Genomic DNA, 72,089 nt, shown 5'->3' with positions numbered 1-72,089 from the left:
CTTTTGGAGCTACATATTTGTATATGATCTGTGAATCATTGAGATGCATTAACATGTTGATCTTATGTATGGGAATCGTACTAGTTAGTTTTAGTTGTGACGCAAGATCTGAAGTGGCTAATCTTTGCTTTTGGAGCTACATATATGTATATGATCTGTGAATCATTGAGATGCATTAACAGTTACTTATTTCTGTTCGCTCAGTGTTTACAAGTTACTGATCGATCACTAGCTAGCCTACAAATGCGCTCCTGGCAGTTTTATTTGCGACGCAAGATGCGAAGTGGCAGTTTTTTGAATAAAAATGCCTACCTCTGAAGAAACTGAACAAGCTACACTATCGATCCTACATGGATAAAAATGCCTACCTCTGAAGAAACTGACAAGCTACACTATCGATCCTACACAGATAAATAGCGGATTACACACGTACTACCTCCTTTCCGGTTTGCAGGGCTCAATTCAAGAAACGACCTACTCGATCCTACACGAATAAATAGCGAATCACGCACGTACTAGTACCTCCTTTCCGGTTTGCAGGGCTTAATTCAAACCTCTCACCAACCAAGGTACTCCCTCCGTCCGGGTTTATTAGTCCCGTGAGCAAAGCAGCAAGACCAAGGCATGGCAATAATTAATGGCATGCAGAAGTTTAAGCCTAATTAATTCCAGCGATTTAAGTGGCTGCATGCGTGCCCTCGGTTGCGACTCGTTGCATGCTGCTTCGCGTACTGCCTGCGGGCGATTCTGAGTGCCTGCATGCAGCCGTCCATAATTAAGGCAGCTAACTGATGCGAAAAAAGATACGCTTTAATTGTTGCGGGCTTTTTAAATCCGTAGAATCATTATTGACAAGGAGGGAGATGATTCGAGTGCACTCGTTTGACCGCCATGCCTGCGTGCGACCCAGACGGGACGGGACGACACAGTCATACTTTCAGTTTCTCTAGTTTTCCATGGCAAGCTGGCGCGCTAAGCCATTATGCATTGAATTCCGATGACCGTCGCGCTACCTTCCCCCTATAAGTATTGTTTCCCGGCCTTCTCCGGTGCCACTGTGACCCAACTCGCCATATCCTCATAAGCCCCACCGGCCCGACGTTGCTCGCCACGTCCACCATGCCCCCGCCCATCCGCGGTAGGCGACGCCGGAGGCGGTCACCGCCGGAACTAGTGTTTGGTTTTTCACCGGAAGGCAGATGGAGGGAGGAGGCATTCTATCTGTCTTTAGATGGCAATGCGGAGATCGAGGAGTTGTTGGAGCACGACCGCATGGCAGAGGAGTAGGAGTTGTTGGAGCGCGACCGCCTGGCGGAGGAGCAGCATATCGCTGATTTACACCGCCACCGGGACATGGAGCAGCAGCGCACCGACGCTCTGAGTCGCGAGCAGAGCGCCCGCAACTGGGCCGACTATGTGGAGGGCGGCGCACGGCAAATAGCCCTGGAGGATGTCGGGCATGCACGCATTCGCGACGCCGATTTTTACTACCAGCTCATCAAGTGGTTTCCCACTTGGAAGCCGAAGCTTCGATGGACCACGCCGGCATGGAAAGGGCCAAGGCGCGCGAGCAACGCGCCCTATCACACCTCTTGCAAGTCCGAGGCGAGGTGCAGGACGTCAGTGCCGGCGTTTAGCATGTACCACAGATGGCGGCCGTCATCATCTAGTTAGCTAAGAGTAAGTTAGTACTTGTACGGTACTAGAGTATTAGTGGGAGTAGATAGTTAACTTGGCTATGATGGTTGTCAACGTGGAAGTTCAGTACTCTATATGTGGATCAGACCTGTTACTTTGCTCTGAATGTTGAACTTTCCGTTTGAACGTATGGAATGGGCTGTTATTTATTTAAATGGGTTGTATTTGTCCTCCACGGGTTTAGAGGCTGACTTGTGGGCCTAGGAAGTTGACGCGTACACAATCAGGAGATGATTGTACGTGGAGAGGATGACAGCAGGGACCCGCCAAGGTCATGGCAGTACGCAAGCAAGTGCCTCCTTATTTCAAGCCATAAAAAAATGGCTCCTCCTAGTGGATTTCTGACATCTGGGTCCCATGCCATTGTCAACGTAGTCAATAAACGAGAGAATTACACACCGAGCGGCTGACACCAGGGACCCAGCAGCTGCCCAGTTATTTTTGTTTTGGGTTAATTTGATAAATGCCACTCCAAATCTGGTGTATCCGAGAAATGCCACTGCAATTTCCAAACTTTGAAAAATGCCATTTCATGCCATTTCTAGTGGCATTTTTCGAAGTCTGGAGTGGCGTTTTTCAAAGTTTGCAAACTGTAGTGGCGTTTTCCAAAGTTTGCAAAAATTACAGTGGCATTTTTCAAAGTTTGGAAATTGCAGTGGCATTTTTATGAATCACCATAATTGGAGTGGCATTTATCTAATTTGCTTTTGAGACGGAAGCAGGGTGTCAACTAGGCTATGTGGGACACTCTGGCCTGTCTAGACAGCCTTTTCTTTTATGTTTACCATAGACCAGCCCAGTAGTTTTTTTCTTTCTGAAAATGGCTAGCCCAGTTTTTTTGTGATTTGTCAAGTAAGTTGCTTTATCAGGCCTGTTGGGCTGCAAATCTTTCAAGACAAGGAGAGTTTCATTCGGCTGGCCGAGAAAATGGCCTATCAGTAATGAGAAATGGGTTGTACATTTTTAAAACACATCAAACCAACAATTAGTTTCAAATATCTTTTTTTTTCATTTTGAGATTTGAAATTGCATTGATTTTTATGCGTGGACAATTTATTGGATTTTATATTGATATACATTTATTTTTAAAATCAGTCTGAATGTGACTCGAAATTTCGGGATTAAAAATAGTTCAGACCGCACCGACATATGCAAAATTTCGTATAATTTTTTAACCGTGGCCACAATATGGGTTGTAATGCTAATAAAAAGATATGGGCTCCAAAAAAACCCGTAAGAATTAGCAAATGGGTTGTAAATTATTTGAAATAATGGTAGATGGGCTGTAAGCTGTTTTCCACAGATATGAGCCTTTCCACAGATGGCCTGTATACTGTTGGATGTCCATCCAATGGCCGTCGTGCTTCTTCAATCTCTGCTCTTCTTGCTCCAGCCGCTCAAACAAGCGTCGGCGAGACTGCCTGCTCCCTCCTCCCCGCGGCCGGCTGTGCTGCCGCGCAGGCCTCACCGCCACACCGTACTCCCATCGCCGGCCTAGCCATCCCTCTACTCACCCACAGCCCCACACCTGCTGTTATTCTCCGGTGACGGCAGACAAACCAGTAAACCCTCGTATAGTCGTACTCCCCTCCGAGTGTGAAACAACTGCCGAGTCTTCCCTGCATCCGTGTCGTTCCCTTCATAGGCCTCGCCGTCGTCCACCGCCCTGGTGCTCTCCGCGTGGCGTGGTCAACATGGTCAACGACCGACATGCATCTGACAGCTGGGTCCACGGCTGCACGCAAGGAAATGCCTCCTTATTACGCGCAAAATAATGATTCCTCCACCTGACATCTGGGACCCATCGAAAGGGCCTCTGTATTTCACGAAAAAAATGTTACCGCCGTTGATAGCTCAGACCCACCAGCTATATCTTCGCACGCAAGGAAGTGCCTCCTTATTACGCACAAAAAAATGAATACTCCTCCTGCTAGCTAGGACCCAGTATAGTGGGCCTACTAAGTTGACGGGGACGAAGGGCTTTGTCAACTTAGTCAATATGCACGATCCTAGCTCGACTGATCGTACGATGTCCATCCAACGGCCGTAGTGCTTCTTCAACCTCTGGTCTTCTTTCTCTAGCCGCCCAAAGCAGTGCCAGTCGTGCCGCCTACTCCTGCCTCATGTGGCCGGCTGTGCTGCCGCGGAGGCCTCACCGCCTCCATACTACTCCCACCGTTGGTCAGGCCATCCCTCCACTCCACTCACCCACACCCCCTGTTATTCTGCAGCGATGGCAACGCAGCCGAACCAGTGAACCCTCGTACTCCTCTCCGCATGGGCATCCACTGACGCGTCTTCCCCGGCTCCGCGTCGTCCCCTTCCTAGGCCTCGCCGTCCACCGCCGTGGTGCTCTTGACGCGGCGTGGTCAATATGGTCAACGACCGAATTCCATCGGAAGAATACTGTACGTGGAGAGGCCGACAGCTGGGTCCACGGCAGCCGCAAGGAAGTGCCTCTTTATTACGCGGAAAATAATTATTCCTCCACCTAACAGCAGGGACCCATCGGACGGGCCACCTAAATTTCGCAAAAAAAATGTTTGCCCCTGACTGCTGGGACCCACCCGACGGGCCACCGTATTTCGCGAAAAAAAACATTCCCCCTGCTGTCAGCTCGGACCCACTAGAAGTGCCTCCTTATTACGCACAAAAAAATGAATACCCCCCTGCTAGTTGGGACCCGCCTTGGTGGGAGGCTGACTTGTGGGCCTACTAAGTTGACGGGGATGGAGGGTTTTGTCAACTTAGTCAATATAAACGATTCTAACTCCAGTGACCATATGATGTCCATCCAACGACCGTAGTGCTTCTTCAACCTCTGGTCTTCTTGCTCCAGCCGCCCAAAGCAGCGTCAGTCGTGCCGCATGCTCCTGCCTCCCGTGGCTGGATGTGCTGTCGCGGAGGCCTCACCGCCCCCTACTATTCCCACCGCTGGCCAGGCCCTACGGTGACGGCAGCCTCACACCGCAGCCGAACCAGTGAACCCTCGTACTCCTCTCCGTGCGGGCTTCCACTGCCGCATCTTCCCCGGATCCCCGTTGTCCCCTTCCTAGGACTCGCCGTCGTCCACCGCCCTGGTGCTCTCGGCGAGGCATGGTCAACTGTTGGGGAACGTAGCAGAAATTCAAAATTTTCCTACGTGTCACCAAGATCTATCTATGGAGAAACCAGCAACGAGGGAAAGGAGAGTGCATCTACATACCCTTGTAGATCGCTAAGCGGAAGCGTTCAAGTGAACGGGGTTGATGAAGTCGTACTCGTCGTGATTCAAATCACCGATGATCAAGTGCCGAACGCACGGCACCTCCGTGTTCAACACACATACAACCCGGTGACGTCTCCCACGCCTTGATCCAGCAAGGAGAGAGGGAGAGGTTGAGGAAGACTCCATCCAACAGCAGCACAACGGCGTGGTGGTGATGGAGGAGCGTGGCAATCCAGCGAGGCTTCGCCAAGCACCACGGGAGAGGAGGAGGAGGGAGAGGCAGGGCTGCACCAACGAGAGGAGAAGTTCTCATCTGTTATGGGCATCCCCAGGCCTCTATTTATATAGGGGAGAAGGGGGCTGCGCCCCCTTTAGGGTTTCCCACCCCAAGGGGTGCGGCCAGCCCTAGATGGGACTTGGGGAGGCAGCCAAGAGGGGGAGAGAGGGGAGGCGCCCACTAGGTGGGCCTTAAGGCCCATCTGGACTAGGGTTTGCCCCCTCCCACTCTCTCTTGCGCCTTGGACCCCTTGTGGGGGGCGCACCAGCCCGCCTAGGGGCTGGTCCCCTCCCACACTTGGCCCACGCAGCCTTCTGGGGCAGGTGGCCCCACTTGGTGGACCCCTGGGACCCTCCCGGTGGTCCCGGTACAATATCGATATCGCCCGAAACTTTTCCGGTGACCAAAACAGGACTTCCCATATATAAATCTTTACCTCCGGACCATTTCAGAACTCCTCGTGACGTCGGAGATCTCATCCGGGACTCCGAACAACATTCGGTAACCACATACAAGCTTCCTTTATAACCCTAGCGTCATCAAACCTTAAGTGTGTAGACCCTACGGGTTCGGGAGACATGCAGACATGACCGAGACGTTCTCCGGTCAATAACCAACAGCGGGATCTGGATACCCATGATGGCTCCCACATGTTCCACGATGATCTCATCGGATGAACCACGATGTCAAGGATTTAATCAATCCCGTATTCACTTCCCTTTGTCTATCGGTATGTTACTTGCCCGAGATTCGATCGTCGGTATCCAATACCTTGTTCAATCTCGTTACCGGCAAGTCACTTTACTCGTTCCGTAACACATCATCCCGTGATCAACTCCTTGGTCACATTGCGCATATGATGATGTCCTACCGAGTGGGCCCAGAGATACCTCTCCGTTTACACGGAGTGACAAATCCCAGTCTCGATCTGCATAAAACAATAGATACTTTCGGAGATACCTGTAGTGCACCTTTATAGTCACCCAGTTACGTTGTGACGTTTGATACACCCAAAGCACTCCTACGGTATCCAGGAGTTACACGCTCTCATGGTCAAAGGAAGAGATACTTGACATTGGCAAAGCTCTAGCAAACGAACTACACGATCTTTGTGCTAGGCTTAGGATTGGGTCTTGTCCATCACATCATTCTCCTAATGATGTGATCCTGTTATCAACGACATCCAATGTCCATAGCCAGGAAATCATGACTATCTGTTGATCACAACGAGCTAGTCAACTAGAGGCTCACTAGGGACATATTGTGGTCTATGTATTCACACGTGTATTACGATTTCTGGATAATACAATTATAGCATGAATAAAAGATAATTATCATGAACAAGGAAATATAATAATACTTTTATTATTGCCTCTAGGGCATATTTCCAACAGTCTCCCACTTGCACTAGAGTCAATAATCCAGTTCACATCGCCATGTGATTAACACTCACAGGTCACATCGCCATGTGACTAATACCCAAGAGTTTACTAGAGTCAGTAGTCTAGTTCACATCACTATGTGATTCACACTCAATGAGTTTTATGTTTGATCATGTTTCTTGTGAGAGAGGTTTTAGTCAATGGGTCTGAACCTTTCAGATCCGTGTGTGCTTTACAAATCTCTATGTCATCTCCTAGATGTAGCTACCACGCTCTATTTGGAGCTATTCCAAATAACTGTTCTACTTGGAGCTATTCTTAATTATTGCTCCATTATATGTATCCGGTCTCTCTCTACTCAGAGCTATCCGGATAGGTGTCAAGCTTGCATCGACATAACCCTTTACGACGAACTCTTTTACCACCTCCATAATCGAGAAAATTCCTTAGTCCACTAGTTACTAAGGATAACTTTGACCGCTGTCCTGTGAGCCATTCTTGGATCACTCTTGTACCCCTTGACTGACTCATGGCAAGGCACACTTCAGGTGCGGTACACAACATAGCATACTGAAGAGCCTACGTCTTAAGCATAGGGGACGACCTTCGTCCTTTCTCTCTATTCTGCCGTGGTCGAGCTTTAAGTCTTAACTTCGTACCTTACAACTCAGGCAAGAACTCCTTCTTTGACTGGTCCATCTTGAACACCTTCAAGATCATGTCAAGGTATGTGCTCATTTGAAAGTATTATTAAGCATTTTGATCTATCCTTATAGATCTTGATGCTCAATATTCAAGTAGCTTAATCCAGGCTTTCCATTGAAAAACACTTTCAAAATAACCCTATATGCTTTCCAGAAATTCTACGTCATTTCTGATCAACAATATGTCAACAACATATACTCATCAGAAATTCTATAGTGCTCCCACTCACTTCTTTGGAAATACAAGTTTCTCATAAACTTTGTACAAACCCAAAATCTTTGATCATCATCAAAGCATACATTCCAACTCCGAGATGCTCACTCCAGTCCTTAGAAGGATTGCTGGAGCTTTGCATACTTATTAGCATCTTTTGGGATTGACAAAACCTTCCGGTTGTATCACATACAACCTTTCCTCAAGTATAACATCGAGGAAACAATGTTTTGACATCCTATGTGCAAGATTTCATCAATCATGCAGTAACTGCTAATCCAATTCCAACAGACTCTTAGCATCGCTACGAGTGAGAAAACCTCACCGTAATCAACTCCTTGAACTTGTCGGAAAACATCTTAACGACAAGTCGAGCTTTCTTAATGGTGACATTTACCATCATTGTCCGTCTTCCTTTTGAAATCCATCTGTACTCATTAGCCTTACGACCATCGAGCCGTTCTGCCAAAGTCTACACTTTGTTTTCATACATGGATCCTCTCTCAGATTTTATGGCCTCAAGCCATTTATCGGAATCCGGGCCCACCATCGCTTCTCCATAGCTCGTAGGTTCATTGTTGTCTAGCAACATGACTTCCAAGACAGGATTACTGTACCACTCTGAAGTAGTACATATCCTTATCACCCTACGAGGTACGACAGTGACTTGATCCGAAACTTCATGATCAGTATCATAAGCTTCTACTTCAATTGGTGTAGGTGCCACATGAACAACTTCCTGTGCCCTGATACACACTGGTTGAAGTGATGGTTCAATAACCATATCAAGTCTCCACCATCCTCCCACTCAACTCTTTCGAGAGAAACCTTTCCTCAAGAAAGGACCCGATTCAAGAAACAATTCATATTGCTTTCGGATCTGAATTAGAAGGTATACCCAACTGTTTTGGGTGTCCTATGAAGATGCATTTTGTCCGCTTTGGGTTCGAGCTTATCAAGCTGAAACTTTTTCACATAAGCGTCGCAGCCCCAAACTTTTAAGAAACGACAACTTAGGTTTCTCTAAACCATAATTCATACGGTGTCATCTCAACGGAATTACGTGGTGCCCTATTTAAAGTGAATGTGGTTGTCTCTAATGCCTAACCCATGGACAATAGTGGTAATTCGATAAGAGACATCATGGTACGCATCATATCCAATAGGGTGCAGTTATGATGTTCGGACACACCATCACACTATGGTGTTCCAGGCGGTATTAATTGCGAAACAATTTCCACAATGTCTTAATTGTGTGCCAAAACTCGTAACTCAGATATTCATCTCTATGATCATATCATAGACATTTTATCCTCTTGTCACAATGATCTTCTACTTCACTCTGAAATTACTTGAACCATTCAATAATTCAGACTTGTGTTTCATCAAGTAAATATTCTCAACATCTACTCGAATCATCTGTGAAGTAAGATCATAACGATATTCACTGCATGCCTCAGCACTCATTGGATTGGACACATCAAAATGTGTTACTTCCAACAAGTTGCTATCTTGTTCCATCTTACTGAAAACGAGGCTTTTCAGTCATCTTGCCCATGTGGTATGATTTGCATATCTCAAGTGATTCAAAATCAAGTGAGTCCAAACGGTCCATTTGCATGGAGTTTCTTCATGCATATACACCAATAGACATGGTTCGCATGTCTCAAACTTTTCAAAACGAGTGAGTCCAAAGATCCATCAACATGGAGCTTCTTCATGCGTTTTATACCATTATGACTTACATGGCAGTGCCACAAGTAAGTGGTACTATCATTACTATCTTATATCTTTTGGCATGAAAATGTGTATCACTATGATCGAGATTCAATAAACCATTCAGGTTTAATACTAATCTTGATGGTAGAGGGAGCGTGCGATGTTTGATCACATCAAACTTGGAAACACTTCCAACACATATCGTCAGCTCACCTTTAGCTAGTCTCCTTATATTTCGTAGCTTTTATTTCGAGTTACTAACACTTAGCAACCGAACCGGTATCTAATACCCTGGTGCTACTAGGAGTACTAGTAAAGTACACATCAACACAATGTATATCCAATATACTTCTATTGACATTGCCAGCCTTCTTATCTACCAAGTATCTAGGGTAATTCTGCTCCAGTGGCTATTCCCCTTATCACAGAAGCACTTAGTCTCGGGTTTGGGTTCAACCTCGGGTTTCTTCACTGGTGCAGCATCTGATTTGCCGTTTCATGAAGTATCCCTTCTTGCCCTTGCCCTTCTTGAAACTAGTGGTTTCACCAACCATCAACAATTGATGCTCCTTCTTGATTTCTACTTTCGCGGTGTCAAACATCACGAATACCTCAAGGATCATCATATCTATCCCTGATATGTTATAGTTCATCATGAAGCTCTAGCAACTTGGTGGCAATGACTTTGGAGAAACATCACTATCTCATTTGGAAGATCAACTCCCACTCGATTCAAGTGATTGTTGCACTCAGACAATCTGAGCACAAGCTCAACGATTGAGCTTTTCTCCCTTAGTTTGTAGGCTAAGAAAATTGTCGGAGGTCTTATACCTCTTGACGTGGGCACGAGCCTGAAATCCCAATTTCAGCCCTCGAAACATCTCATATGTTCCGCGATGTTTCGAAAACGTCTTTGGTGCCTCTACTTAAACCATTTAACTGAACTATCACGTAGTTATCAAAACGTGTATGTTCGATGTTCAAAACATCCACAAACGACGTTTGGGGTTCAGCACACTGAGCAGTGCATTAAGGACATAAGCTTTCTACTGTTCGCATAATTGCTACTATCAACTTTCAACTATATTTTCTCTAGGAACATATCTAAACAGTAGAACTAAAGCGCGAGCTACGACATAATTTGCAAAAGGTCTTTTGACTATGTTCAGGATAATTAAGTTCATTTTATGAACTCCCACTCAGATAGACATCCCTCTAGTCATCTAAGTGATTACATGATCCGAGTCAACTAGCCCGTGTCCGATCATCACGTGAGACGGACTAGTTAATGTCGGTGAACATCTTCATGTTGATCGTATCTACTATACGACTCATGCTCGACCTTTCGGTCTCCGTGTTCCGAGGCCATGTCTGCACATGCTAGGCTCGTCAAGTTAACCCTAAGTGTTTTCGCTGTGTAAAACTGTCTTACACCCGTTGTATGTGAACGTAAGAATCCATCACACCCGATCATCACGTGGTGCTTAGAAGCGACGAACTGTAGCAACGGTGCACAGTTAGGGGAGAACACTTCTTGAAATTTTGTAAGGGATCATCTTATTTACTACCGCCGTCCTAAGTAAACAAGATGCATAAACATGATAAACATCACATGCAATCAAATAGTGACATGATATGGCCAATATCATTTTGCTCCTTTTGATCTTCATCTTCGGGGCTCCATGATCATCATCGTCACCGGCATGACACCATGATCTCCATCATCATGATCTCCATCATCGTGTCTTCATGAAGTTGTCACGCCAACGACTACTTCTACTTCTATGGCTAACGCGTTTAGCAATAAAGTAAAGTAATTTACATGGCGTTGTTCAATGACACGCAGGTCATACAATAAATAAAGACAACTCCTATGGCTCCTGCCGGTTGTCATACTCATCGACATGCAAGTCGTGAATCCTATTACAAGAACATGATCAATCTCATACATCACATATTATTCACCACATTCTTGTTGGCCATATCACATCACAAAGCATACCCTGCAAAAACAAGTTAGACGTCCTCTAATTGTTGTTTGCATGTTTTACGTGGCTGCTATGGGTTTCTAGCAAGAACGTTTCTTACCTACGCAAAACCACAACGTGATATGCCAATTGCTATTTACCCTTCATAAGGACCCTTTTCATCGAATCCGTTCCGACTAAAGTGGGAGAGACTGGCACCCGCTAGCCACCTTATGCACCAAGTGCATGTCAATCGGTGGAACCTGTCTCACGTAAGAGTACGTGTAAGGTCGGTCCGGGCCGCTTCATCCCACAATATCGTCGGAACAAGATTGGACTAGTAACGGTAGGCATATTGAACAACATCAACGCCCACAACTACTTTGTGTTCTACTCGTGCAAAGAATCTACGCAATAGACCTAGCTCATGATGCCACTGTTGGGGAACGTAGCAGAAATTCAAAATTTTCCTACGTGTCACCAAGATCTATCTATGGAGAAACCAGCAACGAGGGGAAGGAGAGTGCATCTACATACCCTTGTAGATCGCTAAGCGAAAGCGTTCAAGTGAACGGGGTTGATGAAGTCGTACTCGTCGTGATTCAAATCACCGATGATCAAGTGCCGAACGCATGGCACCTCCGCATTCAACACACGTACAGCCCGGTGACGTCTCCCACGCCTTGATCCAGCAAGGAGAGAGGGAGAGGTTGAGGAAGACTCCATCCAACATCAGCACAACGGCGTGGTGGTGATGGAGGAGCGTGGCAATCCAGCAGGGCTTCGCCAAGCACCACGGGAGAGGAGGAGGAGGGAGAGGCAGGGCTGCACCAACGAGAGGAGAAGTTCTCATCTGTTATGGGCATCCCCAGGCCTCTATTTATATAGGGGAGAAGGGGCTGCGCCCCCTTTAGGGTTTCCCACCCCAAGGGGTGCGGCCAGCCCTAGATGGGACTTGGGGAGGCGGCCAAGAGGGGGAGAGAGGGGAGGCGCCCACTAGGTGGGCCTTAAGGCCCATCTGGACTAGGGTTTGCCCCCTCCCACTCTCTCTTGCACCTTGGACCCCTTGTGGGGGGCGCACCAGCCCACCTAGGGGCTGGTCCCCTCCCACACTTGGCCCACGCAGCCTTCTGGGGCAGGTGGCCCCACTTGGTGGACCCCCGGGACCCTCCCGGTGGTCCCGGTACAATACCGATATCGCCCGAAACTTTTCCGGTGACCAAAACAGGACTTCCCATATATAAATCTTTACCTCCGGACCATTCCGGAACTCCTCGTGACGTCTGAGATCTCATCCGGGACTCCGAACAACATTCGGTAACCACATACAAGCTTCCTTTATAACCCTAGCGTCATCGAACCTTAAGTGTGTAGACCCTACGGGTTCGGGAGACATGCAGACATGACCGAGACGTTCTCCGGTCAATAACCAACAGCGGGATCTGGATACCCATGATGGCTCCACATGTTCCACGATGATCTCATCGGATGAACCATGATGTCAAGGACTTAATCAATCCCGTATTCAATTCCCTTTGTCTATCGGTATGTTACTTGCCCGAGATTCGATCGTCGGTATCCAATACCTTGTTCAATCTCGTTACCGGCAAGTCACTTTACTCGTTCCGTAACACATCATCCCGTGATCAACTCCTTGGTCACATTGCGCATATGATGATGTCCTACCGAGTGGGCCCAGAGATACCTCTCCGTTTACACGGAGTGACAAATCCCAGTCTCGATCCGCATAAAACAATAGATATATTCGGAGATACCTGTAGTGCACCTTTATAGTCGCCCAGTTACATTGTGACGTTTGATACACCCAAAGCACTCCTACGGTATCCAGGAGTTACACGCTCTCATGGTCAAAGGAAGAGATACTTGACATTGGCAAAGCTCTAGCAAACGAACTACACAATCTTTGTGCTAGGCTTAGGATTGGGTCTTGTCCATCACATCATTCTCCTAATGATGTGATCCCGTTATCAACGACATCCAATGTCCATAGCCAGGAAATCATGACTATCTGTTGATCACAATGAGCTAGTCAACTAGAGGCTCACTAGGGACATATTGTGGTCTATGTATTCACACGTGTATTACGATTTCCGGATAATACAATTATAGCATGAATAAAAGACAATTATCATGAACAAGGAAATATAATAATACTTTTATTATTGCCTCTAGGGCATATTTCCAACATCAACATGGTTAAGGAACGAGTTCCATCGGACGTGGACTATACGTGGAGAGGCTGATAGCTGGGTCCATGGTCGCAGCAAGGAAGTGCCTCTTTATTACATGGAAAATAATTATTCCTCCACCTGACAGCGGTGACCCACCGGACGGGCCACCGTATTTCACGAAAAAAACGTTCCCCCTGACTACTGGGACCCACGAGCTACATCTTTGCACGCAAGGAAGTGCGTCTGGGCAAAAAAAAAACGATTCGCCCCCTGACTACTGGGACCCACTAGCTACATCTTCGCACGCAAGGAAGTGCCTGACAGTCGGGACCCACCTCGTCGAAGCGTACGTAGCGTTGTCATTCTGGTTGCGAACGTGTACGTACATATATACTGGTCGATGTAGAGGCGCACACGTGTCGTAGTAGAGGCGCGCACGTAGCATGTACACATACATACAAAGGCCAGGGTGCAAGAAAGAAAATACGGCCACATATGTGTACATACGGGCGGGGTCTCGAACGCCTACTCGCGCATATACGTACGGCCAGGGCTCGTGTACATTGGCTGGGTCGGAATGGAGAAACAGCATCGTCGTCGTGTTCATGGGGAGCCAACCGACTGGGTCGGAACGGAATGCGTTGTCGTGTTCATCAGGAGGGCTTGGACGGAACAGGCGATGGAAACGAGGCATGACGTACGGTAGAACGGAGGAAACGGCCTTGTGTTCGACCGGCCACGTTCGAAACGGGATCCTGTTCATCGGGAGGGGTCTGGTGTACCGCAAAACGGAGGAAACGGACCTCCTACAGTCAAAACGGGGGTCCTGTTGATTGGGACGGGTGTGGCGTACCGTAAAACGGAGGAAACGGACCTCCTACGGTCGAAACAGGGGTCCTGTTAAACGGGAGGGGTGTGGCGTACCTCAAAACGGACGAAACGGACCTCCTACGATCGAAACGGGGGTCCTGTTGATCGAGAGGGGTGTGGCGTACCGCAAAACGGACGAAACAGACTTGTGTTGGAGCGCTACGGTCGAAACGGGGGTCCTGTTTATCGGGAGGGGTGTGGCGTACCGCAAAACGGGACTCCACGAGATACTGTTCATCTTCATCGTCGACCTCCTCCAGCCTCCACGGGCTACTGTTCATCCACCGTCGACCTCCTCCAGCCTCCACATGCGACTGTTCATCCACGGGCTCCTGTTCATCCAGCCTCCACCACGCGCTACTCCACCGGCTACTGTTTAACCACCCCTCCACCGTCTACTGTTCATCCAGCCCTCCACGGGGTCGTTCTGTTCATCCAGCCCTCCACGGGGTCCTGTTCATCCAGCCCCAACCGGCTCGATCGATCGGGGTCCTATTCACCCAGAGGCAACGCCACAGGTCCTATTCATCCACTCCCACGGCTCACTGTTCATCCAAAACCCCCCGCAACGCTCACTATTCATCCAGAGAGGCAGCATCGATCGGCTTCAGTTAGCAGCAGTAGTGAAGGAATCGATCGCTCGGGTTCAGTACCGCGTAGCCTGCAGTGCAATCGCTCGGGTTCGGTTAGAGCCCAACGCCTCGCTCGGGTTCAGTTAGAGCCAACGTCTCGCACACACGCGCGTACGTGTATGAGAGAAACGTGCATCGCTCGGCCCCCGACCATCCACCGTAACCGGGAACTCCCTGAAATTTTCCTCGCCCTCGCTTCTACCACGGTTTTTTTCGTCATGGACGACCCAAAGAATGTCATGCAGCCGCGTCTCCGGCCCGCCCAGGACGAAAAACCCATTTTCTATCATGATTTTTTGTCATAGAAGTAGGAGCCCACCACATCTATGATGATACCGGGTTTTGTCACAATTATCGTCATAGAAGTGTCATATGTATGACAGAAAAAAATTTCGTTCGGTCCAAAATGTCACGGATGTGTCTTTTTTTGTAGCGAATGTTGTATTTGACACAAAAGTCTGTTACCTCTTTACAAAACTCATCCCAACCATTCTGACTTATATCCAATGTGGTTTTAATCAATCCCACAACAAGTACAATATAATGATTTTTAATTGCAAACATTGTGAAAGATTGCTAGTCTTGCCCAAATCACAGGCCGCCAAGTGGCAAGTGGAGAACTGGATATATAGAAAGCCCAATAGTACACTCCAGACTGTTGAAATTGTCATAACCTCGTTTCAAAATACAGTGAACATACAAGGAACTCTACCTAATGAACCCGTTACATAGATGCACATAGGTCAAATACTAAACACACACCGGATACACTTAGTAAGTTCGACCTAATTTCTTAACATTGTGGTTGAGATAAACAGTTTCAGTTGACATAAATCAATGTAAAATGCAAGCAACAACAATGGAATGTAGGTTATCTAGTGAATCCTAAGTGAGGGGGCCATGCTTACAAGATTAGGACTAATCTGGAGTAGCCTGCTACATGACAGATACTGCTACATTCCCAGTTCCTAAAGCTATACATCAGAAGTTCAGAACAACGCTCCACGCCTCCACCGAACAGAGCTATACATCGAAGAGAACTAGGAAGGATACCTTTGCTCCTGCTTTGTTGTCTGCTCTGTGCTGCAGCCTGCCAGCTGTCGGGCAGCCTGCCGCCTTGTCGGACAGGGCAGCAGCCCGCAGTGCCGCAACTTGATGCCACAGAAGGGGATCGAAGGGGACGGAGCTGGCCGGTTGGGTAGGTACGACGGCAGCCGACAGTCGGCGGCGGCGAGTTGCGCCGGCGGGTAGGGACGTAGGCCACACAACCACCTGACGCCTAGGGTTCGTCCAAGTCGGGGAACGGGCGGCGGGCAGCCGATTGGTTGTGTTCGTCCAAGACTCCAAGTCGACGCACAAGCGAACAGCTTTTTGAGAATGGGCCTCACGCCCCAGGCCGCCTTAGCTTTGCTACAGTATATTTGCTATATTGTACATGCAAGATGGGCCTCACGGCCGAGGCAGCCGCCCTGTCTCCGCCCATGATTGCTCCTACTATGCACACTATTTCGTACATAGTGATATACCATGATGCCGATTCTTCTTATGTTTATTTTGTGTGGACTTAACTACCTGGATTTTGTTCATTTATGTAACTTCTAATATTTCACATTAATGTTACACCCACATCACGTTTAACATAAAACTGTATTAATTTTCTCTAGTATGACTGTATGAGACACATTGTGAGTTGGCTTATTGCAGGGGTCTCTGCTGGATACCAGGCGGGATACTTCGCTATTTTTTAGGTATCGGTTAGAAATGCCCTTATATAGAAATAGAGTGTGTGTATAGCAGAGGTGAGTGTATGCGTGGGTCTAGAAAAATCTACTTCCTCTCTCCCCCTCGTAAACCCTATATTTCGAAAGGCACCTACAAGGAAATCCCTCAAGCCTCATCCGCTAAGGGGTCAGCAGCAAAACCACGCTAAAACCTAAGCAATCCGCCCCAAATCGGCGGCCGCACGCACGCCGTCGCAGCCATGGCGACCTCCTTCGCGTTCGGCAATTCCGGCGGGGCGGGATCCACCTCGTCCTCCCCCTTCTCCTTCTCCACCGCCCCATCCGCCTTCTCCTCGTCCCCCGCCCCCGCGTTCGGCTCGTCCCCCGCCCCCGCATTCGGTTCGTCCCCCTTCTCCGCGACCACCGCTTCCTCTGCTCCGGCTTTTGGTTCATCCCTCTTCGGATCCACCCCCGCCTCCGCGTCCGCTCCGGCCACCGCCACCGCTTCCTCCCCGTCCGCTTTCGGCTTCGGGGCCACTGGTTTCGGGTTCTCTCAGCCCGCGGCCACCGCGTCCGCCTCACCCCTCTTCGGCGCACCCGCCACCTCCGCCGCGGCAACCACGCCTAGCATATTCGGGGCCGCCACGACCACCCCCAGCCCCTTCGGTGCATCGGCCACCTCGTCTGCGGCCACCACCCCGAGCCTCTTCGGGGCCGTCTCCTCCCCCGCGGCCACACCAGGTCTCTTCGGTGCGACCACCGCCGCCGCCAGCACCCCCAGTATATTCGGCGCCGTCTCTTCCGCTCCGTCCACGCCTGGCCTTTTCTCTGGCGCCGCCACGGGATTCGGCTTTGGCTCATCGGCATCAGGCTCCGCCGCCGCTTCGACACCGTCATTCGGCTTCGGCGCGCCCGCCGCATCTAGCACCGCTACTACCTCGGCTTCGGCACCGGCTCTGTTTGGGGCCGCCACTGGTGGCTCGTCCTTGTTTGGATCTACCTCCACGGCGCCGTTGTTCGGTGCCGCGGCCTCGTCTCCTGCAACCACTGCCACGACCGCGCCATCCCTTGGCTTTTCATTAGCGCCAGCAACAACTGTCTCTGCTCCGTCGTTTGGTTTCACGCCGGCATCAGGAAGCACAACGACGGCCAGCACCGCCTCTTCCTTGTTCTCGGGTGCTTCTTCAGCCTCTGCCTTCTCGTTCTCCAACAGTGCATCCGCTGCTCCCACCACGCCTGCCTCTGCGCCCGCCAGTGGTTTCTCCTTGGCCACTTCGCAGGCTGCATCTGCTCCGTCATTGTTCTCTAATACTGGTGCAGCTGCAAGCTCGTCGGCGACCTCTCTTAGCTCCCCGTTCGGTGCATCTTTTGCTACTCCCACGCCAACGTTTGGTTCTGCTTCCGCAACGAGTGCATCCACTGTTCCATCAGCTGCGGCTGCCCCTGCCCCTGCAACCTCGGGGTCATCATTGTTCTCCGCTAGCGGTTTCAGCTTTACAGTCCCGCAGGCGTCATCAGCTGCAGCAGTTACAACCACTGCCACCACTATCACTACTTCTGCAGCCACGACTCCTTCTACCACAACAACTGCATTTCCTAGTTTTAGCTTGCAAGCTTCCACACCAGCTCCTGGCTCAACTTCGGCAGCTCAGTCTACACTGCTTGGTGAGATACATTTCTTCATGCTCAGTACCTTTTGCATTTCGGTGTCTTGTGTTTAGATTAGCTCAAGCATACTATACACTACACCGAACAATTAGGTCTCAATAGCGCATAGTATACATATCCTGAACTACTTATTGCTTTCAGTACCCATTTAGTTCTTTGTAACCTTGGCAGTTTTTGTTCCACTATGTCTGTTTACTAATTTCCTAAGTGACAGCTTTGGCAATCTTGAGCGTATTAAGTGTGTGTATTCCACAGGCGGTTCTACTACAGCTGCAAGCACACTAGCCACCATCGCCACCACAAGTCAGGCGACTTCCTCAGCTATTCAAGCTAGCAGCACTGGGTTGTACATCCCCCCTCAGTTTATTTCTACGATGACTTGTTACTGCACTTGCATAGCAAGGTTTTAACATTTTCTACAATGTTCCTCTTGTATTCTTTCTGCAGAGCTAGTACGAGTGCCATCACTCCAGCAGCACCTCAAGCAGCTAAGCTTCCGTCAGAAATTGTTGGTAAATGTGTCGAGGAGGTATTGCACTTATCTTTTTCGAGTACTGTCGTTTCTTCCAGGCTGGATTGATCTTCTACTGTGCTTTCTGAACATCTTCACCTTAGATGCGCAGTAAGCTAGTGATATTTTGGTATTGAAGTCTCATGGAGCTACCTATTATAGATTATTAGGGACTGGAACAATGGTCTTCAAGACCGCACTGCAAAGTTCCGGAAGCATGCAACTGCCATATCTGAATGGGACAGGAGAATTCTGCAAAACAGGAATGTTCTTATAAGGCTTGAGGTATGCCTTTTAGCCAATTTTGTCTGTATTAAACGTCCATTAATGTTATGTGTGGGAGCGCCAGCTCTTTTACTGAATTATAATATGAACTGAGAACAGAGAGTATGTCCCATTACAGTTCTGTTTTCTAGTTCAGTTCATGCAAGCTTTTGCTTTTAGGTCTACCTGAAGCTCTTTAAAGTACATATATATACTTGCTGATTTTGTAGTTTTTTTCAACTAATGCATTTGTTGAAGATAGTGGTTAACAGAAATGTTACACATTCCATTGTTTTATGTTAAAAGCATTGCATTGAGGATGGCTAAAACGACCTACATTGAGGATGTAGGGAGTATCATGTAGTGCAATTTAGGCTTATCCAGGTTTCTAGCCAGATGTTATGACTTACGAAGGGAGAGAATCTTAAATTGTGTTAACGTATATCGTAAATACTATAGGATGAGCTGATTGTTCCTATGTCAATGCTACATCCGGTTCAACTTATTTGTTGTTTCAGCTCCTTAGACTTGTTTCAATACTTGTCAGTATGCACCTTTTAGGTAAAATTTCAAATTATTGACAGCCATACGCGTTGTCTCCAACCACTTGTCTTGTTCCAATTGGACCAATGCCAAGTAGTGATGGTTCTATCATTAACCAGGGTAAACATGGCATGGTGCTACATTCTTAGTATCAGTTTCACAAATTTGTGTTCCGTTACTTAACATAACAGTATTTGGACCTAAAGGTGGGGCGTTAATAAGTCAATTAGTTCCATCATCAAAATAAGCAATCTAAAATATTTGTAGTTGATTCGAAACGAAAATAAATAGAAACCAGTACTTAATCAACTCTAGTTGTTCATCTAGAGTCCATTTGATGTGTTTCAGATCAGTACATAGCAGATTCTCTCTTGAATCATGATGTTCACACTAAATTTTCATCGTTATGTTTCATCTTGAATGCTGACCTGTTGCAGGCTGATGTGGCCAAAGTTGTTGAAACACAAACAAGCTTGGAGAGGCAACTTGAGTTGATAGAAACTCATCAGAAAGAGGTGTGTGTGTGTGTGTGTGTGAACTTTTTCTTGTCTGCTCATATATTAGCTACAAGTTAGTTTTCTTTGTGTTTGTTTTGTGTCTCATTCTACTTGATCTCTAAACACAAATATTCTACTTGTCTGCTTTCCTTCATATGATATACTACCTCCATTCCATAATGTAGCGCGTATAGATTTTTTGAAAAGTCAAACTTTGCAAACTTTAGAGGGAGCTATTTATAAGCTGCCCTGGGAGAGATCATTCCTTCATTTTAGTCCATCATGTACTTATGTTGTTGGATAAAATTGGTTTGAGATATATGTCGACCAGAGATGTTTTTATGCCTGATAGCCTGATGTCTCTTTCTAATCTTGTGTGTTTAAATATCTCGTAGATTGTATCTAAGATTTGTGGTTTATAACTATAATAATGATACAGAATTGCCTGATTGAGGTTTTATCTTTACAAGAATTTTGTGCATTTTTCTAATAAATTTCTGATGTTTAAAGTCATGTCGATGGTTTTTAAGTGATGTCACCAACAAAAGCCACCTTGTTGAGGGTTAGATGCACATTTTTTTTGTAATTTTTAGCACAGCTCCCATCGGACGATTTAATTGCATAATCAATTAGGCCCTCTGTTGAATGTGTTATTTACTTAGTATGTTAGTTAGCCATCACACAGTCATTTAATTGATTGTACATTTGTGTCTGTCAATTTACCAATTGGAAGTTCAGTTGAGTGAGGATTGTCATGCTTGTTCAGAATTTGCATTGCAGATTTTTGCTTAACACGCTGAACTGACTTACAGCTAGGTTGTCTATCAAATTGTTTAATACACACTGCTCAAGAAGTAAACGTTTCTTATACATACAATAATAGTGTTGGACTGTCACATGGTTTTGGTGGGAAACAGGTTACTCGCAGGCGCAATATTGATAATCTGATAGAACTGATGTGAGTGCATATGCGCTGGAATTTTCTGGTCACCGAGACTACCAGACTTCGAGATTAGTCTTCTTAGCGACTTATCCATATAGGGTGAGCCTGCAGAGATTAATTATTGAGCTTTGTACTTACAACCTACATGTTTTATAATTGCAGGTGGACAAGGCTCTGCAGAGCATGGAGGAGGAAGCCGAGCGTATATTCCAGGATGAACGGGTCTTACTTCGTGAAGATGAGGCTGCCTCGGCAAGGGATATAATGTTAGTTCAATGTATTTTGGCTGTTTTAGCTTCTTATTTTAGTCTTGGGTTTAGTTTGACTTTTTAATCTCCAGTAAACAAATGATACAACTTATTTCAGAAACAAAATCTCTAACCAAATTATTTGGCAATGCAAAGGTACGAGCAAGCTGAAGTTGTGGAGAATGAGTTGCAGCATATGACAGAACAAGTGAAATCCATCATTCAGACCATGAATTCTACTCAGGTAAATATCCAGATTGTAACATTTGCCTTGTGATGAGCATTGCTTGAGTCTCCTTGTCCAATGCAGGGTGGTGAGCTTGAGGCTACGGATACCATGGCACCATTTGATGTTGCTGTCCGAATACTGGATAATCAACTGCGCTCTCTAATGTGGATTGATGAGAAGGTCAGGTTTTCCTTTTTGTGACTGTTTGTTCATTAATATTTGGAAAAAGCCAGATTACTCCCTGAACTTTGATGCTTGGCCTACATAACTTCTTACACTATGATGTGAGATACCCAACCTCCTGAACATACAAAACCGATAGTTTAACCTCTCGAGGCGGTTTTGGGTGGTTGTTTATTGAAAAAAAAGAGTTTAGGAAGTCTAAACTGCGGTGCAAAACCATCTCAGGGGGCTGAAGTTTCATTATCTCGCTGGGAAAGTTCAGGGGGTTATCTTAAATTATTTTATCTTTAAAATGTTTTAGACTAGTTCAATGTTCTGTTCATCACATCCACACGGTCTGCTTGCAAATGCTAGTTACATTTGGGGGTAATAAAATAATAATAATTGTGCCGCGTTTCCTGTTTTTGTTCAATAATTTCTGATGTGTTCTGAAGGTGTTAGCTTGCATTGTGCTCGGCTAATATTTTTATTGATCTGTCTATTTCTTCAATATATACCTTCCGCATCCCTACAGTCCTACATTTTGAGAATATAGGCGCTACCAATAATGCTGATATGACACAGAATAATTTTTTCCAGTATTTTTTGCTATGATACAATAGAATCCTGCTGTTGAGCTTACGAACTTGATTCCTGTGTTGACACTGTCGGATAGAATGTTGCCTCTGAGCAAATCCTGGAAGCTTATCCCTGTATCTTCATGTACTGTTCTGCGGAATCCTGCTTTTTCCTCCATACCATCCTTTCATGGTTTTGGTGAAATCTTTCCTATGAATGGAATAAGAGAAACTTGGTCCCAATTTTTTGTTCTTCACTTGTTGTTAGGTTTGGTGTTATATGCATATGTTCTTTTAACAGTGCTTATTTGGTGGGATTAGTAGGTCGGATGGGCTGATGCAAAATCATTATTGATTCTCCTTTTCCTCAATTGTTCACAGGCAAACGAGTTCTCAAACAGAATACAGAGACTGCCCAACAATAGTACTGCGGCTGAGCGCGACTCTGGAATCCCAAGGTTTTGGTTAAGCTGATTCAGTCCTGGATGGACATTTGGTGGTCTGCTCGTGGGTATTAAAACGTGCTATATATGTTGGTAGTTCTGCTGTTTCAAAGTAAAAGTTTCACCGCTTTCCCCTACATTCAAGTACTTCTGTGACGTGTTCTTAACATGATTTACCGTGTTGACGCTGTTCATTGGAATTCAAACTGCTTGTTAGATGAACTGCCCTGCTTCATTATAACAGACTTCAAAATTTTTTAAAAAATCTGTCGTTAACAATTGCGCGGTTGTGCCCTCTCTAGATGAGCAAACATGGGACTTCTCTAAATGTTTTGTCTGTGATTGGTTCCAAGTATGTTTAGACCAGTTGAGTTGAGATATAGCTTTTCTATGACGAGTCAAGTGTCCTTAGTATCTGCAGTATTTGACATCCAAAAAAGTACTGCGGTATTGACCATTGGGCTGGGCAGTGGCGTATGCAGCCAACCATAGGCCTAGAAGTTACCTTCTGAGCTTTCTCTCGCGATCTGATATGATACTTCCGTTTGTTGTTCAAAGGCATACGAGCTTTAGGAAAGATGCATTGTTGCTATCGTAGGACACTTTCCCTGTGCTGTGAGCAAAAGATGTGGATGTGTTTTAGCTGGTTCTCCTCCCTGACATGATTATTTGCCTCGGTAATGGATGTTATGCTTGCCTATGATGTTTCTGGTCTGTGCTTTGGAATCTAGATGCACCTAAAAAGAAAGCTATCGCCTACCTTTACCCTAAACGAAAGGTTTGGTAAAAATAGTCAGACAGCACAAGCGGTCGCAAAATCAGGCGCGTCAGCCACGCCGGTATATGGGCATATGTTGGCATCACCTACAGCTTGGCCGCAAACAGCAGTCCGCACTAAGCACAGCTCCGTAGACAGGTACAGTTGGTACGAGTATTCTTTTCTCGCCTGGGATTCCATTCAACGGATAGTGGCAGGTATCAATAGGGCGAAGCAAGTATTAATTGGTAGCATGCCATATGATTATTAAGAGGAACCCTGGGCAACTTGGCGTTAGATTAGGACATGTGCGCTGTGAGCTACTCATAGAAAGCACATGCCGAACCCCCGGTCTCGAGGACGGTCGGAAGATACCACTGGCAAAAGGGGAGGAAATCTGGAGCGGGGTACCAGTCAAGATGGCACATGCCACCGCCAGCCATGTGATCTGAAGGAGGCCTGATGCCCGAGGCGATTAGGGAATCCGTCCCCCATTTGCAGCTCCCACATGGCCCAATTAAAGCGCAATCTTCTCTCCTCTGCAATCAAAGCCCCTCCTCCCTCTTGATGCTGCGACGCACAAGCCAATAATAATTATCTTGCGTGCAGTACGTACATGGTTCGTACTACAATAGGGGTCAGTAGTAGAGTGGAGTGGAGTCCAATCCTCGAAAGCGAGCCTCACCCACCGGCGTAGTACTACGAGGGTGTGGTGTGATAAGACGGGCCGCTAATCAGTATCGCCGTCGTCGTTGTCACGATCACAATGCAAAGCCAGCAGCAGTAGAGTACCATCTTTAGAACTCTCGGGCAGCCTCACAAGCAAGCATGTTTGGTCTCGGTTGTGCGCGCCATCATGTCCCGCGCCGACCCACGCCGCCCTCCACCACCACCACCATATCTTGGCGCCCCTTTCAGAATTTCGCCGGGAAGATCCGATGATCGCTCGCTGGGCCGGCCGGGGCCGAAGGCAGCGACGCGGCACGGGCCGAAAGGGAGCCGCCAACAGCGAGGAGTCGCCACATTTACACCGATGAGCACCCCATAAACAAAGGCCTCCGTGTTTTGCCTTTAGCCAGCAAGAGGAATCAACATCGATCGATCGTCTCCATTACAAGCATGCACCATGCAAGCTCCAGCGGGGAAGAGAGTAAAAATAAGAAGAAAAGGAACAGATCGAGAGCCCTACAGGATAGTAGTAGTGCTATGTTAATACCATCATCAATTCAATTCATCATCATACGGAATGTCTCATGAGCTGCAAATCTTATAAGCCATGAAGACCATCACATATATATTGGTGGGGGCAAGCCAAACACAAACACACGGACACGTACGTACGTACTACCAAGGGATCTGGCAGGGGGAAGCAACGGGCGTGGTCTTAGGGACCCGGTCACCCTGCTGTTCAACTACGGTGTGACACTGACGGACGCCCTAGGAGAGGCGAGGCTTGTATGTTACAAGGCGACCAAAACCTAGCAAGCAACAGTACTGGATCCGCCGTGCCGGCTGCCGGGAGTGGGAGGGGAAGCTTCTCGAGCTCCTTGCGGACTTCCCGCCGGCCGGTGGCATGGCAGCTTCACGGTCCGGGCGGCGACGGCGAGGGAGCTAGTGGTGCAACGAGGAGGGGCCCGGGGCGACGGCGGCGCCGGGCTTGGGGCACTGGTAGCACTTGGCGAAGAGGCCGAAGGTGTTGATCTGGCGGATGAAGTTGACCATGCTGGCCCAGCCGCCGAGCCCGAAGCCGACCACGAACACCCACACCACGATGAAGGCGTTGAGCACGAACATCCCCGTCCAGCTCGGCAGGAAGAAGGGCGGCTTCTCCGCCGCGTTCTGTTCAATTGTCACAAATCATCAGAAAACACAGAGCATCAAAAATGGATGATACATGCATGGAATGGAGCCACCGCGCCGCTGCACAAAATAAATGTTGTTTGCTAGATACTCTCCATCTATCTATCTATCTATCGTCCGTACTGCAAACCACATTCGATTTCTCTTCCGCAAAGCTTGAAGAAGAAAAGGAAGGAATCGAGAGCGGGAGAGAAAGGGACCCCGCAACCCACGCCACGATATCCCCATCGATCGACGTCCGTCTCCAGCGGCGCCGCATGCTATCTATCTATCCATCCATCCATCACCCGTGCGAAAAGCCAGTCCAGCCAGCCAGCCAGAGTCCAGACGCGCCGGGCCAACGCCGCGACGGCGACCGGCGCCCCCGTAGCGCGGCTAGCTTCCGGGGACTCGTGCCAAAAGTAACAGGAGATCCCGATCCCTCCATGTCAACGATCGCCATCCATCCCGGCCAGCGGCGAGCCCACGATCGGCCCCGTTGCTGAAAAGTCTCTGCTAGGGAGGGACGGTTTGGATGCTTCCCCTCTGCTCTCCTGTGCGGCCGGGGAGGGACCAGCCATAGCTGCATTCAGGGCAGGCTCACCTACGGGATGGACCATATGTAGGATGGTACTAAGCCTGGGAGAAACCTCCTAATTCGGGACACCAACCCTTGGAACTGACACACACCATGGGTGATGGCTAAGCGCCATTCGCCATGCCGTAGCAGCTATGGATCCATAGCAGCGACGGCCGAACCAACGGACGGACGGTGCAGACGGAGGAGAGGGATCGAGGATCCAAATCGTTGTCGGGGCGGATTAATGTGGCCGTTGGCCGGACTCAATGATTGGGGATTCGTGGTAGCAGTGCCGCTCCTAAGAGCAAGTACAATAGAGCTGAGTCAGCGGGCTATAAGGAATAAACTAGTATATTTCTGCTTAGTTGGAGGAAAGAGAGGAGGAGAGAGAAGGTAAGCGGGCTCTTCGTGAAGAGCCAGCTTTAGCACGTGCTCCTACGCACTTTATGAGAATGAAAGGTGGTCCACATAATAAAAAAATAGTACACTCTTTTGATCTACTATTGTAGATGTTGACTATAAGATGGGTTGTAGATGACATGTCACTGACTTAACCATGCTCTAAGCAGGAGGCGGGGCCACCTGGGGCTGTGCAGTCAACAGTGCATGTGGCACGTGCACGGATCTCCACTGTCTATTCCATTGCACGTCTCTCTGCCTCCGCTGCGCGTTGCGTTGCAATCGGGCCGCTGTTCATGCGCCATGGATGAATCGGCCGGGCCACTGTTGATGCCTGATGGACCAGACCATGGATGTAGTACTACTGGACTGCTGGTGCAGTGGTGGTGTGCTACCAAGAGATGATGGATGGATGAATGAAGCGAACCGGGCCATGCAATGCATGCATGCATGCAGCTGGAGCTGGCAATGCACGGCCTCACTCATCCCATCCTTAATCATCCATCGACGATGCCATTGGCAATGATTGGCTAAGCTGGTCGGATCTCTAATCTACTAATAAAGAAAGAAAAAGCAGTGGTACCAGTACTCTTCCTACAGTGATGAGAAAGAAATTAGGCGCACGGCAGCATCACGCATTTACTAACAAGAACATGCTAATTAAGCTTCTTCTCAAAGCCAGTACACTACAGTATGATCCTCCTCTATGCAAAAAAAGAAATGCAATGCAATACATGTATAGATAGAGAAGAGTAAAGGAGTAGAGGAAACTTACGGCGCGGGCGGATGCGGATCGGTAGGTGAGCATGTGGGCGAGCGCGGGGATGATGTAGACGGTGAAGCTGACGAGGAGGGCGCCGACGGCGGAGTTGATGGGGCCGAAGAAGGGGAAGATGATGGCGAGGAACCAGATGGGGACGACGATGGGGAGCCTGGCGAGGGCGCGGAGGCAGACGCTCTTGGTGTCGTGCATGCCGATCACCTTCTCCCACACGAAGTAGAGCGGCGTGCAGGCGAAGCCGAAGGTGATGAACTGGTGGATGAGCATGAGGATGACGGCCGCGTCCCGCCACGCCGTCTTGGGCAGCAGCGAGAAGGCGTTGGCGTGCGCCAGCAGCTCGTCCCCGTACGCCCAGTACATGGCCGACGCCGACGGCAGCGTCAGCGTGAACACGTACAGCGTCGCCAGCAGGTAGATGTACTTGAACTTGGCCGGCTTCCACATCGCGTGCATGATCTCCCTGCCCAATGCCCATGCAACCAACATTAGCATCACCACCATTATTGACAAACAACTGTTTATACTAAATGAAATGGCAGAGCTTCAATAATCAACGATCATGGAAGAAGAAGTAGGAAATTAACGGACAAAACGGCCTCTGCACATGCATGCGATGCGGGTCAATGTGGACGCAGAGACTTCAGTTGGTACAAATGATACGGAAGAAAGGCTTCTTCCTAATCACGGAGTTCGGTTGCAAAGAAGAAGATCGTGGCGGCAGGGGGAATCTCGCTGACGAGCTTTCACTCACTCAACCACACATGCGTGCACGAGCTAGCTCAATCCTCCGGTCAAATAATAGAGGATCCCGGCAAATACGGCCAAATAAGTCCGTTGCCAATTATATATATACTAATTGCCTAACAATCAATCAATTAATCATGTCACTCCACTCCACTCCGAGCTAGTTGCAGTAACGACCTAACTGGACTTGGAACTTGTCGGAGATCAGAAAACGGTGAGTGGAAATGCCATCCAAGGACATTCACCACGAGATCTTTCTCTTCAGATGCAACTTCTTGTTAAAGTAGTAGGTCAGTGTCCCCCTCACTCCACTAGGCTAAAACATCAAGATGATGGCAAGATGAGCGGAACGGAATCATCACCAGCAGATGATGATGTGTCGCAACATTCACGCACGTCCCGGTCCAGCCAGGACGGAATTGCATTTCTTGATGTGAACTCCGCACTAGCGGAATTCACTCATTCAATTCAATGAAACCAGCCATGGCCAGTCCTTTTCTTTCACTTCCGTCAATACCAAAGCATTTCCGTTTTTACGCCACCACCAGCTGCATAAGCAGCTACGTACTGTACTTACTTTAACAGTAGCGCCCTGGTCGCCGAAGCTACGAGATATATATGAGACGACTATAAAAATGGTTCAAATCTCCGGCCCAACGGCGGCCACTAGCGAGCGACCAGGGTGTTTGAACGCCGCACTCAGTGATGAAGACGCTAATTATTCCCCCGCATGGCCTCAAATCATGGCTAAGCTAGCTACCAGGAAACACCAATGATCCAATCAAGTTTTGATTAACAATTAACTAATCGCAGCGGCAGAGGAGCAATGGGAATAAAGGGCTCTACTCTAATGCGTGGTGGCTGGAGATCTAAAATACACCGCGCCCCAATTCTTTTCCCCTCTAGACTAGACTGTATCATGTGTGTGTGGGTGCTGGTACTGGTAGGGAGGACCTTTTGGATGCATCACCGCACATGAGCGCACCAGGCTCCATCCGACTGACTGACTAATGGCCGCAAGCTAGCTAAGCTAAGCTAAACCAAAGGCCGGTTCCCACCACCACGGCCTATCACGTTTTTAAGTGCCCTAGCTGTGCATTTGGGATCTGTGCCGCCCCATGGGTTGGATGGATGGGGCTAGCTAGATGCAAGGCTACGTGCCGCTACAATCTTGTTTAGTAAGTTATAATCAAGATTAACTTGTACTGTCGAGAGTACACTACTGTTGGCCTGGTACTGCTGCTGCTGCAAGTACCATGGACCGGGGACGGGGGACCATTGGAATGGAAACTAGAGCCGGGTTTCCAATCCAATCCAGACATGTCCTCCCGATCCACAGGCAAAAGCTGCAGCCCGGCGGAAAGTTCACCACCCTTCTTCTTCATCAGTCAGAGTACCACTAGCAGTAATTTACTTACTGAGCAAACAAATACTAGATAGATAGATAAATAAACTGTAAAAAGAGAGAGAGAGAGAGAGAGAAATTGGTGTCGCTTACACAGTGACTGCGTGTCCGCCGAAGGTGTAGAGGATGTTGGTGGCGCCGGTGAAGTAGAGGACGAGCTTGTTGGGGCCGGTGTGGGTGACGCCCTCCACCTGCCCGTTGATGAGCGCGGCGATGGCCAGGTACCAGGCGGTGTAGGTGGTCATGCCCAGCCCCAGGAAGGACCAGATCCGGTAGTTGTGGAAGGACGGGATGAACACCGTCGTCGCGCAACACGCGCCGAAGATGTACGTCCACGTCCGCTTGTCCAGCCGGTCGTTGATGTAGTAGATGTTACTGTAAGTAAATTAGAAAAAAAGTTTGTTTATTTACTAGCTAGCTCGTCTCAGCCCTCAGCAACTGAACTGGACACACAGTGGTAGGGGTACGATGATGAGAGTGATGGTTGGGTGGACCGGCTGAGTACTGACCTGGCGCAGGCGATGAGCTGGATGACGGTGCCGAAGAGCAGGAAGGTGCAGTTGAAGGCCAGCCCGGCCGCCTTCCAGTACGGGCCCAGCAGCCCGTCAAGCACCTCGAACCACTGCGAGGGAGGTCAACATCGCAGCTTCATTAGTAATTCTTGCTTCGCCATTAATCAACCACAGTTACCACTACTCACACTCCATCATGTTTCTAGTACATGCGTACTAGTAGTAGTACTGTACTACTACTTGAATCATTAAGCATGGTGATCATTACTTGGGGGCAAATGTGGTTTTGGTCTTGCGACTAAAAGGGGAGGATTAAGGAAGGAACTCTGCCCGCTGCATTTGCAACTCATACTTTCCGTTCGACAAGCAACTTGAGGGGACTGCATATCTAACGCGTGAAGCGGGCCGTTTTTTATTTATTTTTCACTGAAAAAAGGAGAGCATTTTCGTATTTTTGCAGCCAGGGATCGGCAGCGGCCGACAGAAAGGCGTGTCCGTTTGGCGAAGCCGGGAACTGCAATCCGTTAGCGAAGAAGAGGGAGGGGAGCACGCCATGGATTGCAGGAAGGGGCAGGGGAGGTGGGTACCTGGATGACGTGGTTCTTGAAGCTGACGCCCTCCTTCTCCTTGCGGGAGCGGTACTCGACGTAGAGGACGCTGATGAGGTAGGCGGTCCAGCTGCCGAGGAAGCCGTAGAAGAGCTGCAGCAGGATGCCCGAGAGCATCCCCAGCTGCGAGAAGGAGTAGGGCAGCGTCAGCAGCACCTGCGCCACCTGCAATCAAGCGAGCAACAAGAACCCCATCCCATTCCGTTCATCATCAGTCAATCATCATCGTCTTCTTCTTCAACATCATGGCGATCGATGCTCAGGAAGACATACATACCTGGTTGGAGGCGCAGCTGAACCAGGCGTCCCACACGGAGCCGCCGTGCCAGAGGAAGCTGGTGACGCTGAACTTGCCGCCGCCGTGCTGCTCCTCGTCGCCGTCCGCGCCGCCGCTGCTCACGCCCATCACCCCGACCTCCTCCTCCTTGCCGTGCCCGTCCGCCACGATGGCCTCGTCCCCATGCTCGCGGGGCACCATCTTCTCCTCTCTCCCGTTCTCTCACCACGCCGCGCTCCGCTGTGTGCTGTGTACGGACGAAGCAGAGCAGAGGGATCAAGATCCAGGAGGACAGCGCAGGCAGACTCTCCGCCCAATACGAGCGCGAGAGGCCAATATAAAACGAAACGGGGGCGGCAGCCTCTGAAACACCGGCACGGAGAGAAGAGAAGAGAGACGAACCTTTCTTGCGAGGAGGAGGAGGAGAAGTAAATATTCGGAGATCGCGGCCGGCCGGACGGACGGGGCAGTGAATGCAGGGTGCGCCGGAATTTACTGTGCGATTGATGCAGGAGTGGGCTCTCTGTTGGCTCGCTCGCTGCTAGGAGTAGCTAGCTAGGAGCCTAGGAGCGTGGTGGTGGCCGCGCCGCCCGGGTGAAGGTACGACCGCAGAGCGGAAGGATTACTCTCTGCCTTGCCTGCCGGCGTGCTCTTTCCCGGCTCTTCTCCGCCTCCTCTGCTCCCTGCTTCCTCTGTTATGAGGGAGGAGTAATGGCGGGACAGAGTTGCGGGCTATCACTCACTCGTAGCCTACTACTCCTAGCTCGTAGGCGATGGTAGGGAGAGAGAGAGAGAGAGCTGACGCCGGCGGGTGATCCGGCGGGCGGGGCGGGGAGAGAGAGAGTGATGAGGGAGCGCAAGCAGATGGGGAGGGAGGGGGAAGGGAACAAGTTGCGGCTTTATAACAACGAACGAACGCTCTGCTCGGCTCGGCTGGCCTGGCCTTCGTTTCCAACACCCCACTTTCCCCCCTGATTTTCTCGCTCCCTTTTGCATTTTGCTCTTCTCTTCCATTCTGTCTATTCTTTTTTAATAATAATCTTTCTTCTCTCTCTTTCTCTCCCCTCTGTGTGTCTCTGTCTACACTTCGTGGGTGCAGTAGAAAGAAAGAACAGTGGGTGGGAGTGGTAAATCTCGCCCGACGTGGGCCTTCTTTATGGCGGTGACTTGATCGGATTTAAAAATTCACCTCACCGGTCACCACACCACACCACAGGGGAAGAAGAAGGAGGAGGAGGAAGCGTTGGAAGCAACGGCATGAAGTGAGAGCAGAGGCCGGCCGTATTAACTGCTGGCATGTCAAAAGTCTTCGCACCATCCCTGCTGCTGGATCCCCTTTCTTTTATTTCCTTCAGAGATTGAGGGTGCGAAGGAGGAAGAACGTCTGTGGCCCTGTTTGGATACTCTAACACAGTTAGAGTTAGAGTTATTTTCTAACCTAGTCTAACCCAAATAAGCACCTCTCTACCGGGATAGTTGGGTTAGATGAAACTAACCCACTCTAACCCTCCCTGTTTGGATACTTTCGGGTTATTTGAGCCCCCAACTAACCCAAACTAGCTCTAACTCCATGATCCAAACAGGGCGTGTGTGTGTACTGAAACTACTCCATGGCTGACTGACGCTGGATTGAATATTGCCATCTCCGGGTGGGTGAGTCCGGGGCCCGGCCGCCGGTAGGGGATCGCCTGCTGCTGTACGAGCCTGGCTCGGCCACAAGCCCACAACAGGCCATACGTCCCACTGGAAAGCCACTTCTCGGGTACTAATACGGGGTATGAGTGTTGGATACGGTCCATCAAATGACCATTGAATTCTGCAAAAAATAAATAAATCATTACGTATGCTATTCATCATACTCCGTCTTCTTTGAGGGTATACTACTATTCACCATCTAATTGTACTTGCATACTCCTCGTTTAGTGGGGTCTTTTGTACCAAGGCATGGTCCAGAGGGACAAGGGTATCTAAAATCTACTCCCTCCCTAAACTGACGCCGATAACTGTCACACGTGTGGTATATTTGATATGCGCCCATACACCGTGTGTGGTGTGAGGAGGAGGCAGCCCACACGAGCTGTGTGTGGGCGAACATTAGAATTGCCCACACGTGTGGGCGCGGCTACTAAATGCCACACGCCAACAAGTACTACTCATCTTCACCCCGCGCGTGTGGCACGAAGCAAAAATGCCCACACGTCCTGGCGTAGCTACGTTAGGTACACCGCTGGATGACAATTTAGTTGCCATCCTGATTGGCAGATGTAATTATACGGGATGGCAAGTGGAGTTGTAAAAGCATGGCAACTCTATCTGTTTTGGTTAACTACAGTTACAATGTCTAATTTATGGTAGTTGCCGCGTGTAATCAAACCGTAGTTGCGTGTGTGATTAACTAATTGCCAGTTATGGTCAAACAATAGTTGCCATGTGTGTTTACCTAGTTGACACGTGTGATCTAACCATAGTTGTCATGTATTGTTAATCATAGTTGCCATGTTTGTTTATCTGGTTGCCACGTACGCGCAACTGCAGTTGCCATCTAGCAAAAAATCACAGTTGACATGCGTGTTTACCTAGTTGTCACGTTCGCCTAACTGCAGTTGTCATCCACAATGTAGGAGTGTCGTGTGGGCAAAAAGCAGTTCGCCCACACGCGCGTGAAGTAGGTGGCTGGATGTGTGGGCAGAAACTAGTTCGCCCACACAGCGCGGCTGACAAATAGCATGGTGCGAGCGTGTGGGCAAACTCTCCAACGCCCACACATCAGCCCCGTCCTACGTGGCAAACCAAATCCACCTTTTCGTGTCAAGATTCGTGCAAAAGGCACTGGACGATGATCGACACGTGTGGGCGTGTTGGAAAACGCCCACACATGTGGGAGTTAGTGTTTCCGACACTATAAGATATTTTAGGGTTACTGTATCTTCTAAAAGAGCACGCTAAGATATGATGTATTTCTTTTTTTTAGAGGATACCCCACCGTAGCTTTATAGAAGGTAGAATAATATGTACAAGAGTTTACATCAATGCTAGGTAGTCATCACACACGATCCTACCATAGCCTCCACAAACGCACCCTAGCCTACTACTCACAAAAAGTAGCTACTCCGGTGGCTTCGGCCCTAGTCCATGTTTCAAGTTCTTGCCAGATTGTAACGCCCCGGACACACCTGTCGGTGGTCGTTACTCCTGGCAGGATTTAGACTGGACCCACAGATCAATACTATTTTTTTCTGTGTACTTTGTCCTCACTCGTGCGCACCTGGGAGCGACTTATCGGTCGGTCACCCATCCTGAAATTACTTCAATTTGAGCACGCTTAACTTTGGAGTTCTTTCCGAATGGGCTCCCGAAAAAAAGGAATTCCTTATTGATATGAGTAGTTTATCATTCCTAATAAGCCAGGCTATCACATACACCCCCAGTCAGAGGAATCGACGTCCTCGTTGGGCCACATGAACATTCCCTCTTGGCACATACGTCTGTGCATCCAGTCCGGCACATGTGCCATGTCGTGTGCCACGACGGGTCACAAACATCATGCACAACATGACTGTGCACCTGTCCGCAAACATCCGTGTAACCATGAGGATCGGCTCTAATACCAACTTGTAACGCCCCAGACACACCCGCCGGTGGTCGTTACTCCTGGCAGGATCTAGACTGACCCCACAGATCAATATTAGTCGTTTCTGCGCACTTTGTCCTCACTTGTGCGCATCCAGGAGCAACTTCCCGGTCGGTCACCCATCTTTTCTGCGCACTTTGTCCTCACGTTGTGCGCACCCGGGAGCAACTTCCCGGTCAGTCACCCGTCCTGAAATTACTCCAAGGCTCCCGGAAAAGAAGGAATTCCTTATTGATATGAGTAGTCTATCATCCCTAATAAGCCAGGCTATCACCTAAAGGCTCGATGTGAGCAGCCGCCCCCTGCACCCTGGGCAAGATCTTAGTTTCGGCCAGTGTCATGTTTTTTTCCTCTGGATGAATTTACCTATTATCCTAAGAATTATAGTTTTACAGAAAACCCCTTGCATATCATGCATATAATAACTCCACAATCGCGCATCGGATTAAAATGATGTAAACATGTAAAATGCTTAGTTTTTCATGTACTTTCATAATATGCAACTTTCATCTATGTTTAAAATGTTTAACTTGTTGTTTGTTTTGTTTTTGCATAAATAACATGCTAAAATGCTTTATTTCATAACTAAATAATCGTAGCTCCGAATTAAATAAACTATACATGTAAATTGTCTAGAAAAAATGCATAGCTTAACTTGGTGCACTTTGTTTTACTGTTTAACAACATTAAAATATGGTTTAGGGTAGAACAGTAGCAAATTCGAAATATGGACATGAGGATTTTCCGGAATTGTTGTTTGTTGTTTCCGGCCTCATTTAAATTGCCTAAATAGTTAGTTTACTTATGTTTCACCTCTTGCCATGTTTAACAACATTTAATATTGTTGTGTACCTAAACGAGAGCGAACTAAATAACTCCAATGTGGTGTTTCGTCAATATGCAACTCGTTCCATATTGAGCTCCACTTAACTTGTAGTATTGTTTGTTGCACTTTGCCATGCCATGCCTCATTAAACCGGACATGCATCATACTTGATTTTGCATCATGCCATGCTTATGTGATGGTTGTTTACCATGTTGTTTGCTTATTTTCGGTTGCACTTCCCCTTGATAGTTCCGGTAACGTTGCGTTTGTGAGGATTTGTTCGACTATGTTGGTTCGTATACTTCATGGACTCGTTCTTCTTCCTTGCGGGATTTCATGCAAGATGACCATTACCCTCGATATTACTTCATCTTTGCTTGCTAGTTGTTCGTTCTATCGCTATGTCGCACTTCCTACCACTTGTTTATCATGCCTCCCATATTGCCATGTCAAGCCTCTAACCCACCTTCCTAGCAAACCGTTGTTTGGCTATGTTACCGCTTTTGCTCAGCCCCCTCTTATAGCGTTGTTAAATGCAAGTGAAGTTGAAGATTGCTCCATGTTGGAACATGATTATGTTGGGATATCACAATATCTCTTAATTTTAATTAATGCATCTATATACCTGGTAAAGAGTGGAAGTCTCGACCTTATGCCTAGTGTTTTGTTCCACTCTTGCCGTCCTAGTTTCCGTCATACCGGTGTTATGTTCCTTGATTTTGCGTTCCTTACGCGGTTGGGGTTATGGGACCCCCTTGACAGTTTGCCTTGAATAAAACTCCTCCAGCAAGGCCCAACCTTGGTTTTAACATTTGCCTACCTACCACCTATACCTTTCCCTTGGGTTCTGCAGACTCAAGGGTCATCTTTATTTTAAACCCCCCAGGCCAGTGATCCCCTGAGTGTTGGTCCGAACCGGGCAACCTACAGGGCCACCTCGGGGAAACTTGAGGGTTGGTTTTACTCGTAGCTTGACCTATCCGGTGTGCCCTGAGAACGAGATATGTGCAGCTCCTATCGGGATTTGTCGGCACATTCGAGCTGTCTTGCTGGTCTTGTTTTACCATTGTCGAAATGTCTTGTAACCGAGATGCTGAGACTGATCGGGTCTTTTCAGGCGAAGGAATATCCTTCGTTGATCATGAGAGATTGTGATGGGCTAAGTTGGGACACCCCTGCAGGGTATAAACTTTCGAGTGCCGTGCCCGCGGTTATGTGGCAGATGGGAATTTGTTAATATCCGGTTGTAGAGAACTTGACACTTGACTTAATTAAAATGCATCAACCGCGTGTGTAGCCGTGATGGTCTCTTCTCGGCGGAGTCCGGGAAGTGAACACGGTTTGTGTTATGGTTGAATGTAAGTAGTTTTAGGATCACTTCTAGCTTCACGACTGTTGTGTAGCTTCTCATCTTACTCTTATTTGCGTATGTTAGCCACCATATTTGCTTAGCGCTTGCTGCAACTCCACCTCATCACTTTGTCCTACCCATAAGTTTAAATAGTCTTGATCTTGCGGGTTTTGAGATTGTTGAGTCCCCGTGACTCACATATACTACCAAACAGTTGCATGTGCCGATGATACCAGTGAAGGTGATGCTACCGAATTCAAGTGGGAGTTCAACGAGGACCTTGGTCGTTACTACGTTTTGTTTCCTGATGATCAGTAGTGGAGCCCAGTTGGGACGATCGGGGATCTAGCATGTGGGGTTATCTTCTTTTCATTTGGTTTTGTCTGTAGTCGGACTATGTGTCTACTCCGAATGATGTATGAATTATATGATCTTTGTGTGAAGTGGCTATTGTAAGCCAACCCTATTTATCCCTTTCTTGTTCATTACATGGGATTGTGTGAAGATGACCCTTCTTGTGACAAAACCACAATGCGGTTATGCCTCTAAGTCGTGCCTCAACACGTGGGAGATATAGCCGCATCATGGGCGTTACATAGATCAAGTCCATTGTGCCCCCTATGTTCCGTAGGTCGGTTCTCCCAAACACCCTACCGCTACGTTGCTTCCATAAATTCCAGCATATCGACGTGACAACAGAGTCAAACCCCTTCTGGTGCATTTTTGGCATGCACTTCCTCGCTTCCGACCACCAATCCCCAATTCTGGCTTGGGTCCATGGGCAGAGTGCCGGATCAATCCCCATTCTAGCAAAGCACATGTACCAAACTTGTCGAGAAAAGACACACTGCAGCAAAATGTGGTCGACCATGTATTCCTCCTGCTCACATAAAAAGCACGGTGATTTTTCCTCCTGCAGCCCATGTCACCATCTTCTGTCCGAGATCCAGAGCCTGTACTGGATGGCTAACCACATGAACAATTTGCATACTAGGGGAACCCAACACTTCCAAATGGCAGCGAAGTGCTAGAATCTAACCCCTCCAATACACATCATCTTGTATGCGGATGAGGCCGTGTATTTCCCTTCTATGTTCCAGTCCTAAACTGGCTTATCATCCATGTCCGACACTAGTTGTACCTTCAACAAGATCTCCCACAACATAATGAATTGGGCCAATCTGTCCGTATCAAGCTCTCCACCAATATCCCCCATCCAAGCTAGCATCCACGACGCATCCCTTACACATCCTCTGTTGGCTATTTGCGTCCTTACACGATCGAATACAAGTGGTGGCATCTCCTTAATTATTGCACCATTGATCCAATGATCTGTCCAGAAAAGCACCTTCGTGCCGGTGCCAAGTTGCCACTTCACTAGACTGCCAAACGCCGCACTCACCTGCTTATCCGGTTGCTAGTTAAGCCCCTGCCATGGCCTCGACTCGTCAGTTTTCATTAGCCAGGCACACCCCAGCCTTAGGACAATCCCCTACTTGCATAGATCGATAACACCGATTCTTCCCGGTTCTTTAGGCCGGCACACCCTGTTCCAGTATACCAAACATCTGCCTCCATGTTCCTCTTCTGAACCGGCCCAAAAGAATGCGTGACATCCTTTGTCAACTCGATCAAGTTATGATGTATTTATAAGTGATGAATAAATTGTATGCCATTGACTCCTAGGGGCTGCGGCGGCATGATTGCGTGCTGCTTGTGCCATCACAGCATAGAGGTCCTGGATCCGGCAAAGGGTTGTGCCTTTGGGATATCCCGTGCGGTGGTGTCATGCGAGCATGGTGGTGGTGGTGCGGGCTTAAGGCAGGGGTCGTGACTTGCGGTAGTGGATGTAGCGGCGGTGTCTAGTGTCATGTGGGGCTTCACGTGTTGTGTCCAGGATGGTGTTTCCCGGTCTGTGGTGGTGGTGACAACCATCATTCCTCCGGCAATGTGGTGGCCACCCGATGGCAGCTGAAGGATGGTTCTGCGCTGTGGGTTTTGGGTCTCGCCCAGATCCGTCGTTGGCGTGCTCTGGCCATGTCATGAGGCGTGTATGACACCGTTGAGGTGGGGCTCGACGGTGTGGTGCGTGCCTCTCTTTGACAATGTCATTGCAGGTGTGTTCCATCTGTGGCATTGCAGGTTGTCTCTGGGCAAGCTAGACTATTTGGTGATGTGCTGTGATGGAGAGGAGTTGGCAGTGGCTAGCTCCTTATTCGGTTCGCGTGGTCTACCACTGGCATCCGATGCGTATCGCTGGCTGAGCCTCCTCCCAAGAGGCTTGTCAATGTGGAGGGTCTCTGGTCTCTGCGTGAAAACTTTGGCCAATGGGGCCTGTATCGGCGGCGATGGCGCCCACAGACGTCTTTTCTTTCTTGAAGGCTTCGTTGAAGAGTTCTTCCCGACACTAGATAATTGTTGGATGGACCTAGGTTTTGGTCGCTTCTTGTGTGATGAGATCCCCTCCCACAGGATTCGGTGGGGTTGTGGAGTGTGGAGCTTTGGGTGAAAACTTTGTCGTGATGGGAGTCGCTTCCAGTGACATTGGTGCTCTCAGACGTTGTTTACTTCTTGTAAGCGTTGTCGAAGAGCCTCTTCCCATACCAGATCTCTTTGGCCCTCAGTTGGTAGCTTAGGCTTGGTGGCAGAGTCTAGCTTCGTTTTGGGGGTGCTTGTGTTCGTCTTTGGGATTTTTGCATGGTTCTCCTCTAATCAACCATTTAGTTGTGTGGTTTTGACCAAGTTTTTCTTATAAATTGAACCAACTCTTCTTCGTAATGATTTTATTTAACCTGAAACTGCATGGTAAAGACCACACAATAAAACCTTTATTGAAACAGAGTACAATGTACAAATTTACAAAGGCCCAAGAGGACCCAAAACAAAACAAAAGCAAGGCTAACAAGAGCTACCAAAACAAACCTCAAGGAGGTAAAAAGGAGATCCATCTAAGCAAGTCATCCTTAAATTTAATCTTAATCCCGTGGGCTAAAAGGGAAATGTCATGGGTAAAACCAGCCCTCCACCTCCGAAAAGAAGGTTTAATATTTCTGAAGATCCTATCATTTTTGAGTGACCAAATATTCCAGCAAGCCAAGAACACCACCTCTGCAAAGAATGGTTTCTAAAAATCTCTTCTAGCCGCACAAGCAATTGCAATCATGTCATCCCATGCTTCCATTTGATCTGCAAGTAGTTCCACACCCTACAACTAAAGTTGCAGGAGAAGAAGAGATGGTCCTTGTCCTCCTTAGAGTGGGTTGGGCAGAGCACACAAATGTTTGAATCTGACACATTCCAGTGTCTTCTTTCCAACATCTCCCGAGTGTTCAGTCTATCCATAATAAGCAACCAAGCAAAAAACTTGATTCTCATAGTACAACAAGAGGACCAGACCCATTGCAAAATTGGGTTTGACATATAGGCTTGTGCAAGAAGTTATAATATGTCTTGGCTGTGTATTCCTCCTTGTCTTCTTTCCAGAGCAAAACATCATTCATGTCCACATTTCTCTGAGCAACACGCAACAATGCCTTCAGAGCTTGCAACTCCATGTATGCTCTTTCAGACAGGGGGTAAGTGGAACAGAGATGGCAAATTTTCAGTGGAGAAGACCTCAGCAGCAGATAGCAGAGGGTCAACTACAAAAGAGAAAAGCCTCTGAAACCTTTCCTCTAGTGGGATATTTGAACCACACAAACTCTAGGAATCAGACCAAAAAAGGACAATCTCACCTATGTTGAGATGCATAGAGGACACCAATCTGAACTTATCCATTAACTTACATATATACCTCCACAAAAGGAGCCACAAAGGATGGTAGCATGCGACACTCTTGATGGTAATAAGTATTCCAAATCAGCTGCATCCAGGGCACATCTGCCTAGTTATAAAGTTTGCTGACATGTTTAAGAAGAAGAGCATCATTTTGCACGTGAAGATTCAGGATTCCAAACCCTCCTTTATTTTTTGGGTCTATAAACTAGTTTCCAAGCTGCTAGAGAATTCCCCTGATCCTGGCCATACTTTCTCCAGACACACTGCCTTTGTATTCTTTCAAGTTGCTTTAGAATGTCAGGTGGAATGTCCAAACTACAGAGGTAGAACATTGGGACAGATGATAAAGAAGATATGAGACACTGAAGTCTTCCACCATGGGCCAGGAAAGAAGAACTGACTGAAATCTTCCTTTCCATGCTATCCACAAGAGGCATGAGATCCGCAATCCTGGGTTTAGTAGTACCAACAAGAAGGCCTAGGTAAGTGAATGGTAAAGTACCAACAACACAACCAAAAATGCCAGCCAGCCTAGCTATTTCACTAGGGTCCACATTGTTGGGGAATGTAGCATGCAATTTCAAAAAATTTCCTACGCTCACGTGATTTCTATCAAGGAGATGCATAGCAACGAGAAGGGGGAGAGTGTGTCTATGTACCCTCGTAGACCGAAAGCAGAAGCGTTTGACAACGCGGTTGATGTAGTCGAACTTCTTCTAGCTCCGATCGATCAAGTACCGAACGTACGACACCTCCGAGTTCTACAAACGTTCAGCTCGAGGAACTAGATGAGTTCCATCAGCATGACGGCATGGTGATGGTGATGGTGAAGTGATCCGCGCAAGGCTTCGCCTAAGCACATCGACAATAGGACCGGGGGTGTAAACTATGGAGGGGGGTGCCGCACACGGCTAACAGTTGATATAGTGTGTTGTAGGCGCCCCCTCCCCACATTTATATAGGTTGGAGGGGAGGAGGCGGCCAGGGGGGGGGGGGCAAGTAGGCCGAATCCTACTTGGGGTCCTCCCCAATTCGTCCTCCCCCTTCCTTATTTTGCCGGAGAAGAAAGGGAATGGAGGAGAGAGAAAGGAGGGGGGGAACCCCCCTTGTTCCTTCTCCAATTCGGCCTCCTGCCTAAGGGGGGCGTGCCACCCCTTGTGGGCTGGTGTGCTCCCCTCTTATGGCCCATATGGCCCATATCTTCTCCCCGGGGGTTCCGGTAACCCCTCGGGTACTCCGATATGTACCCAGTACCTTTCGAAACACTTCCGATGTTCAAATACTATCGTCCTATATATCAATCTTTACCTCTCAACCATTTCAAGACTCCTCGTCATGTCTGTGATCTCATCCGGGACTCCTAACAACATTCGGTCACCAAATCACATAATTCGTATAATAGAATATCGTCATCGAACATTAAGCGTGCGGACCCTACGGGTTCGAGAACTATGTAGACATGACCGTGACACCTATATGGTCAATAGCCAATAGCGGAACCTGGATGCTCATATTGGCTCCCACATATTCCACGAAGATCTTTATCGGTCGAACCGTTATGACAATATATGTTATTCCCTTTGTCATCGGTATGTTACTTGCCCGAGATTCGATCGTCGCTATCTTCATACCTAGTTCAATATTGTTACCGACAAGTCTCTTTACTTGTTCCGTAATGCATCATCCTGCAACTAACTCATTAGTCACTTTGCTTGCAAGGCTTCTTATGATGTGCATTACCGAGAGAGCCCAGAGATACCTATCCGATAGTCGGAGTGACAAATCCTAATCTTGATCTATGTCAACCCAACAAACACCTTCGGAGGTACCTGTAGAGCATCTTTATAAGCGCCCAATTACGTTGTGATGTTTGATAGCACATAAGGCATTCCTCCGGTATCCGGGAGTTGCATAATCTCATAGTAGGAGGAATATTTGTTTGGCATGAAGAAAGCAATAGCAATAAAACTAAACGAAATGCTAAGCTAGAATGGGTCTTGTCCATCACGTCATTCTCCTAAGGATGTGATCCCATTTATCAAATGACAACACTGTCTATGGTTAGGAAACTTAACCATCTTTGATCAACGAGCTAGTCTAGTAGAGGCTTACTAGGGGCATGGTATTTTGTCTATGTATCCACACATGTATCAAGTTTCCGGTTAATAAATTCAAGCATGAATAATAAACATTTATCATGAAACAAGGAAGTATAAAATAATAACTTTATTATTGACTCTAGGGCATATTTCCTTCAGTCTCCCACTTGCACTAGAGTCAATAATCTAGATTACATTGTAATGATTCTAACACCCATGGAGTCTTGGTGTTGATCATGTTTTTCTCGTGGAAGAGGCTTAGTCAACGGGTCTGCTATATTCAGATCCATGTGTATTTGCAAATCTCTATGTCTCCCTCCTTGACTTGATCACGAATGGAGTTGAAGCGTCTCTTGATGTGTTTGGTTCTTTTCTGAAATTTGGATTCCTTCGCTAAGGCAATTGCTGCAGTATTGTCACAAAAGATTTTCATTGGACCCGATGCACTAGGTATTACACCTAGATCAGATATGAACTCCTTCATCCAGACTCCTTCATTTGTTGCTTCCGAAGTAGCTATGTACTCTGCTTCGCACGTAGATTCCGCCATGATGCTTTGCTTGGAACTGCACCAATTGACAGCTCCACTATTAAAATAAATACGTATCCGGTTTATGACTTAGAGTCATCTAGACCAGTGTTAAAACTAGCATCGATGTAACCATTTACGACGAGCTCTTTGTCACCTCCATAAACGAGAAACATATCCTTGGTCCTTTTCAGGTACTTGAGGATGTTCTTGACTGCAGTCCAGTGATCCACTCCTGGATTACTTTGGTACCTCCCTGCCAGACTTATGGCAAGGCACACATCAGGTCTGGTACACAACATAGCATACATGATAGAACCTATGGCTGAGGCCTAGGGAATGACTTTCATTTTCTCTCTATATTCTGAAGTGGTCGGGCATTGAGTCTGATTCAATTTCACACCTTGTAACATAGGTAAGAACCCTTTCTTTGACTGATCCATTTTGAACTTCTTCAAAACTTTATCAAGGTATGTGCTTTGTGAAAGTCCTATTAAGCGTGTTGATCTATCTCTATAGATCTTGATGCCCAATATATAAGCAGCTTCACCGAGGTCTTTCATTGAAAAACTTTTATTCAAGCATCCTTTTATGCTATCCAGAAATTCTATATCACTTCCAATCAACAATATGTCATCCACATATAATATTAGAAATGCTATAGAGCTCCCACTCACTTTCTTGTAAATACAGACTTCTCCAAAAGTCTGTATAAAACCATATGCTTTGATCACCTCATCAAAGTGTATATTCTAACTCCGAGATGCTTGCACCGGTCCATAGATGGATCACTGGAGCTTGCACACTTTGTTAGCAGCTTTAGGATCGACAAAACCTTCTGGTTGCATCATATACAACTATTCTTTTATAAGTCCATTAAGGAATGCAGTTTTGACGTCCATTTGCCATATTTCATGTTCATAAAATGCGGCAATTGCTAACGTGATTCAGACAGACTTAAGCATCGCTACAGGTGAGAAAGTCTCATCATAGTCAACTCCTTAAACTTGTCGAAAACCTTTTGCAACAAGTCGTGCTTTATAGACAGTAACATTACCATCAGCGTCAATCTTCTTCTTGAAGATCCATTTATTCTCTATGGGTCGCCGATCATCCGGAAAATCCACCAAAGTCCACACTTTGTTCTCATACATGGATCCTATCTCATATTTCATGGCCTCAAGCCATTTATCAGAATCTGGGCTCACCATAGCTTCTACATAGTTCGTAGGTTCACCATGGTCCAGTAATATGACTTCCAGAATAGGATTACCATACCACTTTGGTGTCGATCGTGTTCTGGTTGACGTACGAGGTTCGATAGTAACTTGATCTGAAGTTTCATGATCATCATCATTAGCTTCCTCTCTAGTTGGTGTAGACATCACGGGAATGGATTTCTCTGATGAGCTACTTTCCAAATTGAGCAAAGGTACAATTACCTCATCAAGTTCTACTTTCCTCCCACTCACTTCTTTCGAGTGAAACTCCTTCTCGAGAAAGGTTCCATTCTTGGCAACAAAGATATTGCCTTCAGATCCGTGGTAGAAGGTATACCCAATTGTTTCCTTAGGGTATCCTATGAGGACGCACTTCTCCGATTTGGGTTCGAGCTTATCAGGCCGAAGCCTTTTGACATAAGTGTCGCAACCCCAAACTTTAAGAAACGATTGCTTAGGTTTATTGCCAAACCACGATTCATACAGTGTCGTCTCAACAGATTTAGACAATGCCCTATTTAATGTGAATGCAACTGTCTCTAATGCATAACCCCAAAATGATAGTGGTAAATCAGTAAGAGACATCATAGATTGCACCATATCTAATGAAGTACGGTTACGACGTTCGGACACACCAATACGCTGTGGTGTTCCAAGTGGCGTGAGTTGTGAAACTATTCCACATTATTTTAAATGAAGGCCAAATTCGCAACTCAAATATTTGCCTCCATGATCAGATCGTAGAAACTTTATTTTATTATTACGAAGATTCTCCACTTCTCTCTAAAATTCTTTGAACTTTTCAAATGTTTCAGACTTGTCTTTCATTAAGTAGATATACCCATATCTTCTCAAATCATCTGTGAAGGTTAGAAAATAACGATACCCGCCTCGTGCCTCAACACTCACCGGACCGCATACATCGGTACGTATTTTTTCCAATAGGTCATTGGCTTGCTCCATTATTTAGGAGAACGGAGTCTTAGTCATCTTGCCCATGAGGCATGGTTTGCAAGTATCAAATGATTCATAATCAAGTGATTCCAAAAGTCCATCTGCATGGAGTTTCTTCATGCACTTTACACCAATATGACCTAAACGGCAGTGCCACAAATATGTTGCACTATCATTATCAACTTTGCATCTTTTGGCATCAATATTATGAATATGTGTATCACCACAATCGAGATTCAACAGAAACATACCACTCTTAAAGGGTGCATGACCATAAAAGATATTACTCATATAAATAGAACAACCATTATTCTCTGATTTAAATGAATAACCGTCTCGCACTAAACAAGATCCATATATAATGTTCATGCTCAACGCTGGCACCAAATAACAATTATTCAGGTCTAAAACTAATCCCGAAGGTAGATTTAGAGGTAGCGTGCCGACGGCGATCACATCGACCTTGGAACCATTCCCGACGCGCATCGTCACCTCATCCTTAGCCAATCCTCATTTAATCCGTCACTCCTGTTTTGAGTTACAAATATGAGCAACTGAACCAATATCAAATACCCAGGTGCTACTACGAGCATTAGTAAGGTACACATCAATAACATGTATATCAAATATACCTTTTTTCACTTTCCATCCTTCTTATCCGCCAAATACTTGGGGCAGTTCTGCTTCCAGTGACCAGTCCCTTTGTAGTAGAAGCACTCAGTTTCAGGCTTAGGTCCAGCTTTGGGCTTCTTCCCGGGAGTGGCAACCTGTTTGCCATTCTTCTTGAAGTTCCCCTTCTTTCCCTTGCCTTTTTTTGAAACTAGTGATCTTGTTAACCATCAACACTTGATGCTCCTTCTTGATTTCTACCTCCGCAGCTTTGAGCATTGTGAAGAGCTGGAGAATAGTCTTCTCCATCCCTTGCATATTATAGTTCATCACGAAGCCTTTGTAGCTTGGTGGCAGTGATTGGAGAACTCTGTCGATAACACTATCATCTGGAAGATTAACTCCCAGCTGAGTCAAGTGATTATGATATCCAGACATTCTAAGTATGTGTTCACTGACGGAACAGTTCTCCTCCATCTTGCAGCTATAGAACTTGTTGGAGACTTCATATCTCTCAACTCAGGCATTTGCTTGAAATATTAACTTTAACTCCTGTCGTGGAATAGTCACGGCAGATGTCCTTGTGAAAGGACTTAGTCGTGGAGTCATTGCCTCTAGGTTAGCTTTAAAGGGGTTAAACGGAACAAAGGACACAGAGTTTATACTGGTTCGGCCCCTTGCAGTGAAGGTAAAAGCCTACGATCCAGTTTTGGGTGGTATTGCTTATGTTTCGATTACCAGGGAACGAATCCGCTTGACCTAGCTTTCGATCTGTTATCTCTTGCCTTGAACCGCCACCGGGTCATCCCTTTATATATAGAGGTCGACGCTCAGTGGCTCACAGAGTCCTGGCCGGCTCATAAACAGTGTCCGGCTCGGTGACTATCTATTCTTTCCTCACAATAAACTTATACATATATGGCGGTTTATCTCTACAGGCCTTAAGCTGCCTTTGGGCCTTGGGCCCTCAGCTGAACCGCCATTTTCAATGTATTATGGGCTTCGTGCTAAGAGTCACCGTAGGTATAATCCGACCCCTCCTGGGAGAGTCATACCAATAGTTATATCCCCAACATTAGGCCCCAGGTTGATTTGAACTTGTTCATGTAAATCTTCAACACTTACAAGAATCTTTTCTTCTATTGTGCGAGAACTTGTAACCCACCATGACATCACCTCCTGGGATTGCGATAACCCGCCATGACATCACTTGTCATAAATTTGCACAATATCTGACATATCTCAACGGATCTTTAGTTTTAATAACTGCCCCGAGAATCGAGGTGCCTGGGTCGCTAGATAACCATGTATCAGCCTCCTCATTTTTGCGCCCATTTATCGGCCTTCCTTATAAATAGGGTCGACCGGTTCTTTCTCATTCTCCCCCTTTCCATCGTCTTCTCCCTCGCGCGACCCTGTGCCGCTCGAGCTCCGCCGCCGCCGAGAAGCACACCGTCGTCTTCGTCCTTGGCCGCTGCATCACCCTGAATGGACCAGAGAACGGCGGCGTTCCTCCGCAGTCGACCTACATCTGTAAGCAGTTGCTCTCCTGTACCCTAGATCCGCATTAGGGTTTCAACTGTTCATCATGTTATTCGTAGTTCTTTCACAGTTCTTCCACCGCAACATCTTTTTGATCTAGAAATGGTATAGAGCTCATGCGGTAGTTGTTTGACTTCACTTTTGATACCAGCAGACCCCTTTTCCTAGGAAAATAGATCTTATTGGAGCTTTGTGAACTCCCCTGCACTGGTTCTAGGTCTTAATTTATTTCCTTTTTCTGAACTGCCGTTGATCTAGAATAATAATTGTAGTCTGTGAAACCTGTTTATATAGTACTTAGCCAAAAACTACATCTTGACAAATCCACTTAGTCATGGCGGATCATGTCTCCGGCTGTAGTTTAAATTCAATGCTCCATAGATCTTTCTTTTGATAAATATCAAACTGCTCATGGCGACTTACATAACCCGCTGTAATTAGTCATATACAATTAGGCCCCTTTTAAGCCAGCATTTTGAATATGCGCTGCAATACTTTCCGTCTGGTTTAGAATTGAACCAGCAAATTTGCTCTTATCCTTTTAGGCTCTCCTTTCCATAATGGCGCCCAAAGCAACCACTTCCATGGTGGCACCCAAGACGACCACTTCCTGCAACTAGGTTCCTTCCATCATCATAGAAAACACGCTTGAAGACTTTGTGAAAATCGGATACTTGCCAAAGAAGTCTGTCATGTCGTACCGTGCCCCCAAACCATCAGAAGAAAAACCTCATCCAAAAGACGATGAAGTCATTGTCTTCATGGATCATATGAACTAGGGCTTCTCACCACCCGTCTCTAAGTTTTTCAAGGATGTGCTGCACTTCTTCAACCTACATCCTCAAGACATCGGATCCAGTTCCGTGTCTAACATATGCAATTTTCAAGTATTCTGCAAAGTCTATCTTCAAGAGGAGCCCATTGTGGAATTATTTAGAGAGTACTTTTACTTAAACCGACAGAATGAGTATTCCAACGGACTCAGTTTGGAGCTTGGTGGGATCTCAATCCAAAGACGGAGAGATGCTATTTTCCCATATGCGCACCTGCCGAGTCACCCCAAAGACTGGAAACAGACATGGTTCTACTGTAAAGATACCTCACCGGCTGATGAGAACCCATTGCCCGGCTTTCATGCCCTGCTCCTGGAATCTAAACACCCTCTCCCTGATAAACTGTCAAATGCTGAATGCAAGAAACTCGCCCCCAAAATCGCCAAGGTTAAAGCTCTGCTGGGCAACGACTTGACCGACATTGACTTAGTTCGATGCTGGGTCTCATGGCGGGTCATTCCCTTAAGCCCCTGCTCCGGCTTGATGTGCACCTACACCGGCGCCAAGGAAGATCCACTGCGCCACAACTCTGATGACCTTACTAACAATGTCATCAATGAGATGACAAAGTCACTTTTGCATGAAAGTCTAGCTGACTGCAGCAAGGTGGGCCTGAGCCCCTTCTGCATACCCAACCCGGCACCAAGGGTAAGCTGCCATTTCCTTTATTTTTATCTTCATCTTTAAATACTTTGTTTCGACTCATCCTTGATGATATTTATAGGCTGATGATGATTTCTGGAAGAAAGAATATGATCATGAAGCTGCCAAGAGGGCCAGGAGGGCCAAGAAAGAAGCCCAGTGCTTGTGAGCTGCTCGCATTGGATGACTCCTCTGAGTCGGAGGTAGCCCTTGACTCTCTTGGCTCCTTTTTCAACCACCTTATTGACGTTGACTATCATTAGGATGACACGGGGACCAGCCAAGCCATTGAAGAAGAGGTAACTATCATCTCATCCGACTCCGAGCCTTTGCCAAGACAGAAAACCCGAAGAGTAACCTGAAAAGTAAGATTTTCACACCCCTTAGCTCATCTGGATCCTGATTTTCTTTTGAAGCAACAACAACATGAGAGCCAGCGTCAGACTAGGACCAGCAAGGATGTGAACTATCCTTCGGCTTACCAAATACACCGAGGAAGCGCCGGAATGAGGTCACCCCCAACTTAAACTTTTCATATCCTCAGGCGGGTCTCACTCGTCAACCTCTAAATTCCTCCGACTCCAATTATCAGGAAACTTCTCGTTCCTCCTCCGGCGACTCATCCCAATCACACTTGCCAGCTTTCAAGACTGCCCCCGGGTATTAACAATTTTTACCTGCTTCATGTATCTTTTTTGACACTTATACTGATCCCTTATGACTTATGCAGTGGACAAGCCAAACCCAGTAAGAAGGCGAGAGCAAATAAACCGGCCGAAGACCTCAAAGCTGGTGAACCAGAGGCACTAATAGCAGCACCGGAGGACCCTATTCCTGCATCATCAGAACCAATTGTTGATGACCCACCGGTGACCTCTGACCCACCAATGGAGCGAATCGGTGATGCTTCTTTGAATCCAGAAACTTCAAGTCTAGTGAAGATGGCCGACACTCACTACGATGACGTGGTGATTACCAACACTAGTTATCAAGAGCCGGGAAGACCGACCATCTTGGCCAAACACTCTGCTAAAGAGGAACACAATTAATGGCGAAAGGTGAAGTTTGACATTGCCAACTATGCTCAATTGAGCATTGACGAGGTATATTCCGGCTACCTTAGTCAAGTGAACTCCAGCCGTGATGTGGAAGTTGAGATGGTGAAGCAGATGCACCTGAAGTTTGAGGTATGAACTCTTCCTTAGTAAATTATGCACATCCTGCCAGCCCCCAAGTCTACTGCCTATGAATAATATGAATATGCTGTAGACTTGATTCTCACGAGCATAAATAATGATCTGTGAAAGTTCTTCCAATCCGGCTTATAGCCATCTGACTCATACTGAATCTATAGGCATAGACGCTAAATCCGTAGCCCCCAAGGGCCGGTTTAATCAGCATGAATGAGCCAGTCATTTGTAACAAGCAATATGCATTAGCCCCCAAGTGCCAAGTACTCTTGCTCACAAAGTGCTTGGGACTTATTCGCATAAGCCGCCTTATGAAGTGTTTCAATAAACATTAGTCCCCAAGTGTCAAGTACTCTTGCTTTGCAAAGTGCTTGGTACTTCCTTGTTAATGACGTATATTTATGAATCGCCATATGCACAGGACACCACTGCTCATATGGAATCTCAATTGGGTGATCTGAAATCCCGTTTGGAGGCGCAAGAAGATGAGACCCAGAAGGCCAACTCCAAGTTTGAGTTCAGTGTATCTGAGTCGGAGAAACTGAAAGCTAGCTTTGATGTTGAGAAGAAGGCCTGGGCTGAAGAAAAAATTGCCTTGACACAACGGGACAAAAAAGTAGAGGTGACTCTTGAGGAGGCAACCACAGAGCTATCCGGCTTAAAATGCCGTGTGTCACAAATGGTTTCAGCTATCTTTCGTAAGTCATCTTTGTAATGTTCATTGTGAATGTCTGTCTTGACGATATAAATCATGTCTAACCCATTGATGATTATTATATAGGTCCGAGGAGCACCAATCTTAATCAAGATATGCTGTGAAATTGAAGGTGGTTTACACTCTGGTAGAATAGCTCCAAGAGTGGGATGATCCAGAAGCATCAGGAGTGTAAACCAAAACGATGACACGGAGCGGGATGATCCAGAAGCATCAGGACAACAAGATCAAGAAGATTGACCTATAGGGCAGTTCATACTTGTGACCTTGAAAAATAATTGATCACTTGGACTCAGGGAGTCATGTAATAGGGTAGCAAAAACTTTGCTCTGTCGTGCCATCGTGCATGTGTTGGTGCTCAACACTGTTAAGCCGCCACCTTATATTCATGCTTGTTACACTTATCCCATTGTTTGACCGGTGCGTATAAATATCCTGAATTCTCCTGCATACCAGAATAAATCATGAAATCCCTTGGCGGTTTACTGCAGGGCGGGTCATAATTCTTTACATATAACCACTGATGTGTAAAAAATAGTCATGGGTAAGGCTGGTATGAACCAGAACTTTAAACATAACTATAATAACAATATCATACCTGTGATACTGAATTGAACTACTGGCTTATGTTATCTGAGCAGTAAGGGTGATAACCCAATTTTTAGAAGCCAATACCTCCGAAGGTTTATAATTGTCATATGCCGGCGACTTATCATGTCAAGTCAAGTCGGGTTAAATAGAAACCACACATAAATGCTTCAGATATGAGCAAGAAATATCAAGATAAACCCAAAAGACCGGTTCAAAAACTCAAGTCAAAAGTAAGAAAAGCGGGGCTTCTGATTCGAATACGATTAGTGAGCCGACAAAAAGGGGTTAAGCTATGAATTCGAATACAATCAGGAAGCCCCCTAGTGGGTTTGGCGTTGCTCGATCAAGAGGGCACCACAGTTATGTTCTCTTTGGTTCGTATACGACCTATGTTTGAACAGGAAGCCCCCAAGTGACCTTTAAAACATTGGCGACTCTGATTCAAATATGATAAGTAAGCCGGACCAAAAGGGGTTAAGCCATGATTCAAATATGATCCAGCCCCCGAATGATCAAAGTATTTGAAAAACTATGATCAGGAAGTTCTGCCAACGGTTTTAAGCTAGATTCGGATATGATCAGCCCCCAATGGTCTAAGTATTTAACAACCTGGATTCGAATATGATCAGCAAGTTGGACCACCAGGGGTTAAGCTATGATTAGAATACGATCCAGCCTCCAAGTGGTCTAAGGGTTTGAATAGCTGTGATTCAAATACGATCAAGAAGTTGTGCCAAATGGGTTAAGCTAAATTCGAATACGATCAACCCCCGATGGTCTTGGTAGTATGACGAAGAAGAATCATTATTTAAGATGAAAATGACAGAGGTCCTGCTTTATTATAATCATCATAATATATACATCGTCATACTATGTACATCATAAGAGTCGGTGGCTCAAGCGTAGTAAGGCCGAAGATGAGCAATATTCCACGACCGGCGGGTCTCCTCTTCCAACTTACGTGAGTCTTTGTGCTCTCGAATATCGGTAAGGTAATATAACCCATTATTCAAGTTCTTGCTGACCACAAAGGGCCCTTCCCAAGGTGGGGATAACTTGTGCACATCAGTTTGATCCTGGATGAGCCGGAGCACCAAATCACCTTCTTGAAAAGGTTCTAGACTTGACCCGACGACCGTGGTAACGGTGTAGATCTTGCTGGTAAATCACCGAGCGGGCCGCCTCTAGGTCACGCTTCTCATCTAACAAGTCAAGTGCATCCTGACGTGCTTGTTCATTATCAGCTTCAACATAAGCCGCCACGCGGGGTGAGTCATGACGGATGTCACTAGGAAGAACCGCCTCTACTCCATAAACCATGAAGAAGGGCGTGTAACCTGTAGATCTGTTGGGGGTAGTATTGATGCTCCATAGCACTGAAGGTAACTCCTCCACCAAACAACCCGGCGTCCGCTGCAAAGGAACCATAAGCCGGGGCTTGATGCCCTTCAAAATTTCTTGATTGGCTCTTTCGGCTTGACCATTGGACTGGGGGTGAGCTACTGATGAAACATCAACTCAAATATGCTCGTGTTAACAAAACTCTTCCATGGCACCCTTGGACAGATTAGTGCCATTGCCAGTTATAATGCTATGTGGAAATCCAAAACAAAAAATCGCTTTTTTTAGGAATTGAACCGCCATGGCTGCGCCACACTTACTAACTGGCTCTGCCTCGACCCAGTTTGTGAATTTATCAACCGCCACCAAAAGGTGGGTCTTTTTATCCTTGGACCTTTTGAAAGGCCCCACCATATCAAGCCCCCAAACTACAAACGACCAATTAGTTGAGATCATCCTCAATTCTTGAGCCGACACATGATCTCGCCATGAAAATTTCTGACTACCGTCACATTTACTGACCAAATCCGCTGCATCAGCATGAGCCGCCAGCCAATAAAATCCATAACGAAAAGCTTTGGCCATGAGGGACTTTGAACCGGCATGATGACCACAGTCCCCTTCATGAATCTCATGAAGGATCTCACGGCCTTCTTCGGGAGAGATGCATCGCTGAGATGCCCCAGTGACACTGCGATGGTGTAACTCGCCGTTGGTAATTGTCATTGACTTAGATCGCCGGGTTATCTGCCTGGCTAAAGTTTCATCCTCAGGCAACTCGCCCCGTGTCATATAAGCCAGATATGACACTGTCCAATCTGGGATAGCGTGAAGAGCCGGCACCAGTTGTGCCTCCGGGTCAGGAACAGCCAGATCCTCCTCTGTAGGTAATTTAACAGAAGGATTATGAAGAACATCCAAGAAGGTTTTAGGCGGGACCGGCTTACGCTGAGACCCCAAATGGCTTAAGGTGTCAGCCGCCTCATTTTTCCTGCGATCAATGTGTTCCACCTGATAACCTTTGAAGTGTCCAGCAATGGCATCAACGTCACGGTGATAAGCCGCCATGAGTGGATCCTTAGAATCCCATTTGCCTGAAACCTGCTGAGCTACCAAGTCTGAGTCGCCAAAGCACCACACCCGGCTTAAATTCATCTCCTTAGCCATCCGAATACCATGGAGCAAGGCTTCATACTCAGCTGCATTGTTAGTACAGAAACATCAACCTTAAGACATAACAGAACTTGTCACCTCGAGGGGAAGCTAAAACCACTCCAGCCCCTGAGCCTTCCAACTGCCTGGACCCATCAAAGTGAATAGTCCAATATGTGTTATCTGGCTTCTCTTCAGGCATCTGCAACTCTGTCCAGTCATTGATGAAATCCACTAGTGCTTGAGACTTGATGGCGGTGCGAGGCACGTACTTTAAACTGTGAGGTCCAAGCCAATAGCCCACTTGGCTACTCGCCCTGTGGCTTCTCTGTTTTGAATGATGTCTCCCAAAGGAGAAGAACTAACCACAGTGATAGGATGACCCATAAAATACTGCTTAAGCTTCTGGCTGGCCATGAACACCCCATAAACAAGTTTCTGCCAATGTGGATACCTCTGCTTAGACTCAATAAGAACCTCATTGATATTAATAAACCGGCCGTTGAATCAGATACTCTTGCCTGCTTCCTTCCGTTCCACCACGACAGCTACGCTGACAGCCCGAGCATTAGCCGCCACATATAACAACAATGGATCCTTATCAATAGGAGCAGTAAGGACTGGCGGCTCAGCAAGCTGCCTCTTCAAGTCTTCAAACGCGTCGTTTGTGGCATCACTCCAGACAAAGTGATCTGTTTTCTTCATCATCTGATATAGCGGTATGGCCTTATCACCTAACCGGCTTAAGGCATCAATACGACCCGCCAGACGCTAAACATCATTGATGCATTTTGGTTTTGCCAAAGAGGTAATGGCCTTGATCTTCTCCAGGTTAGCCTCAATGCCTCTGTTAGAAATCAGAAACCCCAAAAGTTTTCCTGCGGGCACACCAAAGATACACTTGGCCGGGTTAAGCCTCATATTGTAGACCTAGAGGTTATCAAAGGTCTCCTTCAAATCATCTATCAAGGTCTATTTCTCTCTGGACTTCACCACAATATCATCCACATAAGCACGGACATTGCACCCAATCTGATCATGAAGACAATTCTGCACATAGCGCTGATAAGTCGTCTGGGCACTCTTGAGCACAAAAGGCATAGACATAGAGTAGAAGGCTCCAAAGGGAGTAATAAAGGCTATTTTCTCCTGGTCCTTAACCGCCATCTTGATCTGATGATAACCAGAGTAAGCATCCAAAAAACTCAAACGCTCACAACTCGTCATAGCATCAATGATCTGATCAATACGAGGGAGAGCAAAAGGATCAGCCGTACACGCTTTGTTTAAGTCAGTATAATCCATGCACATACGCCAAGTGCCATTCTTCCTGAGTACTAGCACCGGGTTAGCCAACCACTCAGGATGAAAAACTTTAATAATAAACCCAACTGCCAAGAGCCGGGCCACCTCTTCACCAATGGCCTTACGCCTCTCCTCATTGAAGCGATGAAGGAATTGCTTGATCGGCTTAAATTTTGGATCAATATTGAGAGTGCGCTCAGCGAGTTCCCTCGGTACACCCAACATGTCAGAAGGTTTCCATGCAAATATGTCCTAGTTCTCACGGATGAACTCGATGAGCGTGCTTTCCTATTTAGGATCCAGATTAGCACTGATACTGAACTGCCTGGATGAATCACCAGGAACAAAGTCCATGAGCTTGGTGTCATCGGCTGATTTAAACTTCATCACCGACTCATGCTCTGTAGTTGGCTTCTTCAAAAACCTCATATCAGCCGAGTCAACATTATCCTTGTAGAACTTTAACTCTTCCGCTGCACAGACCGACTCAGCATAAGCCGCATCACCTTCTTCACACTCCAAGGATATCTTCCGACTTCCATGAATTGTGATAGTCCCTTTGTAACCCGGCATCTTGAGCTGCAGATAAACATAACACGGCCGTGCCATGAACTTGGCATAAGCCGGCCGTCCAAACAGAGCGTGGTACGGGCTTCTGATCTTGACCACTTAAAAAGTTAACTTCTCAACCCTGGAGTCATGCTCATCTCCAAAGGCCACTTCCAGTTCAATCTTTCCAACCGGGTATGCTGACTTACCAGGGACCACACTGTGGAAAACAATATTGGACTGCTTAAGATTCTTATCAGTTAACCCCATGCGATAGAAGGTTTCATAATAAAGGGTATTAATGCTGCTACCTCCATCCATGAGCACTTTAGTAAACTTGTATCCACCAACTTGAGGTGCCACCACCAAAGCCAAGTGACCCGGATTATCAACCCGGGGCGGGTGATCCACTCGACTCCACATAATGGGCTGCTTAGACCATCGCAAGTATTGGGGAACTGCCGGGTCAACGGTGTTCACTGCCCTCTTGCGAAGCTTCTGGTCCCGCTTGCACAAACTCGTGGTGAAAACGTGATACTGCCCACTATTCAATTGCCTTGGATGACTTTGATACCCAAAATGCTGCTGTGTCTGACCCCCTGGCCAGATTGCTGATTGTAACCACCTTGGTTACCTTGATTAGAACCGCCCTAATTACCCTGGTGGCCCTGGAAGCCAGAATTAGAACTGACACCTCCATAACCTGGGCCATGAGAACCGCCACCACCTGAGCTGCCGCCCGGTCCGTGATTGCCATCAAACAAGTTAATGTTTTTGAAAGCCTTCGTAATCGTACACTCTTTCCAAAGGTGAGTAGTCAGTCTCTCCTGCGTGCCATGTCTTGGACAGGGCTCATTCAATAACTGCTCTAGAGTAGGACCTGACTCACCGGTCCGAGGAGGCGGCCTCCCCTTACGACATTGATTGTTGCCTTGTGCACTGGTGTTAGCTACAAACTCTGAGCTACCATCAGCCTTGTGTTTACCGTTGCCCCCCTGATTTGCCGGGTTATGCTGCAGACCCTTAGCGTTGCCATTCTTCTTTCCCTTCCCTGTCTTCTTGTCGTCAGACTCTGGGTCCTTGGTACCATCAGAATAGGCATATTTGACTAGAGCTGCCATCAGTTGGCCCATGTCATTACAATCGCGCTTGAGCCGCCCCAGCTTCTGTTTAAGAGGCAAAAAGTGACAATTTCTCTCCAACATTAAGACCGCAGAGCCGACGTTCATGTTGTCGGATGAATGTATGATTTCTTTGACCTGGCGCACCCAATGGGTCATGGATTCACCCTCCTCTTGCTTGCAACTAGTCAAGTCCATAATCGACATGGGCTGTTTGCATGTGTCCTTAAAGTTCTTAATAAACTGGGCCTTCAACTCTCCCCATGACCCGATGGAGTTGGCAGGCAGCCCCTTTAACCAAGTACGGGCCGTTCCATCCCGCATCATGGTAAAATACTTAGCACATGCAGCATCATTGACCTCCAATAGCTCCATGGCCATCTCATAACTTTCAATCCACGCCTCTGGGGGTAAGTCGGTTGTGTAATTAGGCACCTTACGAGGCCCTTTGAAGTCCTTAGGCAAACACTCATTACATAGAGCCGACACCAAATAGGGTACACCTACAGTCTTAGAGGTCACGCCTGCCTCCAGAGAAACCGTCGGATAAGCCGGAAGCTGCTGATAAACCGCTGGTTGAGCCGCCTGCTCAACTTGACGCATCTTGCCCTGATCAACCGCACCTGGAACACCATCACGCGCCGGGTCATGGCCACGCAGCTGTTCACGGCGCCGGGCATTTCTTGAAACAGCTGGTGAGTCCATGTGCCTACTGTAGCTCTGACTAGGGCGAGGGGTTGAATGAATCCTATCTCGGCTGTAAGAGTACACCTCATGCTGTACCAATGCAGTTTAAAGAAGCTCCCTGGCCCTTCGTGTTTCAATCGCCGCTGGAGAGTCGCCCTCCACTGGGAGAGCCGCCAGTCATGTCGCCGCAACAATCATATTATCCAACGGGTTAGAAAAATGACCCGACGGTGTTGGCACATGCTGAGGCGGAGCAGTGTTCAAACGAGGTGGCTCCGTTACGCGTGGTTGAGTCGGCGCTCTAGACCCAGGCGCGGTGTCCCAGTTTAACTGTGGCGGGTTACTGGTTCCCGCCCCAGGCGTGCTAAAGAGATTCCTTCCCTCATAAACCAGAGGTAGATGAGACTGGTGCCTCCTTCTCATGACTTCATTTGAAGCATTCTGATCCATCATAAGCCGGTAAGCCTCAGCTTGAATCTGCTGCATCTGGGCATCTAGGGCAGCGCGCTCCGCTGCCATCCTGACATCCTCAGCCGCCAGGTCTGCCTTGGCTTGATCTATCTCCTGTCGCAGCTTTGTAACTCTGCGTTGTGCTGATCTCGATTCGCCGGGTTGACCTATGCTATCAACAAGGTCGTCAACTTATCCAACAAATCTGTCAAAACTTGAGCCGGTGGGCGCATAGGGCCTCCTGCCCCGGTTGCCATCACCGCTGCTGACCCGGAGGCCATTTGCTGGTATAGTTGAAGAATTCTGCACTGGCTGCGTCCCGGCCATAAAGATTGCGACCTGGCTCGGCGACTCATAGGGGTCTGGAATACTGTCGTCATCGGAATAGCCCCCAAGCCTACCGTCTTGCAGTTGATACATCGAAGTAGTCTCGCCCGTGGATGACTCACCGTCAGAGTAGATGGCCGTCTCACCGCCAGACATAGATCCTTCATCAAATTCCCCTCCATGGATGCATCCCATGAAGGCACACTTCACGGCGGGCTGAGCACGAGCGGGTCTCGCACGCTGAGCCGTCTCGATGATGTCGGTGCAGATGTCCGGCTCAGGGCCTGGATCGCTGATCTTGCCGATGAAGACGTGAATTCCGCCGAAGGGGACCCGGTACCCATACTCGATTGAGCCGGCCTCGGGGCCCCAGCCTGCATCGTTGATGTAGAGCTTGCCGCGATGACTCTTGGTCATCCGGCCCACAACATATCCCTCGATCCCTTCGAAGCTGCCCTTCAAGAACTCGAAACCACCATGTGTTGGCCCCACGGTGGGCGCCAACTATCATGGAATAGTCACGACAGATGTCCTCGTGAAAGAACTTAGTCGTGGAGCCATCGCCTCTAGGTTAGCTTTAAAGGGGTTAAACGGGACAAAGGACACAAATTTTATACTGGTTCGGCCCCTTGCGGTGAAGGTAAAAGCCTACGGTCCAGTTTTGGGTGGTATTGCTTATGTATTGATTACCAGGGAGCAAATCCGCTTGACCTAGCTTTCGATCTGTTGTCTCTTGCCTTGAGCCACTGCCGGGTCGTCCCTTTATATACAGAGGTCGACGCCCAGCGGCTCACAGAGTCCCGGCCGGCTCATAAACAGTGTCCGACTCGGTGACTATCTATTCTTTCCTTACAATACAAGTTATACATATATGGCGGTGTATCTCTACAGGCCTTAAGCTGCCTTTGGGCCTTGGGCCCTCAGCTGAGCTGCCATCTTCAATGTCTTATGGGCTTCATGCTAAGAGTCGCCGTAGGTATAACCCGACCCCTCCTGGCGGGTCATACTGATAACCCACAAGTATACGGGATAGTTGTAGCCTCTTTCGATAAGTAAGAGTGTAGAACTCAACAAGGAGCTAAAGGTAGAACAAATACTCTCTCAAGTCCTATTGGCCATTGATACGACTCTACGAACGCTTGACGTTTGCTTTACCTAGAACAAGTATGAAACTAGAAGTACTTTGTAGGTGTGATAGGATAGGTTTGCAAGATAATAAAGAACATGTAAATAAAAGCTAGGGGCTGTTTAGATAAAGAAACAAGAAAGTAAATATAGCGAGTGTGGAAAAGTGGTGGTAGGAGTTGTGGAATTGCCCCTAAGCAATTGACTATGTTGCTAGACCGGGAATCACTATTGCAATTCTATTTGAGGGAGAGGCATAAGCTAAAATATCATCCTTACTTGGAATTCTATGCACTTATGATTGGAACTCTAGCAAGCATCCGCAAATACTAAAGATTCATTAAGGTAAAACCCAACCATAGCATTAAAGTATCAAGTCCCCTTTTATCCCATACGGAAACAACCTACTTACTCGGGTTTGTGTTTCCGTCACTCACGCAACCCACCATAAGCAAATCATAAACATATTGCAAACCCTACAACGGGAATCCCTCACGCTTGCGCGACACGGAGGGCACCATAGGACAACACCGATAATAAAACATGCAACTCAAACCAATCATAGCAATTCATCAATCACCGATAGGACAATGAAAATCTACTCAGACATCATATGATGGCAACACATCATTGGATAATAATATGAAGCATAAAGCACCATGTTTTCAAGTAGAGGGTACAGTGGGTTGCGGGAGAGTGTACCACTGAATATAGAAGGGGGAAGGTGATGGAGATGTTGGTGAAGATGACAACGGTGTTGGTGAAGATCGCGGTGATGATGATGGCCCCCGGTAGCGCTCCGGCGCCACCAAAAGCAAGGGGGAGAGAGGGCCCCTTCTTCTTATTCTTCCTTGACCTCCTCCCTAGATGGGAGAAGGGTTTCCCCTCTGGTCCTTGGTTCCCTTGGCTTGGGAGGGGCGAGAGCCCCTCCGAGATTGGATCTATCTCTCTGTTTCTGCGTTCTCTGTTTCTTCCCGTTCACCGTTTTCTTTATATCTGGAGAGCCGTAACTCCGATTGGGGTGAATATTTCGCCCAAAATTTTCTCATAAAATTAGCTTTCTTGCGGCAAAAGTAGAGCCTCAACCGCCTTACGGGTGGCCCACGAGATCCCAGGGCGCGCTCAGGGGTAGGGGGCGCGGCCCCCTGTCTCGTGGCCACCCCGGACACTGTTTCACGTTGATTTTACTTCCCAAAAATCATAAATATTCCAAAAAAAATCTCCGTCCATTTTTATCCCCTTTGGACTCCGTTTGATATTGGGTTTCTGCGAAACAAAAAACATGCAATAGACAGGAACTGGCACTGAGCATTGGATCAATATGTTAGTCCCAAAAATAGTGTAAAAAGTTGCCAAAAGTATATGAAAGTTGAAGAATATTGGCATGGAACAATCAAAAATTATAGATACGACGGAGACGTATCAGCATCCCCAAGCTTAATTCCTGCTCGTCCTCGAGTAGGTAAATGATAAAAAAGAATAATTTTTGATGTGGAATGCTACCTAGCATAATCTTGATCATATATCTAATCATGGCATGAATATTAAGACACGAGTGATTGAAAGCAATAGTCTATCATTTGACATAAAAACGATAATACTTCGAGCGTACCAATAAAGCAATCATGTCTTTTCAAAACAACAAGGCAAAAGCAAGCTTATCCCTACAAAATCATATAGTTTGGCCATGCTTCATCTTCGTCAGACAAAAATGCTCCCATCATGCACAACCCCGATGACGAGCCGGGCAATTGGTTCATACTTTTTAACGCGGTTCAGCTTTTTCAACCCTCACGCAATACATGAGCGCAAGCCATGGTTATAGCACTATAGGTGGAATAGAATATAATGATGGAGGTTATGTGGAGAAGACAAAAAAGGATAAAGTCTCACATCGCCGTGACTAATCAACGGGCTATGGAGATGCCCATCAATTGATGTCAATGCAAGGAGTAGGGATTGCCATGTAATGGATGCACTATGAGCTATAAGTGTATGAAAGCTCAACAAAATAAACTAAGTGGGTGTGCATCCAACTTGCTTGCTCATGAAGACCTAGGGCATTTGAGGAAGCCCATCGTTGGAATATACAAGCCAAGTTCTATAATGAAAATTCCCACTAGTATATGAATGTGACAACATATGAGACAATCTATATGAAGAACATGGTGCTACTTTGAAGCACAAGTGTGGAAAAAGGATAGTAACATTGCCCCTTTTCTTTTCTTTTTCTTTTTCTTCTTATTTTTTTCTTTTTGCAGGCTTCTTTGGCCCCCTTTTTTATTTAGGCTTCTTTCGCCTTTCCTTTTTTTTCTTTTTTTTCTTTTTCCCTTTTTTATGGGGCAATGCTCTATAATGATGATCATCACACTTTTTTTACTTACAACTCGATATTACAACTCGATACTAGAACAAAGATATGACTCTATATGAATGCCTCCGGCGGTGTAGCGGGATGTGCAATGATCTAGTGTAGCAATGATATCATAAATTGGACAAGCCATGAAAACATCATGCTAGCTATCTTATGATCATGCAAAGCAATATGACAATAAATGCTCAAGTCATGTATATGATGATGATGGAAGTTGCATGCAAATATATCTCGGAATGGCTATGGAAATGCCATAATAGGTAGGTATGGTGGCTGTTTTGAGGAAGATATTATGAGGATTATGTGTGATAGAGCGTATCATATCACGGGGTTTGGATGCACCGGCGAAGTTTGCACCAACTCTCGAGGTGAGAAAGGGCAATGCACAGTACCGAAGAGGCTAGCAATGATGGAAAGGTAGAAGTGCGTATAATCCATGGACTCACATTAGTCATAAAGAACTCATATACTTATTGCAAAAGTTTATTAGCCCTCGAAGCAAAGTACTACTACGCATGACCCTAGGGGGATAGATTGGTAGGAAAAGACCATCACTCGTCCCCGACTGTCACTCATAAGGAAGACAATCAAAGAAACACCCCATGCTTCAAATTTGCCACACAACGGTTACCATACATGCATGCTACGGGACTTGCAAACCTCAACACAAGTGTCTCTACAATCCACAACAACCCACTAGCATAACTTTAATGTCACCATCTTTATATCGCAAAACTATTGCAAGGAATCAAACATATCATATTCAACGATCTACAAGTTTATGTAGGATTTTATGACTAACCATGTGAATGACCAGTTCCCGTCATCTCTCTAAAAAGATATAAGTGAAGCAAGAGAGTTTAGTTCTTTCTACAAAAGATATGCCCACGCTCTAACAAATATAAGTGAAGCAAAAGAGCATTCTACAAATGGCGATTTTCTATGTAAAGAGAAACAGGCAATCCAAACTTCAAATGATATAAGTGAAGCACATGAAGCATTCTATAAAGCCATACTCGAAAGATTTAAGTGAAGTGCAATGAGCATTCTATAAATCAACCAAGGACTATCTCATACCAGCATGGTGCATAAAATAAAAATGAAAACTAAATGCAAAATACGCTCCAAGACTTGCACATAATGCATAAACGAAACGAATACGAAAACATACCGATACTTGTTGAAGAAAGAGGGGATGCCTTCCGGGGCATCCCCAAGATTAGACGCTTGAGTCTCCATGAATATTTACTTGGGGTGCCTCGGTCATCCCCGAGCTTGAGCTCTTGCCTCTCTTCCTTTTCCTCATATCGAAACCACCTCGTTTAGACACTTCATCCACACAAGACTTCAACAGAAAACTCGATAAGATCCGTTAGTATAATAAAGCAAATCACCACTATAAGTACTGTTGCAAACCAATTCATATCTTGTTTTTGCATTGTGTCTACTGTAATATAGCTTTTACATGGCTTAATCCACTGATATAAATTTATAGTTTCATCAAAACAAGTAAACTGTGCATCAAAAACAGAATCTGTTAAAAACAGAACAGTCTGTAGCAATCTGAACATCCACCATACTTCTGGTACCCCAAAAATTCTACAAAAATTAGAAAAAATAAACAAGTTGTACAGCAAGACAGTGCAAAAAGAATCAGAACCAATTGACGTTCCAGAAGAAAAATTAAAATCGTTCACTATAGCCAAAGTTTCTGTCCTGCACCGTACAAACCAACAAGCATTGTAAACATCCTAAAGGCAAACATTGGCACATTATTTTTATAATACAATGGAATTGTACAAGGGGATAATTATTTTTCTTGCAAAGTTTCTGTAATCAAGATTCACAAAGTTTCCGTGAGCATGAACAAAGTTCAAGGCTAGCTCCCACTTCAACAATGCTTGTCTTTCTTACTTTCACTTTCCTTTTTGAAAAGGTTTTAGGTTCCCCTCTTTATTTTTTTGTTTTTAAACTATATGAAAGCACACAACATAAATAAATGACTCTTAAATGACTCTCTAAAACTTCTGGGTTGTCTCCCTGGCAGCGCTTTCTTTAAAGCCATTAAGCTAGGCAATTAGTGCTCAAGTAATGAATCCACCCGGATCCCAAGGTATATCAAAGCCAATTTTAATTAACAATGATTTGTAATTTAGCAGTGAGCACAAAGTAACATATATCATGCAACAACGAAGTCTAACTCTCTTCCTATGTATCGGCATGTCATAAGAGAACAATTCATGCACACATAGTAAAGGCCAATGCATAGTATAAGCAGTTTCTTGCAATTTCATAGTATGGGAAACATAAAGATGCGAAGATGTAGTTCCTCGTTCATAATAATTGCAAGTAGGAGCAGCAAGCACATGCATATCACATTCATCAAAATCATCATGTGCAATGGTAAAAGGCAACCCATCAATATAATCCTTAATAAGCACAAACTTCTCCGATATAGTGTAGATTGGAGTATTCAAAAAGATAATATGACTATCATGCGTGGGTGCAATAGCAACAATTCCATGTTTATCATAAGGAACTATAGCAAGTTCATCTCCATAAGCATAATTCATATTGGCATCTTGGCCACAAGCATAGCAAGCATCATCAAAAAGGGATATTTCAAACAAATTCAAGGGATCATAGCAATCATCATAGCAATCATCCTTCGGTAAGCACGAAGGGGAATTAAATAATTAATGAGTTGGAGGGTTACTCTCATTAGAAGGTGGGCATGGGTAGCTAATCCACTCTTCCTCCTTTTGTTCTTCGCTCTGCTCATCATCTTTTTCATCCAATGAGCTCACAGTTTCATCAATTTCTTCTTCCATAGCTTCCTGCAAAATATTAGTCTCTTCCTGGACAGCGGAGACTTCCTTCATAAAAGCATTAATATAGTAATTGTATTCATAATTTTCATAGCAATATCTAAGTATAGCAAGATTTTCAGGCCTATAACCATCATCATCAAAAGCTTCATACTTTTCAAACAAAGCTTCTATTTCATAAGCAGCCTTAAAAGCAACAAATTCTTCTATTTGTTCCACATCATAGTAATCATATATACCATTAGAATAGGAAGCTAAGGTTTCATTATCGTTAAATTTGCATGAAAAGGGGAGGTGTGGAGCCTCCATCCTAGAGCAACAAGTAATATCATATCTCAAGCATAGATTCCAGGCATACCAACGCAACATAATAAATTGATCCCATAATAGTTTCCCTTTTTGTGTCGAGTGATAATCCCTAAAGTATTCACGTTGATCCAACGTGTTTCCCATTATAAAGTTGAATGGGGGTTTCTCAGGATTATCAAAGTAGTACAAAATATCTCTCACATAATGAGAGTCGGGGTTTTTAGGAGTTACCCCATCTACATGAGTAGGAAGTACATCTAATTTTTTTGGTATTTTGCGTTCCATATCCATAACTAAAGATAGAGAACAGCTTAGAACAGCAAATAAAAATTACTTAGTGATAAAGCAAACAAGCACACACGAGAATATTCACCCCACGCTATGAGTCCCCGACAACGGCGCCATAAAAAGGTCTTGATAACCCGCAAGTATATGAGGTAGTTGTAGCCTCTTTCGATAAGTAAGAGTGTCGAACCCAACGAGGAGCTAAAGGTAGAACAAATACTCTCTCAAGTCCTATCGGCCACTGATACGACTCTACGCACGCTTGACGTTCGCTTTACCTAGAACAAGTATGAAACTAGAAGTACTTTGTAGGTGTGATAGGATAGGTTTGCAAGATAATAAAGAACACGTAAATAAAAGCTAGGGGCTGTTTAGATAAAGAAACAAGAAAGTAAATATAGCGAGTGTGGAAAAGTGGTGGTAGGAGTTGTGGAATTGCCCCTAAGCAATTGACTATGTTGCTAGACCGGTAATCACTATTGCAATTCTATTTGAGGGAGAGACATAAGCTAACATATCATCCCTTACTTGGAATCTATGCACTTATGATTGTAACTCTAGCAAGCATCCGCAAATACTAAAGATTCATTAAGGTAAAACCCAACCATAGCATTAAAGTATCAAGTCCCCTTTTATCCCATACGCAAACAACCTACTTACTCGGGTTTGTGTTTCCGTCACTCACGCAACCCACCATAAGCAAATCATAAACATATTGCAAACCCTACAGAGGGAATCCCTCACGCTTGCGTGACATGGAGGGCACCATAGGACAGCACCGATAATAAAACATGCAACTCAAACCAGTCATAGCAATTCATCAATCACCGATAGGACAACGAAAATCTACTCAGACATCATATGATGGCAACACATCATTGGATAATAATATGAAGCATAAAGCACCATGTTCAAGTAGATGGTACAGCGGATTGCGGGAGAGTGTACCGCTGAATATAGAAGGGGGAAGGTGATGGAGATGTTGGTGAAGGTGACGGCGGTGTTGGTGAAGATCGCGGTGATGATGATGGCCCCCGGTAGCGCTCCGGCGCCACCGGAAGCAAGGGGGAGAGAGGCCCCCTTCTTATTCTTCTTCCTTGACCTCCTCCCTAGATGGGAGAAGGGTTTCCCCTATGGTCCTTGGCTCCCATGGCTTGGGAGGGGCGAGAGCCCCTCCGAGATTGGATCTATCTCTCTGTTTCTGCGTTCTCTGTTTCTTCCCCTTCACCGTTTCCTTTATATCTGGAGATCCGTAACTCCGATTGGGGTGAATCTTTCGCCCAGATTTTTCTCATAAAATTAGCTTTCTTGCAGAAAAAGTAGAGCCTCAACCGCCTTACGGGTGGCCCACAAGAGCCCAGGGTGCTCCCAGGGGTAGGGGGCGCGGCCCTCTGTCTCATGGCCACCACGAACACTGTTTCGCGTTGATTTTACTTCCCAAAAATCATAAATATTCCAAAAAAAATCTCCGTCCGTTTTTATCCCGTTTGGGCTCCGTTTGATATTGGGTCTCTGCGGAACAAAAAACATGCAACAGACAGGAACTGGCACTGGGCACTGGATCAATATGCTAGTCCCAAAAATAGTATAAAAAGTTGCCAAAAATATATGAAAGCTTAAGAATATTGGCATGGAACAATAAAAAATTATAGATACGACAGAGACGTATCACATACTAATAGTTATATCCCCAACAACTCCTGGACATCTCATATGGTCCATGATGTTGAAAACATCTTTGAAGTCCCCATTCTAAGCCGTAAATTATGGCACACTTAACTATTGATTATTCATCAAATCTAGCTTGCCAGACATTCATGACATCAGCATCTGCTCCTACAGCAGGCCTTTCTCTTGAGGTCGTGGCAGTGCTCGAGGATGCTGTCGACGGGTTTGGCTCTTTGGTGGAAGGTGAGGCTCGCCTCCTTTCTTCCTCAGCCCTTACGTGCGTCTTCAGCCATCTTTATCTCTGGGACGCCAACTTCGACTTGTCCTCCTTCCTCGATCCCGTGGACTCTGACTCCCAGGACACCGCTGCTGCCGGTGTGAAGGGCTTCGTGGACGCCCTGCTGAGCATGTTCCTTGTCGTCGGTCCTCCGGCTGGGGCCGAGGGGACGGGCGATGCGCCTGGCGACGGGGCTCCGCTGGCGGGTGACGGCGGCACCCAGGGTTGAAGAGGTGGCTTGGCGACGCTGCTCCTTCTTGTTTGTCTTGTACCATGTAGCATGCCTCGCGGAGGCGTTTAAAACTGTTTGCTTGGAACAATATGTTTTGTAATAATTAGATTATGGTTCTTTGATTTTTCCATTTGCTTTATTGTTCTGCGTCGGTAGAGCCCAGTCCCGCGCATACCTCAGCCGCCGTTGGGTCGTTCGGATCACCAGGACGAGCCCAAGGGGTGAGGAGCTACGTGACCAGTTAGGCTCCTGAGACGCGATGCTCAGGAGTCCTCCTTGATGTGCGAACAACTTAGGAAAAAGTGCGAGGGCAAGCCTTGGTGTTCTGCGTTGGCAGGGCCCGGCCCCGCACATACCTCAGCCGCCGTTGGGTCGTCCGAATCGCCAGGACGAGACCAAGGGGTGAGGGGCTATGTGGCCAGTTAGACTCTTGAGACACGATGCTCAGGAGTCCCCCTTGACGTATGAACGACTTGGAAAGGGCGAGAGTCAGGCCTTGGCATTCTGCATCGGCAGGGCCCGACCCCGCGCATTCCCCAGCCGCCGTCGGGTCGTCCGGATCACCAGGACGAGACCAAGGGGTGAGGGGCTACGTGGCTAGTTAGGCTCCTGAGACACGATGCTCAGGAGTCCCCCTTGACGTACGAACCGACCATCATACCTTTCCTTACAGAGCTCTCGCTCGGGGGGGGGGGGGCGAAGAGAAGGCCCAAGGGGCCTGGTGAGGTGGGGTACGCCAGGCGTGATCTGAGCGTAGCCCCCGTGCCCAACCCCCTCGCGCTACCTTCTTGAGGGAGAGCAGCACGGTGAGGCTGGTCACTGAGCCCAGAACCTCCCTGAGGTTAATGCAGCCGTGAGGCCACCCCCAGTTGTTTATCGCCAGCGTGGAGCATAGCACTTCCGCTCTTGCACGGGCATAGCCGCTCCTCGGCAGTGTCGACGGTCAGCACGGAGTATGGTGCTTCCACTGGTGCTTGGGAGGGGGCTCCCTCTGAGGAGAGCCCCCGGAGCGTGTACATCCCTGCCCTGACATGTGGCTTGCACGACAGGGCTGGAGGAGGTGTATATGGGCAGCCATGAGCCAGCGTAGAACTCACAAGGCCCTACCTCAAGGAGGGTTGCGCCTGAGCTTGATTGGGAGCACTTGTATTAGTCTTGCAAGATGGTTAGGCAGCCTGCGCCAAATGAGTCTCCTAAGGCTATTGCATGAGAAGGCTAGGCACCAATGACCCCAGGAGGTGACGTGAACGGGGCCGGCCCAGCAGACAGAGCTCAGCCGTTGGGTTTATCGACGCTGTAGGGACGAACCCGAGCACAGACGCCGTGCCCAGTCTTCTCATGCAAAGATCCTGAAGAAAAACATCCGGCATGCGGTTCTCGTGGCCACGAGGGCACCAGGTCGTGCGCCCTCACTTATCCACCCGCGATTACCTCATGCGATAATAAGGCACCAAGGGCCATGGGAGGTGACATACACAGGGACTGGTCCGTGAGCCGGAGCTCAGCCTCTTGGGTTTAGCGACGCTGTAGGGACGGATCCGAGCACATACGTCGTGCCAGTCCTTAATCATGAGGCGGTCGCGGGAGGGCTCGCAAGGGCGCGAGACATTCTTGGTGACTAAGCGCCGGTCAGGCAGTTGATAATCTTAAGATAGCTTGCGAAGGAAGGTAAACTAGCTCCGATAGATGCAGAAAGGGATACATGCCGCAGGGACGAACCCATACGGCTTGGGGATGATGCAGCCCGTGGGGCGCCCCCAAACTGAATGAACTGGAGAGATGTCACCTGGTACCGTTGCTGAAGGGGTGTTGGGGTAGCAGAAGACGCGCGCTGCTGGAGTCGTTCCTCACGAGCCGCCCTGACCCTGGGCCTCGGGAGGCCTAGAGGGTCCGGGAGGTTCCTGGAGGCGCTCCTCCATCTCCACCAGGGTTGCCTGGATCCTAGCCTCACGAGCCGCCAGGGCATCCCTCATGCCGCGCTGGAACTCCATGGCTGCGCCTAGCAGGCCGAAGGGCATGCGGACGTAGCAGTGGGGTGGACCCTCGCATCGACCGACACGAGACGGCCAGAAGAGCTGCCTATATGCGGCCCTGTTGAGCCCTGGAACATTGATGCAGACGCGGAACTCCTTACCCTCGCGCAGGGCAGTAAGCCACGCCTCGTGGTAGGCGGCGATCACCTTGCAGAACCATTGCCTCCTGAATCTCCTCGATTGCCTAGCTGATGAACTCCTAAATGCCTGGCGCCTCCCGCCTAATGCCTTCTCTTGGGAAGCGTGCTCTGAAGTGTGCCTCCACATGGTGCCCGAGCGCCTCCCTCATGGCCCTGGCTAGGTCTGATGCCCTCCCAAGAAGAGCCCCCGAGCCCAGCCTGAGAGGTGCGTCGAGCGCGCCTTCCTATGCGATAGGTGAAGGCGCCCCGTCCAGGGATGCGAGGCTGAGCGCGGCGTCCTCGGGAGATGCTTCCTCACGAGATCCCTGACCCAGCTGCAACTTCTTCGTCTTGGGGGTGACCTCAGGAGGGAGGGCACCACCCTCATCTTCAGGGCTCTCGACTGCTGCAGCTTGGAAGGCGCGCTCAAGGGAGCACACTGTGTCCTTCTGTTGACATGCGACCGTGATTATGCCGCTGCTTCCTGGCATCTTGAGGACGTTGTAGCCGTGGTGCATCGCTGCCATGAACTTGGCCAGTGCCGGGTACCCTAGAATGGCGTTGTAGGGCAGGCGAATGTCGGCGATGTCGAAGTCGATGAGCTCGGTGTGGTAGTTGTTGCATTCGCCGAAGGTGATAGGGAGGCGGACCTTCCCTATTGGGTGTGTGGAACCAGCAGTCACTCTTGAAAATGGCTTAGTTGGCTGAAGCTGGTAGTACGACACTTGGAGTCTGTCGAACATTTGCACAGATAGGACATTGAGCCCTGCTCCACCATCGATGAGAGTCTTGGTGAAAACCACGTTGCTGATAATGGGAGGTAGAGCATGGGGAGCGCACCGGCAATGGCGGCGCACTTGAGTTGGTCCGAGGAGCTGAAGATGATGGCGCACTTGGACCACCTAAGAGGGCGAGTTAATTCGGGCTTGGGGAGCGCTGCGTTCACCTCGCGCATGAACTGCTTGAAGATGCAGTGAGAAGCTGGGGCCTGCGAACCACCCATGATGCAGGCGATGGCTTGCGGCTCCTGGAAGCCCCCAGCCCCTCGTCCTAGTGGTGATCTTCATTTCTTCTTGGTGGTGGAGGCAGTGGAGGTAGACCGGCATTGCCCTGAGAGCGCTCCTCACGAGGTTGCTCCCTCCAGGCGCCCTTGTGAGGTTGGCCCTGCCAATGGTCCTCCCGAGGATGGTCGCACCACTCCTGGCGATGGTTGTGTCCATCCCAGCGTCCTCCTCCTCTGCCACCTTGACGGCCGTAGCCTAGGTCGTTGCGCTCGGGGTGTCGACCAAGGTGCCCGTCGTGGAGGGCCCTGAGCTCCTGGCAGACATTGGTGTTGTGGTTGTGGACGTTGTGGAAGACGCAGAACAGTCGGTTGCTCTTGGACGACTCGGGGTGATCGCAGCCGCGCTTCATCTCTAGCTCGGCCGCGAGCACGACCAGCCCCTTGCGCTTCACGTCCTTAGGGTTGGCCTTCTTGTCTTCTGGGTCAGCATTAGGGAGCCCGAGGAGGGAGAGGCACCCCTCCTCGGCCCTTGCACACTTGTTTGCTATGTTGAACATTTCTAGGGCCGTGCAGAGGTCCTCATGGATGCCAAGCTCCTCCTTCATCTTGACATCACGAATGCCATTAGTGAACACTGAGATGATGTTCTCGTCCGACACCTTGGGGATCTTGAGGCGAACATTGTTGAAGCGCTGGATATACTTCTGTAGGGTCTCTCCTGGCTGCTGCTTGATGCGACGCAAGTCACCCGCGGCCGGCAGACGATCACGAGTGCCTTAGAAGTTGGCGATGAAGCGGACGCGCATCTCCTCCCAGGAAGAGACCGACCTCTCGGGGAGGTTCAAGACCAAGAATGCGTGCCATCCTTGAGGGCCATAGGGAACCAGTTCGCCATGATCTTCTCATCGCCACTGGCCGCCTCGATGCTCAGCTCGTAGAGCTGCAGGAAGTCGGTGGGGTCGGTGGTGCCATCGTAGCATGGGGGCAGGTCGGGCTTGAACTTTCTCGGCTACATGACATTGCGGAGCTCCAAGGTGAAAGCGCGACATCCTGCATGGGCCACTGGAGCCCACCAATGATGTAGAACCTGGTCCTGGTGCACGCACGCTGCCACCTCCTGTGGCGGCACGCGGGCCTGACACGGGGGTGCAGGAAGCACGCACGCCTTTCCTTGAGGCCGCTGCACCACTTGGCAGCTCACCTCCTCCCGAGCGTGCATTGGGCACGGCGGGTCGCACCGCGGCGCCACACACCTTGGCTCGATGATGACGCCCTGCGCCGGAGGTGGTGGAGGAGCCCCGTGAGCCACGTCGCCCGTGGCAGGTGGCTGCTGGGGCAGTGAGCGGGCCGGTGCAGTGGAGCCCCCAGCCGCGCCGACAAGCTCAGCGATCCGCTTGAGCAATTCCTTGTAGAAGTCATCGACCGGGCAATAGAGAAGGAGCTCCCGCACCGTGAGCAGAGCGGCCCGCACGTTCGGTGGGCCGTGACACGCGTGGGAGGACGAAGTTGCTGGAGTCAGTGACGGAGTGGCAATGCATCCGTCGCGACACACCGAAGGGTGCAGCGAAGAAGCTTGTTGCTTGTGGCCGGCAGGGCCCATGGCGGCGTTGGCCACCGGAGAAGGAGCACGTCGAGCACAACCATCACCCGCCAGGGCCGTCTGAGCAACTCGAGCGGCGACTGCGGCCTGGTGCTCGGCGCGAGCCCGGCGTGCGTCGGCCATGGAGTTGTCAGAGCGGCGGTGGATCGATCAACGGAAGAGAAGAACCGACACACCCCTACCTGGCGCGCCAAATGTCGGATTACGGGATCCGCAAACCCTT

The 72,089-nt window shown here is 47.6% G+C and overlaps 2 protein-coding genes across 2 annotated transcripts; one reads left to right on the top strand and one right to left on the bottom strand.

Annotated features, from left to right (window-relative positions):
- Positions 1 to 16,745: 16,745 nt before the first annotated feature.
- On the top strand, positions 16,746 to 22,892 carry LOC123071465 (nuclear pore complex protein NUP62). The gene is made up of 9 exons (XM_044495030.1): positions 16,746 to 18,249; positions 18,508 to 18,595; positions 18,700 to 18,781; positions 18,926 to 19,048; positions 20,008 to 20,085; positions 21,173 to 21,276; positions 21,415 to 21,502; positions 21,569 to 21,667; positions 22,609 to 22,892. The coding sequence occupies exons 1-9, from the start codon at positions 16,845 to 16,847 to the stop codon at positions 22,699 to 22,701; spliced, it is 2,160 nt and encodes a 719-aa protein (XP_044350965.1). The 5' UTR covers positions 16,746 to 16,844; the 3' UTR covers positions 22,702 to 22,892.
- Positions 22,893 to 24,626: 1,734 nt separating this feature from the next.
- Positions 24,627 to 31,449, bottom strand: LOC123071464 (auxin transporter-like protein 1). Its single transcript, XM_044495029.1, has 7 exons — positions 30,975 to 31,449; positions 30,573 to 30,819; positions 30,275 to 30,460; positions 29,685 to 29,797; positions 29,269 to 29,550; positions 27,021 to 27,486; positions 24,627 to 25,266 (listed from the first exon to the last, which is right to left on the bottom strand). Exons 2-7 carry the CDS (start codon positions 30,771 to 30,773, stop codon positions 25,039 to 25,041), a joined length of 1,476 nt encoding a protein of 491 aa, XP_044350964.1. The 5' UTR covers positions 30,774 to 30,819; positions 30,975 to 31,449; the 3' UTR covers positions 24,627 to 25,038.
- Between the last annotated feature and the right edge of the window lie 40,640 nt (positions 31,450 to 72,089).

Source organism: Triticum aestivum, chromosome 3B (genome assembly GCF_018294505.1).
Source record: "Triticum aestivum cultivar Chinese Spring chromosome 3B, IWGSC CS RefSeq v2.1, whole genome shotgun sequence".
NCBI lineage: Eukaryota > Viridiplantae > Streptophyta > Magnoliopsida > Poales > Poaceae > Triticum > Triticum aestivum.
This window is presented reverse-complemented; position numbering and strand designations above follow the sequence as displayed.

Bases quoted from the DNA above. Each gene is read 5' to 3' on its own strand.
- LOC123071465 (XM_044495030.1), top strand. From the start codon at position 16,845: ATGGCGACCTCCTTCGCGTTCGGCAATTCCGGCGGGGCGGGATCCACC. The intron at 18,596-18,699 runs GTTGTACATCCC...TTCTTTCTGCAG, and splicing joins ATTCAAGCTAGCAGCACTGG to AGCTAGTACGAGTGCCATCA. The intron at 19,049-20,007 runs GTATGCCTTTTA...GACCTGTTGCAG, and splicing joins ATGTTCTTATAAGGCTTGAG to GCTGATGTGGCCAAAGTTGT.
- LOC123071464 (XM_044495029.1), bottom strand. From the start codon at position 30,773: ATGGTGCCCCGCGAGCATGGGGACGAGGCCATCGTGGCGGACGGGCAC. The intron at 29,798-30,274 runs GTACCCACCTCC...CCTCCCTCGCAG, and splicing joins TCAAGAACCACGTCATCCAG to TGGTTCGAGGTGCTTGACGG. The intron at 27,487-29,268 runs GTAAGCGACACC...GGCATTGGGCAG, and splicing joins GGCGGACACGCAGTCACTGT to GGAGATCATGCACGCGATGT.